Below are 70977 nucleotides of genomic sequence, written 5' to 3' on the forward strand. Positions count from 1 at the left end.
GAAATGTGCTCCTCCCGTCACTCTGGTTGGGTGCGCATAGTAAAAAGTGCTCTTGGCAGCTAGAGAGTGCCGCGTTGACCACTGCGCATGAAGAAATAACCACCTGCAACGTTTGGTTTAGGTTTTGGGTGCATTTTTAATTTTATTGCTTAAATCGCATTTTCTGGATGAGCTGAGCACGTCTTCTGAAATGTGCTCCTCCCGTCACTCTGGTTGGGTGCGCATATTAAAAAGTGCTCTTGGCAGCTAGAGAGTGCCGCGTTGACCACTGCGCATGAAGAAATGACCATCTGCAACGTTTGGTTTAGGTTTTAGGTGCATTTTTAATTTTATTGCTTAAATCGCATATTCTCGACGAGCTGAGCACGTTTTCTGAAATGTGCTCCTCCCGTCACTCTGGTTGGGTGCGCATAGTAAAAAGTGCTCTTGGCAGCTAGAGAGTGCCGCGTTGACCACTGCGCATGAAGAAATAACCACCTGCAACGTTTGGTTTAGGTTTTAGGTGCATTTTTAATTTTATTGCTTAAATCGCATTTTCTCGACGAGCTGAGCACGTTTTCTGAAATGTGCTCCTCCCGTCACTCTGGTTGGGTGCGCATAGTAAAAAGTGCTCTTGGCAGCTAGAGAGTGCCGCGTTGACGGCTGCACATGAAGAAATAACCACCTGCAACGTTTGGTTTAGGTTTTAGGTGCATTTTTAATTTTATTGCTTAAATCGCATTTTCTCGACGAGCTGAGCACGTTTTCTGAAATGTGCTCCTCCCGTCACTCTGGTTGGGTGTGCATAGTAAAAAGTGCTCTTGGCAGCTAGAGAGTGCCGCGTTGACCACTGCGCATGAAGAAATAACCACTTGCAACGTTTGGTTTAGGTTTTGGGTGCATTTTTAATTTTATTGCTTAAATCGCATTTTCTCGACGAGCTGAGCACGTTTTCTGAAATGTGCTCCTCCCGTCACTCTGGTTGGGTGCGCATAGTAAAAAGTGCTCTTGTCAGCTAGAGAGTTTCGCGTTGACCACTGCGCATGAAGAAATAACCACTTGCAACGTTTGGTTTAGGTTTTGGGTGCATTTTTAATTTTATTGCTTAAATCGCATTTTCTCGACGAGCTGAGCACGTTTTCTGAAATGTGCTCCTCCCGTCACTCTGGTTGGGTGCGCATAGTAAAAAGTGCTCTTGGCAGCTAGAGAGTGCCGCGTTGACCATTGCGCATGAAGAAATAACCACCTGCAACGTTTGGTTTAGGTTTTAGGTGCATTTTTAATTTTATTGCTTAAATCGCATTTTCTCGACGAGCTGAGCACGTTTTCTGAAATGTGCTCCTCCCGTCACTCTGGTTGGGTGCGCATAGTAAAAAGTGCTCTTGGCAGCTAGAGAGTGCCGCGTTGACCACTGCGCATGAAGAAATAACCACCTGCAACGTTTGGTTTAGGTTTTGGGTGCATTTTTAATTTTATTGCTTAGATCGCATTTTTTCGTCGAGCTGAGCACGTTTTCTGAAATGTGCTCCTCCCGTCACTCTGGTTCGGTGCGCATAGTAAAAAGTGCTCTTGGCAGCTAGAGAGTGCCGCGTTGACCACTGCGCATGAAGAAATAACCACCTGCAACGTTTGGTTTAGGTTTTGGGTGCATTTTTAATTTTATTGCTTAAATCGTATTTTCTCGACGAGCTGAGCACGTTTTCTGAAATGTGCTCCTCCCGTCACTCTGGTTGGGTGCGCATAGTAAAAAGTGCTCTTGGCAGCTAGAGAGTGCCGCGTTGACCACTGCGCATGAAGAAATAACCACCTGCAACGTTTGGTTTAAGTTTTAGGTGCATTTTTAATTTTATTGCTTAAATCGCATTTTCTCGACGAGCTGAGCACGTTTTCTGAAATGTGCTCCTCCCGTCACTCTGGTTGGGTGCGCATAGTAAAAAGTGCTCTTGGCAGCTAGAGAGTGCCGCGTTGACCACTGCGCATGAAGAAATAACCACCTGCAAGTTTGGTTTAGGTTTTAGGTGCATTTTTAATTTTATTGCTTAAATCGCATTTTCTCGACGAGCTGAGCACGTTTTCTGAAATGTGCTCATCCCGTCACTCTTGTTGGGTGCGCATAGTAAAAAGTGCTCTTGGCAGCTAGAGAGTGCCGCGTTGACCACTGCGCATGAAGAAATAACCACCTGCAACGTTTGGTTTAGGTTTTACGTGCATTTTTAATTTGATTGCTTAAATTGCATTTTCTCGACGAGCTGAGCACGTTTTCTGAAATGTGCTCCTCCCGTCACTCTGGTTGGGTGTGCATAGTAAAAAGTGCTCTTGGCAGCTAGAGAGTGCCGCGTTGACCATTGCGCATGAAGGAATAACCACCTGCAACGTTTGGTTTAGGTTTTAGGTGCATTTTTAATTTTATTGCTTAAATCGCATTTTCTCGACGAGCTGAGCACGTTTTCCCAAACGTGCTCCTCCCGTCACTCTGGTTGGGTGCACATAGTAAAAAGTGCTCTTGGCAGCTAGAGAGTGCCGCGTTGACTGCTGCGCATGAAGAAATAACCACCTGCAACGTTTGGTTTAGGTTTTAGGTGCATTTTTAATTTTATTGCTTAAATCGCATTTTCTCGACGAGCTGAGCACGTTTTCTGAAATGTGCTCCTCCCGTCACTCTGGTTGGGTGCGCATGGTAAAAAGTGCTCTTGGCAGCTAGAGAGTGCCGCGTTGACCACTGCGCATGAAGAAATAACCGCCTGCAACGTTTGCTTTAGGTTTTGGGTGTATTTTTAATTTTATTGCTTAAATCGCATTTTCTCGTCGAGCTGAGCACGTTTTCTGAAATGTGCTCCTCCCGTCACTCTGGTTGGGTGCGCATAGTAAAAAGTGCTCTTGGCAGCTAGAGAGTGCCACGTTGACCACTGCGCATGAAGAAATAACCACGTGCAACGTTTGTTTTAGGTTTTAGGTGCATTTTTATTTTTATTGCTTAAATCGCATTTTGTCGACGAGCTGAGCACGTTTTCCGAAACGTGCTCCTCCCGTCACTCTGGTTGGGTGCACATAGTAAAAAGTGCTCTTGGCAGCTAGAGACTGCCGCGTTGACTGCTGCGCATGAAGAAATAACCACCTGCAACGTTTGGTTTAGGTTTTAGGTGCATTTTCAATTTTATTGCTTAAATCGCATTTTCTCGACGAGCTGAGCACGTTTTCTGAAATGTGCTCCTCCCGTCACTCTGGTTGGGTGCGCATGGTAAAAAGTGCTCTTGGCAGCTAGAGAGTGCCGCGTTAACCACTGCGCATGAATAAATAACCGCCTGCAACGTTTGGTTTAGGTTTTGGGTGTATTTTTAATTTTATTGCTTAAATCGCATTTTCTCGTCGAGCTGAGCACGTTTTCTGAAATGTGCTCCTCCCGTCACTCTGGTTGGCTGCGCATGGTAAAAAGTGCTCTTGGCAGCTAGAGAGTGCCGCGTTGACCACTGCGCATTTAGAAATGACCATCTGCAAAGTTTGGTTTAGTTTTGGGTGCATTTTTAATTTTATTGCTTAAATCGCATTTTCTCGACGAGCTGAGCACGTTTTCTGAAATGTGCTCCTCCCGTCACTCTGGTTGGGTGCGCATAGTAAAAAGTGCTCTTGGCAGCTAGAGAGTGCCGCGTTGACAACTGCGCATGAAGAAATAACCACCTGCAACGTTTGGTTTAGGTTTTAGGTGCATTTTTAATTTTATTGCTTAAATCGCATTTTCTCGACGAGCTGAGCACGTTTTCTGAAATGTGCTCCTCCCGTCACTCTGGTTGGGTGCGCATAGTAAAAAGTGCTCTTGGCAGCTAGAGAGTGCCGCGTTGACCACTGCACATGAAGAAATAACCACCTGCAAGTTTGGTTTAGGTTTTAGGTGCATTTTTAATTTTATTGCTTAAATCGCATTTTCTCGACGAGCTGAGCACGTTTTCTGAAATGTGCTCCTCCCGTCACTCTTGTTGGTTGCGCATAGTAAAAAGTGCTCTTGGCAGCTAGAGAGTGCCGCGTTGACCACTGCGCATGGAGAAATAACCACCTGCAACGTTTGGTTTAGGTTTTAGGTGCATTTTTAATTTTATTGCTTAAATCGCATTTTCTCGACGAGCTGAGCACGTTTTCTGAAATGTGCTCCTCCCGTCACTCTGGTTGGGTGCGCATAGTAAAAAGTGCTCTTGGCAGCTAGAGAGTGCCGCGTTGACCACTGCGCATGAAGAAATAACCACCTGCAACGTTTGGTTTAGGTTTTGGGTGCATTTTTAATTTTATTGCTTAAATCGCATTTTCTCGACGAGCTGAGCACGTTTTCTGAAATGTGCTCCTCCCGTCACTCTGGTTGGGTGCGCATAGTAAAAAGTGCTCTTGGCAGCTAGAGAGTGCCGCGTTGACCACTGCGCATGAAGAAATAACCACCTGCAACGTTTGGTTTAAGTTTTAGGTGCATTTTTAATTTTATTGCTTAAATCGCATTTTCTCGACGAGCTGAGCACGTTTTCTGAAATGTGCTCCTCCCGTCACTCTGGTTGGGTGCGCATAGTAAAAAGTGCTCTTGGCAGCTAGAGAGTGCCGCGTTGACCACTGCGCATGAAGAAATAACCACATGCAAGTTTGGTTTAGGTTTTAGGTGCATTTTTAATTTTATTGCTTAAATCGCATTTTCTCGACGAGCTGAGCACGTTTTCTGAAATGCGCTCATCCCGTCACTCTTGTTGGGTGCGCATAGTAAAAAGTGCTCTTGGCAGCTAGAGAGTGCCGCGTTGACCACTGCGCATGAAGAAATAACCACCTGCAACGTTTGGTTTAGGTTTTACGTGCATTTTTAATTTGATTGCTTAAATTGCATTTTCTCGACGAGCTGAGCACGTTTTCTGAAATGTGCTCCTCCCGTCACTCTGGTTGGGTGCGCATAGTAAAAAGTGCTCTTGGCAGCTAGAGAGTGCCGCGTTGACCATTGCGCATGAAGGAATAACCACCTGCAACGTTTGGTTTAGGTTTTAGGTGCATTTTTAATTTTATTGCTTAAATCGCATTTTCTCGACGAGCTGAGCACGTTTTCCCAAACGTGCTCCTCCCGTCACTCTGGTTGGGTGCACATAGTAAAAAGTGCTCTTGGCAGCTAGAGAGTGCCGCGTTGACTGCTGCGCATGAAGAAATAACCACCTGCAACGTTTGGTTTAGGTTTTAGGTGCATTTTTAATTTTATTGCTTAAATCGCATTTTCTCGACGAGCTGAGCACGTTTTCTGAAATGTGCTCCTCCCGTCACTCTGGTTGGGTGCGCATGGTAAAAGGTGCTCTTGGCAGCTAGAGAGTGCCGCGTTGACCACTGCGCATGAAGAAATAACCGCCTGCAACGTTTGCTTTACGTTATGGGTGTATTTTTAATTTTATTGCTTAAATCGCATTTTCTCGTCGAGCTGAGCACGTTTTCTGAAATGTGCTCCTCCCGTCACTCTGGTTGGGTGCGCATAGTAAAAAGTGCTCTTGGCAGCTAGAGAGTGCCACGTTGACCACTGCGCATGAAGAAATAACCACGTGCAACGTTTGTTTTAGGTTTTAGGTGCATTTTTATTTTTATTGCTTAAATCGCATTTTGTCGACGAGCTGAGCACGTTTTCCGAAACGTGCTCCTCCCGTCACTCTGGTTGGGTGCACATAGTAAAAAGTGCTCTTGGCAGCTAGAGACTGCCGCGTTGACTGCTGCGCATGAAGAAATAACCACCTGCAACGTTTGGTTTAGGTTTTAGGTGCATTTTCAATTTTATTGCTTAAATCGCATTTTCTCGACGAGCTGAGCACGTTTTCTGAAATGTGCTCCTCCCGTCACTCTGGTTGGGTGCGCATGGTAAAAAGTGCTCTTGGCAGCTAGAGAGTGCCGCGTTAACCACTGCGCATGAATAAATAACCGCCTGCAACGTTTGGTTTAGGTTTTGGGTGTATTTTTAATTTTATTGCTTAAATCGCATTTTCTCGTCGAGCTGAGCACGTTTTCTGAAATGTGCTCCTCCCGTCACTCTGGTTGGCTGCGCATGGTAAAAAGTGCTCTTGGCAGCTAGAGAGTGCCGCGTTGACCACTGCGCATTTAGAAATGACCATCTGCAAAGTTTGGTTTAGTTTTGGGTGCATTTTTAATTTTATTGCTTAAATCGCATTTTCTCGACGAGCTGAGCACGTTTTCTGAAATGTGCTCCTCCCGTCACTCTGGTTGGGTGCGCATAGTAAAAAGTGCTCTTGGCAGCTAGAGAGTGCCGCGTTGACCACTGCGCATGAAGAAATAACCACCTGCAACGTTTGGTTTAGGTTTTAGGTGCATTTTTAATTTTATTGCTTAAATCGCATTTTCTCGACGAGCTGAGCACGTTTTCTGAAATGTGCTCCTCCCGTCACTCTGGTTGGGTGCGCATAGTAAAAAGTGCTCTTGGCAGCTAGAGAGTGCCGCGTTGACCACTGCACATGAAGAAATAACCACCTGCAAGTTTGGTTTTTGTTTTAGGTGCATTTTTAATTTTATTGCTTAAATCGCATTTTCTCGACGAGCTGAGCACGTTTTCTGAAATGTGCTCCTCCCGTCACTCTTGTTGGTTGCGCATAGTAAAAAGTGCTCTTGGCAGCTAGAGAGTGCCGCGTTGACCACTGCGCATGAAGAAATAACCACCTGCAACGTTTGGTTTAGGTTTTAGGTGCATTTTTAATTTTATTGCTTAAATCGCATTTTCTCGACGAGCTGAGCACGTTTTCTGAAATGTGCTCCTCCCGTCACTCTGGTTGGGTGCGCATAGTAAAAAGTGCTCTTGGCAGCTAGAGAGTGCCGCGTTGACCACTGCGCATGAAGAAATAACCACCTGCAACGTTTGGTTTAGGTTTTGGGTGCATTTTTAATTTTATTGCTTAAATCGCATTTTCTGGATGAGCTGAGCACGTTTTCTGAAATGTGCTCCTCCCGTCACTCTGGTTGGGTGCGCATATTAAAAAGTGCTCTTGGCAGCTAGAGAGTGCCGCGTTGACCACTGCGCATGAAGAAATGACCATCTGCAACGTTTGGTTTAGGTTTTAGGTGCATTTTTAATTTTATTGCTTAAATCGCATATTCTCGACGAGCTGAGCACGTTTTCTGAAATGTGCTCCTCCCGTCACTCTGGTTGGGTGCGCATATTAAAAAGTGCTCTTGGCAGCTAGAGTGTGCCGCGTTGACCACTGCGCATGAAGAAATGACCATCTGCAAAGTTTGGTTTAGGTTTTAGGTGCATTTTTAATTTTATTGCTTAAATCGCATATTCTCGACGAGCTGAGCACGTTTTCTGAAATGTGCTCCTCCCGTCACTCTGGTTGGGTGCGCATATTAAAAAGTGCTCTTGGCAGCTAGAGTGTGCCGCGTTGACCACTGCGCATGAAGAAATGACCATCTGCAAAGTTTGGTTTAGGTTTTAGGTGCATTTTTAATTTTATTGCTTAAATCGCATTTTCTCGACGAGCTGAGCACGTTTTCTGGAATGTGCTCCTCCCGTCACTCTGTTTGGGTGTGTATAGTAAAAAGTGCTCTTGGCAGCTAGAGAGTGCCGCGTTGACCATTGCGCATGAAGAAATAACCACCTGCAACGTTTGGTTTAGGTTTTGGGTGCATTTTTAATTTTATTGCTTAAATCGCATTTTCTCGACAAGGTGAGCACGTTTTCTGAAATGTGCTCCTCCCGTCACTCTGGTTGGGTGTGCATAGTAAAAAGTGCTCTTGGCAGCTAGAGAGTGCCGCGTTGACCACTGCGCATGAAGAAATGACCATCTGCAACGTTTGGTTTAGGTTTTGGGTGCATTTTTAATTTTATTGCTTAAATCGCATTTTCTCGACGAGCTGAGCACGTTTTCTGGAATGTGCTCCTCCCGTCACTCTGTTTGGGTGCGCATAGTAAAAAGTGCTCTTGGCAGCTAGAGTGCCGCGTTGACCACTGCGCATGAAGAAATAACCACCTGTAACGTTTGGTTTAGGTTTTAGGTGCATTTATAATTTTATTGCTTAAATCGCATTTTCTCGACGAGCTGAGCACGTTTTCTGAAATGTGCTCCTCCCGTCACTCTGGTTGGGTGTGCATAGTAAAAAGTGCTCTTGGGAGCTAGAGAGTGCCGCGTTGACCACTGCGCATGAAGAAATAACCACCTGCAACGTTTGGCTAGGTTTTAGGTTCATTTTTAATTTTATTGCTTAAATTGCATTTTCTCGACGAGCTGAGCACGTTTTCTGAAATGTGCTCCTCCCGACACTCTGGTTGGGTGTGCATAGTAAAAAGTGCTCTTGGCAGCTAGAGAGTGCCGCGTTGACCACTGCGCATGAAGAAATAACCACCTGCAACGTTTGGTTTAGGTTTTAGGTGCATTTTTAATTTTATTGCTTAAATCGCATTTTCTCGACGAGCTGAGCACGTTTTCTGAAATGTGCTCCTCCCGTCACTCTGGTTGGGTGCGCATAGTAAAAAGAGTGCTCTTGGCAGCTAGAGAGTGCCACATTGACCACTGCGCATGAAGAAATAACCACCTGCAACGTTTGGTTTAGGTTTTGGGTGCATTTTTAATTTTATTGCTTAAATCGCATGTTCTCGACGAGCTGTGCACGTTTTCTGAAATGTGCTCCTCCCGTCACTCTGGTTGGGTGCGCATAGTAAAAAGTGCTCTTGGCAGCTAGAGAGTGCCGCGTTGACCACTGCGCATGAAGAAATAACCACCTGCAACGTTTGGTTTAGGTTTTAGGTGCATTTTTAATTTTATTGCTTTAATCGCATTTTCTCGACGAGCTGAGCACGTTTTCTGAAATGTGCTCCTCCCGTCACTCTGGTTGGGTGCGCATAGTAAAAAGTGCTCTTGGCAGTTAGAGAGTGCCGCTTTGACCACTGCGCATGAAGAAATAACCAACTGCAACGTTTGGTTTAGGTTTTGGGTGCATTTTTAATTTTATTGCTTAAATCGCATTTTCTCGACGAGCTGAGCACGTTTTCTGGAATGTGCTCCTCCCGTCACTCTAGTTGGGTGTGCATAGTAAAAAGTGCTCTTGGCAGCTAGAGAGTGCCGCGTTGACCACTGCGCATGAAGAAATGACCATCTGCAGCGTTTGGTTTAGGTTTTAGGTGCATTTTTAATTTTATTGCTTAAATCGCATTTTCTCGACGAGCTGAGCACGTTTTCTGAAATGTGCTCCTCCCGTCACTCTGGTTGGGTGTGCATAGTAAAAAGTGCTCTTGGCAGCTAGAGAGTGCCGCGTTGACCAATGCACACGAAGAAATAACCATCTGCAACGTTTGGTTTAGGTTTTGGGTGCATTTTTAATTGTATTACTTAAATTGCATTTTCTCGACGAGCTGAGCACGTTTTCTGGAATGTGCTCCTCCCGTCACTCTGTTTGGGTGTGCATAGTAAAAAGTGCTCTTGGCAGCTAGAGAGTGCCGCGTTGACCACTGCGCATGAAGAAATAACCACCTGCAACGTTTGGCTAGGTATTAGGTTCATTTTTAATTTTATTGCTTAAATCGCATTTTCTCGACGAGCTGAGCACGTTTTCTGAAATGTGCTCCTCCCGTCACTCTGGTTGGGTGCGCAAAGTAAAAAGTGCTCTTGGCAGCTAGAGTGCCGCGTTGACCACTGCGCATGAAGAAATAACCACCTGTAACGTTTGGTTTAGGTTTTAGGTGCATTTTTAATTTCATTGCTTAAATCGCATTTTCTCGACGAGCTGAGCACGTTTTCTGAAATGTGCTCCTCCCGTCACTCTGGTTGGGTGCGCATAGTAAAAAGTGCTCTTGGCAGGTAGAGAGTGCCGCGTTGACCACTGCGCATGAAGAAATGACCATCTGCAACGTTTGGTTTAGGTTTTGGGTGCATTTTAAATTTTATTGCTTTAATCGCATGTTCTCGACGAGCTGTGCACGTTTTCTGAAATGTGCTCCTCCCGTCACTCTGGTTGGGTGCGCATAGTAAAAAGTGCTCTTGGCAGCTACAGAGTGCCGCGTTGACCACTGCGCATGAAGAAATGACCATCTGCAGCGTTTGGTTTAGGTTTTAGGTGCATTTTTAATTTTATTGCTTAAATCGCATTTTCTCGACGAGCTGAGCACGTTTTCTAAAATGTGCTCCTCCCGTCACTCTGGTTGGGTGCGCATAGTAAAAAGTGCTCTTGGCAGGTAGAGAGTGCCGCGTTGACCACTGCGCATGAAGAAATGACCATCTGCAACGTTTGGTTTAGGTTTTAGGTGCATTTTTAATTTTATTGCTTAAATCGCATTTTCTCGACGAGCTGAGCATGTTTTCTGAAATGTGCTCCTCCCGTCACTCTGGTTGGGTGCGCATAGTAAAAAGTGCTCTTGGCAGCTAGAGAGTGCCGCGTTGACCACTGCGCATGAAGAAATGACCATCTGCAACGTTTGGTTTAGGTTTTGGGTGCATTTTAAATTTTATTGCTTAAATCGCATTTTCTCGACGAGCTGAGCACGTTTTCTGAAATGTGCTCCTCCCGTCACTCTGGTCGGGTGCGCATAGTAAAAAGTGCTCTTGGCAGCTAGAGAGTGCCGCGTTGACTGCTGCACATGAAGAAATAACCACCCCGAACGTTTGGTTTAGGTTTTAGGTGCATTTTTAATTTTATTGCTTGAATCGCATTTTCTCGACGAGCTGAGCACGTTTTCTGAAATATGCTCCTCCCGTCACTCTGGTTGGGTGCGCATAGTAAAAAGTGCTCTTGGCAGCTAGAGAGTGCCGCGTTGACCACTGCGCATGAAGAAATAACCACCTGCAACGTTTGGTTTAGGTTTTGGGTGAGTTTTAATTTTATTGCTTAAATCGCATTTTCTCGACGAGCTGAGCACGTTTTCTGAAATGTGCTCATCCCGTCACTCTGGTTGGGTGCGCATAGTAAAAAGTGCTCTTGGCAGCTAGAGAGTGCCGCGTTGACCACTGCGCATGAAGAAATAACCCCACCTGCAACGTTTGGTTTAGGTTTTAGGTGCATTTTTAATTTTATTGCTTAAATCGCATTTTCTCGACGAGCTGAGCACGTTTTCTGAAATGTGCTCCTCCCGTCACTCTGGTTGGGTGCGCATAGTAAAAAGAGTGCTCTTGGCAGCTAGAGGGTGCCGCGTTGACCACTGCGCATGAAGAAATAACCACCTGCAACGTTTGGTTTAGGTTTTGGGTGCATTTTTAATTTTATTGCTTAAATCGCATTTTCTCGACGAGCTGAGCACGTTTTCTGAAATGTGCTCCTCCCGTCACTCTGGTTGGGTGCGCATAGTAAAAAGTGCTCTTGGCAGCTAGAGAGTGCCGCGTTGACCACTGCGCATGAAGGAATGACCATCTGCAGCGTTTGGTTTAGGTGTTAGGTGCATTTTTAATTTTATTGCTTAAATCGCATTTTCTCGACGAGCTGAGCACGTTTTCTGAAATGTGCTCCTCCCGTCACTCTGGTTGGGTGCGTATAGTAAAAAGTGCTCTTGGCAGCTAGAGAGTGCCGCGTTGACCACTGCGCATGAAGAAATAACCACCTGCAACGTTTGGTTTAGGTTTTGGGTGCATTTTTAATTTTATTGCTTAAATCGCATTTTCTTTACGAGCTGAGCACGTTTTCTGAAATGTGCCCCTCCCGTCACTCTGGTTGGGTACGCATAGTAAAAAGTGCTCTTGTCAGCTAGAGAGTGCCGCGTTGACCACTGCGCATGAAGAAATGACCATCTGCAACGTTTGGTTTAGGTTTTAGGTGCATTTTTAATTTTATTGCTTAAATCGCATTTTCTCGACGAGCTGAGCACGTTTTCTGAAATGTGCTCCTCCCGTCACTCTGGTTGGGTGCACATAGTAAAAAGTGCTCTTGGCAGCTAGAGAGTGCTGCGTTGACCATTGCGCATGAAGAAATAACCACCTGCAACGTTTGGTTTAGGTTTTAGGTGCATTTTTAATTTTATTGCTTAAATCGCATTTTCTCGACAAGCTGAGCACGTTTTCTGAAATGTGCTCTCGTCACTCTGGTTGGGTGCGCATAGTAAAAAGTGCTCTTGGCAGCTAGAGAGTGCCGCGTTGACCACTGCGCATGAAGAAATAACCACCTGCAACGTTTGGTTTAGGTTTTGGGTGCATTTTTAATTTTATTGCTTTAATCGCATTTTCTCGTCGAGCTGAGCAAGTTTTCTGAAATGTGCTCCTCCCGTCACTCTGGTCGGGTGCGCATAGTAAAAAGTGCTCTTGGCAGCTAGAGAGTGCCGCGTTGACCACTGCGCATGAAGAAATGACCATCTGCAACGTTTGGTTTAGGTTTTGGGTGCATTTTTAATTTTATTGCTTAAATCGCATTTTCTCGACGAGCTGAGCACGTTTTCTGAAATGTGCTCCTCCCGTCACTCTGGTTGGGTGCGCATAGTAAAAAGTGCTCTTGGCAGCTAGAGAGTGCCGCGTTGACCACTGCGCATGAAGAAATAACCACCTGCAACGTTTGGTTTAGGTTTTGGGTGCATTTTTAATTTTATTGCTTAAATCGAATTTTCTCGACGAGCTGAGCACGTTTTCTTAAATGTGCTCCTCCCGTCACTCTTGTTGGGTGTGCATAGTAAAAAGTGCTCTTGGCAGCTAAAGAGTGCCGCGTTGACCACTGCGCATGAAGAAATAACCACCTGCAACGTTTGGTTTAGGTTTTAGGTGCATTTTTAATTTTATTGCTTAAATCGCATTTTCTGGACGAGCTGAGCACGTTTGCTGAAATGTGCTCCTCCCGTCACTCTGGTTGGGTGCGCATAGTAAAAAGTGCTCTTGGCAGCTAGAGAGTGCCGCGTTGACCACTGCGCATGAAGAAATAACCACCTGCAACGTTTGGTTTAGGTTTTAGGTGCATTTTTAATTTTATTGCTTAAATCGCATTTTCTCGACGAGCTGAGCACGTTTTCTGAAATGTGCTCCTCCCGTCACTCTGGTTGGGTGCGCATAGTAAAAAGTGCTCTTGGCAGCTAGAGAGTGCCGCGTTGACCACTGCGCATGAAGAAATAACCACCTGCAACGTTTGGTTTAGGTTTTAGGTGCATTTTTAATTTTATTGCTTAAATCGCATTTTCTCGACGAGCTGAGCACGTTTTCTGAAATGTGCTCTCGTCACTCTGGTTGGGTGCGCATAGTAAAAAGTGCTCTTGGCAGCTAGAGAGTGCCGCGTTGACCACTGCGCATGAAGAAATAACCACGTGCAACGTTTGTTTTAGGTTTTAGGTGCATTTTTAATTTTAATGCTTAACTCGCATTTTCTCGACGAGCTGAGCACGTTTTCTGAAATGTGCTCCTCCCGTCACTCTGGTTGGGTGCGCATAGTAAAAAGTGCTCTTGGCAGCTAGAGAGTGCCGCGTTGACTGCTGCGCATGACGAAATACCCACCTGCAACGTTTGGTTAAGGTTTTGGGTGCATTTTTAATTTTATTGCTTAATACGCATTTTCTCGTCGAGCTGAGCACGTTTTCTGAAATGTGCTCCTCCCGTCACTCTGGTTGGGTGCGCATAGTAAAAAGTGCTCTTGGCAGCTATAGAGTGCCGCGTTGACCACTGTGCATGAAGAAATGACCATCTGAAACGTTTGGTTTAGGTTTTAGGTGCATTTTTAATTTTATTGCTTAAATCGCATTTTCTCGACGAGCTGAGCACGTTTTCTGAAATGTGCTCCTCCCGTCACTCTGGTTGGGTGCGCATAGTAAAAAGTGCTCTTGGCAGCTAGAGAGTGCCGCGTTGACCACTGCGCATGAAGAAATAACCACCTGCAACGTTTGGTTTAGGTTTTAGGTGCATTTTTAATTTTATTGCTTAAATCGCATTTTCTCGACGAGCTGAGCACGTTTTCTGAAATGTGCTCTCGTCACTCTGGTTGGGTGCGCATAGTAAAAAGTGCTCTTGGCAGCTAGAGAGTGCCGCGTTGACCACTGCGCATGAAGAAATAACCACGTGCAACGTTTGTTTTAGGTTTTAGGTGCATTTTTAATTTTAATGCTTAACTCGCATTTTCTCGACGAGCTGAGCACGTTTTCTGAAATGTGCTCCTCCCGTCACTCTGGTTGGGTGCGCATAGTAAAAAGTGCTCTTGGCAGCTAGAGAGTGCCGCGTTGACTGCTGCGCATGACGAAATACCCACCTGCAACGTTTGGTTAAGGTTTTGGGTGCATTTTTAATTTTATTGCTTAATACGCATTTTCTCGTCGAGCTGAGCACGTTTTCTGAAATGTGCTCCTCCCGTCACTCTGGTTGGGTGCGCATAGTAAAAAGTGCTCTTGGCAGCTATAGAGTGCCGCGTTGACCACTGTGCATGAAGAAATGACCATCTGAAACGTTTGGTTTAGGTTTTGGGTGCATTTTTAATTTTATTGCTTAAATCGCATTTTCTCGACGAGCTGAGCACGTTTTCTGAAATGTGCTCCTCCCGTCACTCTGGTTGGGTGCGCATAGTAAAAAGTGCTCTTGGCAGCTAGAGAGTGCCGCGTTGACCACTGCGCATGAAAAAATAACCACGTGCAACGTTTGTTTTAGGTTTTGGGTGCATTTTTAATTTTATTGCTTAAGTCGCATTTTCTCGTCGAACTGAGCACGTTTTCAGAAATGTGCTCCTCCCGTCACTCTGGTTGGGTGTGCATAGTAAAAAGTGCTCTTGGCAGCTAGAGAGTGCCGCGTTGACCACTGCGCATGAAGAAATGACCATCTGCAACGTTTGGTTTAGGTTTTGGGTGCATTTTTAATTTTATTGCTTAAATCGCATTTTCTCGACGAGCTGAGCACGTTTTCTGAAATGTGCTCCACTCGTCACTCTGGTTGGGTGCGCATAGTAAAAAGTGCTCTTGGCAGCTAGAGAGTGCCGCGTTGACCACTGCGCATGAAGAAATAACCACCTGCAACGTTTGGTTTAGGTTTTAGGTGCATTTTTAATTTTATTGCTTAAATCGCATTTTCTCGACGAGCTGAGCACGTTTTCTGAAATGTGCTCCTCCCGTCACTCTGGTTGGGTGCGCATAGTAAAAAGTGCTCTTGGCAGCTAGAGAGTGCCGCGTTGACCACTGCCCAAGAAGAAATAACCACCTGCAACGTTTGGCTTAGGTTTTAGGTGCATTTTTAATTTTATTGCTTAAATCGCATTTTCTCGACGAGCTGAGCACGTTTTCTGAAATCTGCTCCTCCCGTCACTCTGGTTGGGTGCGCATAGTAAAAAGTGCTCTTGGCAGCTAGAGAGTGCCGCGTTGGCCACTGCGCATGAAGAAATAACCACCTGCAACGTTTGGTTTAGGTTTTGGGTGCATTTTTAATTTTATTGCTTAAATCGCATTTTCTCGACGAGCTGAGCACGTTTTCTGAAATGTGCTCCTCCCGTCACTCTGGTTGGGTGCGCATAGTAAAAAGTGCTCTTGGCAGCTAGAGAGTGCCGCGTTGACCACTGCGCATGAAGAAATGACCATCTGCAACGTTTGGTTTAGGTTTTGGGTGCATTTTTAATTTTATTGCTTAAATCGCATTTTCTCGACGAGCTGAGCACATTTTCTGATATGTGCTCCTCCCGTCACTCTGGTTGGGTGCGCATAGTAAAAAGTGCTCTTGGCAGCTAGAGAGTGCCGCGTTGACCACTGCGCATGAAGAAATAACCACCTGCAACGTTTGGTTTAGGTTTTGGGTGCATTTTTAATTTTATTGCTTAAATCGCATTTTCTGGACAAGCTGAGCACGTTTTCTGAAATGTGCTCCACTCGTCACTCTGGTTGGGTGCGCATAGTAAAAAGTGCTCTTGGCAGCTAGAGAGTGCCGCGTTGACCACTGCGCATGAAGAAATAACCACCTGCAACGTTTGGTTTAGGTTTTATGTGCATTTTTAATTTTATTGCTTAAATCGCATTTTCTCGACGAGCTGAGCACGTTTTCTGAAATGTGCTCCTCCCGTCACTCTGGTTGGGTGCGCATAGTAAAAAGTGCTCTTGGCAGCTAGAGAGTGCCGCGTTGACCACTGCCCAAGAAGAAATAACCACCTGCAACGTTTGGTTTAGGTTTTAGGTGCATTTTTATTTTTATTGCTTAAATCGCATTTTCTCGACGAGCTGAGCACGTTTTCTGAAATGTGCTCCTCCCGTCACTCTGGTTGGGTGCGCATAGTAAAAAGTGCTCTTGGCAGCTAGAGAGTGCCGCGTTGACCACTGCGCATGAAGAAATGACCATCTGCAACGTTTGGTTTAGGTTTTGGGTGCATTTTTAATTTTATTGCTTAAATCGCATTTTCTCGACGAGCTGAGCACGTTTTCTGAAATGTGCTCCTCCCGTCACTCTGGTTGGGTGCGCATAGTAAAAAGTGCTCTTGGCAGCTAGAGAGTGCCGCGTTGACCACTGCGCATGAAGAAATAACCACATGCAACGTTTGGTTTAGGTTTTGGGTGCATTTTTAATTTTATTGCCTAAATTGCATTTTCTCGAGGAGCTGAGCACGTTTTCTGGAATGTGCTCCTCCCGTCACTCTGTTTGGGTGTGCATAGTAAAAAGTGCTCTTGGCAGCTAGAGAGTGCCGCGTTGACCACTGCGCATGAAGAAATAACCACCTGCAACGTTTGGTTTAGGTTTTGGGTGCATTTTTAATTTTATTGCTTAAATCGCATTTTCTCGACGAGCTGAGCACGTTTTCTGAAATGTGCTCCTCCCGTCACTCTGGTTGGGTGCGCATAGTAAAAAGTGCTCTTGGCAGCTAGAGAGTGCCGCGTTGACCACTGCGCATGAAGGAATAACCACCTGCAACGTTTGGTTTAGGTTTTAGGTGCATTTTTAATTGTATTGCTTAAATCGCATTTTCTCGACGAGCTGAGCACGTTTTCTGAAATGTGCTCCTCCCGTCACTCTGGTTGGGTGCGCATAGTAAAAAGTGCTCTTGGCAGCTAGAGAGTGCCGCGTTGACCACTGCACATCAAGAAATAACCACCTGCAACGTTTGGTTTAGGTTTTGGGTGCATTTTTAATTTTATTGCTTAAATCGCATTTTCTGGACGAGCTGAGCACGTTTTCTGAAATGTGCTCCTCCCGTCACTCTGGTTGGGTGCGCATAGTAAAAAGTGCTCTTGGCAGCTAGAGAGTGCCGCGTTGACCACTGCGCATGAAAAAATGACCATCTGCAACGTTTGGTTTAGGTTTTGGGTGCATTTTTAATTTTATTGCTTAAATCGCATTTTCTCGACGAGCTGAGCACGTTTTCTGAAATGTGCTCCTCCCGTCACTCTGGTTGGGTGCGCATAGTAAAAAGTGCTCTTGGCAGCTAGAGAGTGCCGCGTTGACCACTGCGCATGAAGAAATAACCACCTGCAACGTTTGGTTTAGGTTTTGGGTGCATTTTTAATTGTATTGCTTAAATCGCATTTTCTGGACGAGCTGAGCACGTTTTCTGAAATGTGGTCCTCCCGTCACTCTGGTTGGGTGCGCATAGTAAAAAGTGCTCTTGGCAGCTAGAGAGTGCCGCGTTGACCACTGCGCATGAAAAAATGACCATCTGCAACGTTTGGTTTAGGTTTTGGGTGCATTTTTAATTTTATTGCTTAAATCGCATTTTCTCGACGAGCTGAGCACGTTTTCTGAAATGTGCTCCTCCCGTCACTCTGGTTGGGTGCGCATAGTAAAAAGTGCTCTTGGCAGCTAGAGAGTGCCGCGTTGACCACTGCGCATGAAAAAAATAACCACCTGCAACGTTTGGTTTAGGTTTTAGGTGCATTTTTAATTTTAGTGCTTAAATCGTATTTTCTCGACGAGCTGAGCACGTTTTCTGAAATGTGCTCCTCCCGTCACTCTGGTTGGGTGCGCATAGTAAAAAGTGCTCTTGGCAGCTAGAGAGTGCCGCGTTGACCACTGCACATGAAGAAATAACCACCTGCAAGTTGGTTTAGGTTTTAGGTGCATTTTTAATTTTATTGCTTAAATTGCATTTTCTCGACGAGCTGAGCACGTTTTCTGAAATGTGCTCCTCCCGTCACTCTGGTTGGGTGCGCATAGTAAAAAGTGCTCTTGGCAGCTAGAGAGTGCCGCGTTGACCACTGCGCATGAAGAAATAACCACCTGCAACGTTTGGTTTAGGTTTTAGGTGCATTTTTAATTATATTGCTTAAATCGCATTTTCTCGACGAGCTGAGCACGTTTTCTGAAATGTGCTCCTCCCGTCACTCTGGTTGGGTGCGCATAGTAAAAAGTGCTCTTGGCAGCTAGAGAGTGCCGCGTTGACCACTGCGCATGAATAAATAACCACCTGCAACGTTTGGTTTAGGTTTTGGGTGCATTTTTAATTTTATTGCTTAAATCGCATTTTCTGGACGAGCTGAGCACGTTTTCTGAAATGTGCTCCTCCCGTCACTCTGGTTGGGTGCGCATAGTAAAAAGTGCTCTTGACAGCTAGAGAGTGCCGCGTTGACCACTGCGCATGAAGAAATGACCATCTGCAACGTTTGGTTTAGGTTTTAGGTGCATTTTTAATTTTATTGCTTAAATCGCATTTTCTCGACGACCTGAGCACGTTTTCTGAAATGTGCTCCTCCCGTCACTCTGGTTGGGTGCGCATAGTAAAAAGTGCTCTTGGCAGCTAGAGAGTGCCGCGTTGACCACTGCGCATGAAGAAATGACCATCTGCAACGTTTGGTTTAGGTTTTAGGTGCATTTTTAATTTTATTGCTTAAATCGCATTTTCTCGACGAGCTGATCACGTTTTCTGAAATGTGCTCCTCCCGTCACTCTGGTTGGGTGCGCATAGTAAAAAGTGCTCTTGGCAGCTAGAGAGTGCCGCGTTGACCACTGCGCATGAAGAAATGACCATTTCCAACGTTTGGTTTAGGTTTTAGGTGCATTTTTAATTTTATTGCTTAAATCGCATTTTCTCGACGAGCTGAGCACGTTTTCTGAAATGTGCTCCTCCCGTCACTCTGGTTGGGTGCGCATAGTAAAAAGTGCTCTTGGCAGCTAGAGAGTGCCGCGTTGACCACTGCGCATGAAGAAATGCCCATCTGCAACGTTTGGTTTAGGTTTTAGGTGCATTTTTAATTTTATTGCTTAAATCGCATTTTCTCGACGAGCTGAGCACGTTTTCTGAAATGTGCTCCTCCCGTCACTCTGGTTGGGTGCGCATAGTAAAAAGTGCTCTTGGCAGCTAGAGAGTGCCGCGTTGACCACTGCGCATGAAGAAATAACCACCTGCAACGTTTGGTTTAGGTTTTAGGTGCATTTTTAATTTTATTGCTTAAATCGCATTTCCTCGACGAGCTGAGCACGTTTTCTGAAATGTGCTGCTCCCGTCACTCTGGTCGGGTGCGCATAGTAAAAAGTGCTCTTGGCAGCTAGAGAGTGCCGCGTTGACTGCTGCACATGAAGAAATAACCACCCCAAACGTTTGATTTAGGTTTTAGGTGCATTTTTAATTTTATTGCTTAAATCGCATTTTCTCGACGAGCTGAGCACGTTTTCTGAAATGTGCTCCTCCCGTCACTCTGGTTGGGTGCGCATAGTAAAAAGTGCTCTTGGCAGCTAGAGAGTGCCGCGTTGACCACTGCGCATGAAGAAATAACCACCTGCAACGTTTGGTTTAGGTTTTGGGTGCATTTTTAATTTTATTGCTTGAATCGCATTTTCTCGACGAGCTGAGCACGTTTTCTGAAATGTGCTCCTCCCGTCACTCTGGTTGGGTGCGCATAGTAAAACGTGCTCTTGGCAGCTAGAGAGTGCCGCGTTGACCACTGCGCATGAAGAAATAACCACCTGCAACGTTTGGTTTAGGTTTTAGGTGCATTTTTAATTTTATTGCTTAAATCGCATTTTCTCGACGAGCTGAGCACGTTTTCTGAAATGTGCTCCTCCCGTCACTCTGGTTGGGTGCGCATAGTAAAAAGTGCTCTTGGCAGCTAGAGAGTGCCGCGTTGACCACTGCACATGAAGAAATAACCACCTGCAAGTTTGGTTTAGGTTTTAGGTGCAATTTTAATTTTATTGCTTAAATCGCATTTTCTCGACGAGCTGAGCACGTTTTCTGAAATGTGCTCCTCCCGTCACTCTGGTTGGGTGCGCATAGTAAAAAGTGCTCTCTGCAGCTAGAGAGTGCCGCGTTGACCACTGCGCATGAAGAAATAACCACCTGCAACGTTTGGTTTAGGTTTTAGGTGCATTTTTAATTTTATTGCTTAAATCGCATTTTCTCGACGAGCTGAGCACGTTTTCTGAAATGTGCTCCTCCCGTCACTCTGGTTGGGTGCGCATAGTAAAAAGTGCTCTTGGCAGCTAGAGAGTGCCGCGTTGACCACTGCGCATGAATAAATAACCACCTGCAACGTTTGGTTTAGGTTTTGGGTGCATTTTTAATTTTATTGCTTAAATCGCATTTTCTGGACGAGCTGAGCACGTTTTCTGAAATGTGCTCCTCCCGTCACTCTGGTTGGGTGCGCATAGTAAAAAGTGCTCTTGGCAGCTAGAGAGTGCCGCGTTGACCACTGCGCATGAAGAAATGACCATCTGCAACGTTTGGTTTAGGTTTTAGGTGCATTTTTAATTTTATTGCTTAAATCGCATTTTCTCGACGACCTGAGCACGTTTTCTGAAATGTGCTCCTCCCGTCACTCTGGTTGGGTGCGCATAGTAAAAAGTGCTCTTGGCAGGTAGAGAGTGCCGCGTTGACCACTGCGCATGAAGAAATGACCATCTGCAACGTTTGGTTTAGGTTTTAGGTGCATTTTTAATTTTATTGCTTAAATCGCATTTTCTCGACGAGCTGATCACGTTTTCTGAAATGTGCTCCTCCCGTCACTCTGGTTGGGTGCGCATAGTAAAAAGTGCTCTTGGCAGCTAGAGAGTGCCGCGTTGACCACTGCGCATGAAGAAATGACCATTTGCAACGTTTGGTTTAGGTTTTAGGTGCATTTTTAATTTTATTGCTTAAATCGCATTTTCTCGACGAGCTGAGCACGTTTTCTGAAATGTGCTCCTCCCGTCACTCTGGTTGGGTGCGCATAGTAAAAAGTGCTCTTGGCAGCTAGAGAGTGCCGCGTTGACCACTGCGCATGAAGAAATGCCCATCTGCAACGTTTGGTTTAGGTTTTAGGTGCATTTTTAATTTTATTGCTTAAATCGCATTTTCTCGACGAGCTGAGCACGTTTTCTGAAATGTGCTCCTCCCGTCACTCTGGTTGGGTACGCATAGTGATAAGTGCTCTTGGCAGCTAGAGAGTGCCGCGTTGACCACTGCGCATGAAGAAATAACCACCTGCAACGTTAGGTTTAGGTTTTAGGTGCATTTTTAATTTTATTGCTTAAATAGCATTTTCTCGACGAGCTGAGCACGTTTTCTGAAATGTGCTCCTCCCGTCACTCTGGTTGGGTGCGCATAGTAAAAAGTGCTCTTGGCAGCTAGAGAGTGCCGCGTTGACCACTGCGCATGAAGAAATGACCATCTGCAACGTTTGGTTTAGGTTTTGGGTGCATTTTTAATTTTATTGCTTAAATCGCATTTTCTCGACGAGCTGAGCACGTTTTCTGAAATGTTCTCCACTCGTCACTCTGGTTGGGTGCGCATAGTAAAAAGTGCTCTTGGCAGCTAGAGAGTGCCGCGTTGACCACTGCGCATGAAGAAATAACCACCTGCAACGTTTGGTTTAGGTTTTAGGTGCATTTTTAATTTTATTGCTTAAATCGCATTTTCTCGACGAGCTGAGCACGTTTTCTGAAATGTGCTCCTCCCGTCACTCTGGTTGGGTGAGCATAGTAAAAAGTGCTCTTGGCAGCTAGAGAGTGCCGCGTTGACCACTGCCCAAGAAGAAATAACCACCTGCAACGTTTGGTTTAGGTTTTAGGTGCATTTTTAATTTTATTGCTTAAATCGCATTTTCTCGACGAGCTGAGCACGTTTTCTGAAATCTGCTCCTCCCGTCACTCTGGTTGGGTGCGCATAGTAAAAAGTGCTCTTGGCAGCTAGAGAGTGCCGCGTTGGCCACTGCGCATGAAGAAATAACCACCTGCAACGTTTGGTTTAGGTTTTGGGTGCATTTTTAATTTTATTGCTTAAATCGCATTTTCTCGACGAGCTGAGCACGTTTTCTGAAATGTGCTCCTCCCGTCACTCTGGTTGGCTGCGCATAGTAAAAAGTGCTCTTGGCAGCTAGAGAGTGCCGCGTTTACCACTGCGCATGAAGAAATGACCATCTGCAACGTTTGGTTTAGGTTTTGGGTGCATTTTTAATTTTATTGCTTAAATCGCATTTTCTGGACGAGCTGAGCACGTTTTCTGAAATGTGCTCCTCCCGTCACTCTGGTTGGGTGCGCATAGTAAAAAGTGCTCTTGGCAGCTAGAGAGTGCCACGTTGACCACTGCGCATGAAGAAATAACCACCTGCAAGTTTGGTTTAGGTTTTAGGTGCAATTTTAATTTTATTGCTTAAATCGCATTTTCTCGACGAGCTGAGCACGTTTTCTGAAATGTGCTCCTCCCGTCACTCTGGTTGGGTGCGCATAGTAAAAAGTGCTCTTGGCAGCTAGAGAGTGCCACGTTGACCACTGCGCATGAAGAAATAACCACGTGCAACGTTTGTTTTAGGTTTTAGGTGCATTTTTATTTTTATTGCTTAAATCGCATTTTCTCGACGAGCTGAGCACGTTTTCCGAAACGTGCTCCTCCCGTCACTCTGGTTGGGTGCACACAGTAAAAAGTGCTCTTGGCAGCTAGAGAGTGCCGCGTTGACTGCTGCGCACGAAGAAATAACCACCTGCAACGTTTGGTTTAGGTTTTAGGTGCATTTTTAATTTTATTGCTTAAATCGCATTTTCTCGTCGAGCTGAGCACGTTTTCTGAAATGTGCTCCTCCCGTCACTCTGGTTGGCTGCGCATAGTAAAAAGTGCTCTTGGCAGCTAGAGAGTGCCGCGTTTACCACTGCGCATGAAGAAATAACCACCTGCAACGTTTGGTTTAGGTTTTAGGTGCATTTTTAATTTTATTGCTTAAATCGCATTTTCTCGACGAGCTGAGCACGTTTTCTGAAATGTGCTCCTCCCGTCACTCTGGTTGGGTGCGCATAGTAAAAAGTGCTCTTGGCAGCTAGATAGTGCCGCGTTGACCGCTGCGCATGAAGAAATAACCACCTGCAACGTTTGGTTTAGGTTTTAGGTGCATTTTTAATTTTATTGTTTAAATCGCATTTTCTCGACGAGCTGAGCACGTTTTCTGAAATGTGCTCCTCCCGTCACTCTGGTTGGGTGCGCATAGTAAAAAGTGCTCTTGGCAGCTAGAGAGTGCCACGTTGACCACTGCGCATGAAGAAATAACCACGTGCAACGTTTGTTTTAGGTTTTAGGTGCATTTTTAATTTTATTGCTTAAATCGCATTTTCTCGACGAGCTGAGCACGTTTTCTGAAATGTACTCCTCCCGTCACTCTGGTTGCGTGCGCATAGTAAAAAGTGCTCTTGGCAGCTAGAGAGTGCCGCGTTGACCACTGCGCATGAAGAAATAACCACCTGCAACGTTTGGTTTAGGTTTTGGGTGCATTTTTAATTTTATTGCTTAAATCGCATTTTCTGGACGAGCTGAGCACGTTTTCTGAAATGTGCTCCTCCCGTCACTCTGGTTGGGTGCGCATAGTAAAAAGTGCTCTTGGCAGCTAGAGAGTGCCGCGTTGACCACTGCGCATGAAGAAATAACCACCTGCAACGTTTGGTTTAGGTTTTAGGTGCATTTTTAATTTTATTGCTTAAATCGCATTTTCTCGACGAGCTGAGCACGTTTTCTGAAATGTGCTCCTCCCGTCACTTTGGTTGGGTGCGCATAGTAAAAAGTGCTCTTGGCAGCTAGAGAGTGCCACGTTGACCACTGCGCATGAAGAAATAACCACGTGCAACGTTTGTTTTAGGTTTTAGGTGCATTTTTATTTTTATTGCTTAAATCGCATTTTCTCGACGAGCTGAGCACGTTTTCCGAAACGTGCTCCTCCCGTCACTCTGGTTGGGTGCGCATTGTAAAAAGTGCTCTTGGCAGCTAGAGAGTGCCGCTTTGACCACTGCGCATGAAGAAATGACCATCTGCTACGTTTGGTTTAGGTTTTAGGTGCATTTTTAATTTTATTGCTTAAATCGCATTTTCTCGACGAGCTGAGCACGTTTTCTGAAATGTGCTCCTCCCGTCACTCTGGTTGGGTGTGCATAGTAAAAAGTGCTCTTGGCAGCTAGAGAGTGCCGCGTTGACCACTGCGCATGAAGAAATGACCATCTGCAACGTTTGGTTTAGGTTTTGGGTGCATTTTTAATTTTATTGCTTAAATCGCATTTTCTCGACGAGCTGAGCACGTTTTCTGGAATGTGCTCCTCCCGTCACTCTGGTTGGGTGTGCATAGTAAAAAGTGCTCTTGGCAGCTAGAGAGTGCCGCGTTGACCACTGCGCGTGAAGAAATGACCATCTGCAGCGTTTGGTTTAGGTTTTAGGTGCATTTTTAATTTTATTGCTTAAATCGCATTTTCTCGACGAGCTGAGCACGTTTTCTGAAATGTGCTCCTCGCGTCACTCTGGTTGGGTGTGCATAGTAAAAAGTGCTCTTGGCAGCTAGAGAGTGCCGCGTTGACCAATGTGCACGAAGAAATGACCATCTGCAACGTTTGGTTTAGGTTTTGGGTGCATTTTTAATTTTATTGCTTAAATTGCATTTTCTCGACGAGCTGAGCACGTTTTCTGGAATGTGCTCCTCCCGTCACTCTGTTTGCGTGTGCATAGTAAAAAGTGCTCTTGGCAGCTAGAGAGTGCCGCGTTGACCACTGCGCATGAAGAAATAACCACCTGCAACGTTTGGTTTAGGTTTTGGGTGCATTTTTAATTTTATTGCTTAAATCGCTTTTTCTGGACAAGCTGAGCACGTTTTCTGAAATGTGCTCCTCCCGTCACTCTGGTTGGGTGTGCATAGTAAAAAGTGCTCTTGGCAGCTCGAGAGTGCCGCGTTGACCACTGCGCATGAAGAAATGACCATCTGCAACGTTTGGTTTAGGTTTTATGTGCATTTTTAATTTTATTGCTTAAATCGCATTTTCTCGACGAGCCGAGCACGTTTTCTGAAATGTGCTCCTCCCGTCACTCTGGTTGGGTGCGCATAGTAAAAAGTGCTCTTGGCAGCTAGAGAGTGCCGCGTTGACCACTGCGCATGAAGAAATAACCACCTGCAACGTTTGATTTAGGTTTTAGGTGCATTTTTAATTTTATTGCTTAAATCGCATTTTCTCGACGAGCTGAGCACGTTTTCTGAAATGTGCTCCTCCCGTCACTCTGGTTGTTGTGCATAGTAAAAAGTGCTCTTGGCAGCTAGAGAGTGCCGCGTTGACCACTGCGCATGAAGCAAAAACCACCTGCAACGTTTGGTTTAGGTTTTGGGTGCATTTTTAATTTTATTGCTTAAATCGCATTTTCTCGACGAGCTGAGCACGTTTTCTGAAATGTTCTCCTCCCGTTACTCTGGTTGGGTGCGCATAGTAAAAAGTGCTCTTGGCAGCTAGAGAGTGCCGCGTTGACCACTGCGCATGAAGAAATGACCATCTGCAACGTTTGGTTTAGGTTTTGGGTGCATTTTTAATTTTATTGCTTAAGTCGCATTTTCTCGACGAGCTGAGCACGTTTTCTGAAATGTGCTCCTCCCGTCACTCTGGTTGGGTGCGCATAGTAAAAAGTGCTCTTGGCAGCTAGAGAGTGCCGCGTTGACCACTGCGCATGAAGAAATAACCACGTGCAACGTTTGTTTTAGGTTGTGGGTGCATTTTTTATTTTATTGCTTAAATCGCATTTTCTCGACGAGCTGAGCACGTTTTCTGAAATGTGCTCCTCCCGTCACTCTTGTTGGGTGCGCATAGTAAAAAGTGCTCTTGGCAGCTAGAGAGTGCCGCGTTGACCACTGCGCATGAAGAAATGACCATCTGCAACGTTTGGTTTAGGTTTTGGGTGCATTTTTAATTTTATTGCTTAAATCGCATTTTCTCGACGAGCTGAGCACGTTTTCTGAAATGTGCTCCTCACGTCACTCTGGTTGGGTGCGCATAGTAAAAAGTGCTCTTGGCAGCTAGAGAGTGCCGCGTTGATCACTGCGCATGAAGAAATAACCACGTGCAACGTTTGTTTTAGGTTTTAGGTGCATTTTTAATTTGATTGCTTAAATCGCATTTTCTCGACGAGCTGAGCACGTTTTCTGAAATGTGCTCCTCCCGTCACTCTGGTTGGGTGCGCATAGTAAAAAGTGCTCTTGGCAGCTAGAGAGTGCCGCGTTGACTGCTGCGCATGAAGAAATAACCACCTGCGACGTTTGGTTTAGGTTTTAGGTGCATTTTTAATTTTATTGCTTAAATTGCATTTTCTCGACGAGCTGAGCACGTTTTCTGAAATGTGCTCCTCCCGTCACTCTGGTTGGGTGCGCATAGTAAAAAGTGGTCTTGGCAGCTAGAGAGTGCCGCGTTGACCACTGCGCATGAAGAAATAACCGCCTGCAACGTTTAGTTTAGGTTTTGGGTGCATTTTTAATTTTATTGCTTAAATCGCATTTTCTCGTCGAGCTGAGCACGTTTTCTGAAATGTGCTCCTCCCGTCACTCTGGTTGGGTGCGCATAGTAAAAAGTGCTCTTGGCAGCTAGAGAGTGCCGCGTTGACCACTGCGCATGAAGAAATGACCATCTGCAACGTTTGGTTTAGGTTTTAGGTGCATTTTTAATTTTATTGCTTAAATCGCATTTTCTCGACGAGCTGAGCACGTTTTCTGAAATGTGCTCCTCGCGTCACTCTGGTTGGGTGTGCATAGTAAAAAGTGCTCTTGGCAGCTAGAGCGTGCCGCGTTGACCAATGTGCACGAAGAAATGACCATCTGCAACGTTTGGTTTAGGTTTTGGGTGCATTTTTAATTTTATTGCTTAAATTGCATTTTCTCGACGAGCTGAGCACGTTTTCTGGAATGTGCTCCTCCCGTCACTCTGTTTGGGTGTGCATAGTAAAAAGTGCTCTTGGCAGCTAGAGAGTGCCGCGTTGACCACTGCGCATGAAGAAATAACCACCTGCAACGTTTGGTTTAGGTTTTAGGTGCATTTTTAATTTTATTGCTTAAATCGCATTTTCTCGACGAGCTGAGCACGTTTTCTGGAATGTGCTCCTCCCGTCACTCTGGTTGGGTGCGCATAGTAAAAAGTGCTCTTGGCAGCTAGAGAGTGCCGCGTTGACCACTGCGCATGAAGAAATAACCACCTGCAACGTTTGGTTTAGGTTTTGGGTGCATTTTTAATTTTATTGCTTAAATCGCATTTTCTCGACGAGCTGAGCACGTTTTCTGAAATGTGCTCCTCCCGTCACTCTGGTTGGGTGCGCATAGTAAAAAGTGCTCTTGGCAGCTCGAGAGTGCCGCGTTGACCACTGCGCATGAAGAAATAACCATCTGCAGCGTTTGGTTTAGGTTTTAGGTGCATTTTTAATTTTATTGCTTAAATCGCATTTTCTCGACGAGCTGAGCACGTTTTCTGAAATATGCTCCTCCCGTCACTCTGGTTGGGTGTGCATAGTAAAAAGTGCTCTTGGCAGCTAGAGAGTGCCGCGTTGACCACTGCGCATGAAGAAATGACCATCTGCAACGTTTGGTTTAGGTTTTGGGTGCATTTTTAATTTTATTGCTTAAATCGCATTTTCTCGACGAGCTGAGCACGTTTTCTGGAATGTGCTCCTCCCGTCACTCTGGTTGGGTGTGCATAGTAAAAAGTGCTCTTGGCAGCTAGAGAGTGCCGCGTTGACCACTGCGCGTGAAGAAATGACCATCTGCAGCGTTTGGTTTAGGTTTTAGGTGCATTTTTAATTTTATTGCTTAAATCGCATTTTCTCGACGAGCTGAGCACGTTTTCTGAAATGTGCTCCTCGCGTCACTCTGGTTGGGTGTGCATAGTAAAAAGTGCTCTTGGCAGCTAGAGAGTGCCGCGTTGACCAATGTGCACGAAGAAATGACCATCTGCAACGTTTGGTTTAGGTTTTGGGTGCATTTTTAATTTTATTGCTTAAATTGCATTTTCTCGACGAGCTGAGCACGTTTTCTGGAATGTGCTCCTCCCGTCACTCTGTTTGCGTGTGCATAGTAAAAAGTGCTCTTGGCAGCTAGAGAGTGCCGCGTTGACCACTGCGCATGAAGAAATAACCACCTGCAACGTTTGGTTTAGGTTTTGGGTGCATTTTTAATTTTATTGCTTAAATCGCTTTTTCTGGACAAGCTGAGCACGTTTTCTGAAATGTGCTCCTCCCGTCACTCTGGTTGGGTGTGCATAGTAAAAAGTGCTCTTGGCAGCTCGAGAGTGCCGCGTTGACCACTGCGCATGAAGAAATGACCATCTGCAACGTTTGGTTTAGGTTTTGGGTGCATTTTTAATTTTATTGCTTAAATCGCATTTTCTCGACGAGCTGAGCACGTTTTCTGAAATGTGCTCCTCACGTCACTCTGGTTGGGTGCACATAGTAAAAAGTGCTCTTGGCAGCTAGAGAGTGCCGCGTTGATCACTGCGCATGAAGAAATAACCACGTGCAACGTTTGTTTTAGGTTTTAGGTGCATTTTTAATTTGATTGCTTAAATCGCATTTTCTCGACGAGCTGAGCACGTTTTCTGAAATGTGCTCCTCCCGTCACTCTGGTTGGGTGCGCATAGTAAAAAGTGCTCTTGGCAGCTAGAGAGTGCCGCGTTGACTGCTGCGCATGAAGAAATAACCACCTGCGACGTTTGGTTTAGGTTTTAGGTGCATTTTTAATTTTATTGCTTAAATTGCATTTTCTCGACGAGCTGAGCACGTTTTCTGAAATGTGCTCCTCCCGTCACTCTGGTTGGGTGCGCATAGTAAAAAGTGGTCTTGGCAGCTAGAGAGTGCCGCGTTGACCACTGCGCATGAAGAAATAACCGCCTGCAACGTTTAGTTTAGGTTTTGGGTGCATTTTTAATTTTATTGCTTAAATCGCATTTTCTCGTCGAGCTGAGCACGTTTTCTGAAATGTGCTCCTCCCGTCACTCTGGTTGGGTGCGCATAGTAAAAAGTGCTCTTGGCAGCTAGAGAGTGCCGCGTTGACCACTGCGCATGAAGAAATGACCATCTGCAACGTTTGGTTTAGGTTTTAGGTGCATTTTTAATTTTATTGCTTAAATCGCATTTTCTCGACGAGCTGAGCACGTTTTCTGAAATGTGCTCCTCGCGTCACTCTGGTTGGGTGTGCATAGTAAAAAGTGCTCTTGGCAGCTAGAGCGTGCCGCGTTGACCAATGTGCACGAAGAAATGACCATCTGCAACGTTTGGTTTAGGTTTTGGGTGCATTTTTAATTTTATTGCTTAAATTGCATTTTCTCGACGAGCTGAGCACGTTTTCTGGAATGTGCTCCTCCCGTCACTCTGTTTGGGTGTGCATAGTAAAAAGTGCTCTTGGCAGCTAGAGAGTGCCGCGTTGACCACTGCGCATGAAGAAATAACCACCTGCAACGTTTGGTTTAGGTTTTAGGTGCATTTTTAATTTTATTGCTTAAATCGCATTTTCTCGACGAGCTGAGCACGTTTTCTGGAATGTGCTCCTCCCGTCACTCTGGTTGGGTGCGCATAGTAAAAAGTGCTCTTGGCAGCTAGAGAGTGCCGCGTTGACCACTGCGCATGAAGAAATAACCACCCGCAACGTTTGGTTTAGGTTTTAGGTGCATTTTTAATTTTATTGCTTAAATCGCATTTTCTCGACGAGCTGAGCACGTTTTCTGAAATGTGTTCCTCCCGTCACTCTGGTTGGGTGCGCATAGTAAAAAGTGCTCTTGGCAGCTAGAGAGTGCCGCGTTGACCTCTGCGCATGAAGAAATAACCACGTGCAACGTTTGTTTTAGGTTGTGGGTGCATTTTTAATTTTATTGCTTAAATCGCATTTTCTCGTCGAGCTGAGCACGTTTTCTGAAATGTGCTCCTCCCGTCACTCTGGTTGGGTGCGCATAGTAAAAAGTGCTCTTGGCAGCTTAGAGAGTGCCGCGTTGACCACTGCGCATGAAGAAATTACCATCTGCAACGTTTGGTTTAGGTTTTGGGTGCATTTTTAATTTTATTGCTTAAATCGCATTTTCTCGACTAGCTGAGCACGTTTTCTGAAATGTGCTCCTCCCGTCACTCTGGTTGGGTGCGCATAGTAAAAAGTGCTCTTGGCAGCTAGAGAGTGCCGCGTTGATCACTGCGCATGAAGAAATAACCACGTGCAACGTTTGTTTTAGGTTTTAGGTGCATTTTTAATTTGATTGCTTAAATCGCATTTTCTCGACGAGCTGAGCACGTTTTCTGAAAGGTGCTCCTCCCGTCACTCTGGTTGGGTGCGCATAGTAAAAAGTGCTCTTGGCAGCTAGAGAGTGCCGCGTTGACTGCTGCGCATGAAGAAATAACCACCTGCAACGTTTGGTTTAGGTTTTAGGTGCATTTTTAATTTTATTGCTTAAATCGCATTTTCTCGACGAGCTGAGCACGTTTTCTGAAATGTGCTCCTCCCGTCACTCTGGTTGGGTGCGCATAGTAAAAAGTGCTCTTGGCAGCTAGAGAGTGCCGCGTTGACAACTGCGCATGAAGAAATAACCGCCTGCAACGTTTAGTTTAGGTTTTGGGTGCATTTTTTTATTTTATTGCTTAAATCGCATTTTCTCGTCGAGCTGAGCACGTTTTCTGAAATGTGCTCCTCCCGTCACTCTGGTTGGGTGCGCATAGTAAAAAGTGCTCTTGGCAGCTAGAGAGTGCCGCGTTGACCACTGCGCATGAAGAAATGACCATCTGCAACGTTTGGTTTAGGTTTTGGGTGCATTTTAAATTTTATTGCTTAAATCGCATTTTCTCGACGAGCTGAGCACGTTTTCTGAAATGTGCTCCTCCCGTCACTCTGGTTGGGTGCGCATAGTAAAAAGTGCTCTTGGCAGCTAGAGAGTGCCGCGTTGACCACTGCACATGAAGAAATAACCACCTGCAACGTTTGGTTTAGGTTTTAGGTGCATTTTTAATTTTATTGCTTAAATCGCATTTTCTCGACGAGCTGAGCACGTTTTCTGAAATGTGCTCCTCCCGTCACTCTGGTTGGGTGCGCATAGTAAAAAGTGCTCTTGGCAGCTAGAGAGTGCCGCGTTGACCACTGCGCATGAAGAAATAACCACCTGCAACGTTTGGTTTAGGTTTTAGGTGCATTTTTAATTTTATTGCTTAAATCGCATTTTCTCGACGAGCTGAGCACGTTTTCTGAAATGTGCTCCTCCCGTCACTCTGGTTGGGTGCGCATAGTAAAAAGTGTGCTCTTGGCAGCTAGAGAGTGCCGCGTTGACCACTGCGCATGAAGAAATAACCACCTGCAACGTTTGGTTTAGGTTTTGGGTGCATTTTTAATTTTATTGCTTTAATCGCATGTTCTCGACGAGCTGTGCACGTTTTCTGAAATGTGCTCCTCCCGTCACTCTGGTTGGGTGCGCATAGTAAAAAGTGCTCTTGGCAGCTAGAGAGTGCCGCGTTGACCACTGCGCATGAAGAAATAACCACGTGCAACGTTTGTTTTAGGTTTTAGGTGCATTTTTAATTTTATTGCTTAAATCGCATTTTCTCGACGAGCTGAGCACGTTTTCTGAAATGTGCTCCTCCCGTCACTCTGGTTGGGTGCGCTTAGTAAAAAGTGCTCTTGGCAGCTAGAGAGTGCCGCGTTGACCACTGCGCATGAAGAAATGACCATCTGCAATGTTTGGTTTAGGTTTTAGGTGCATTTTTAATTTTATTGCTTAAATCGCATTTTCTCGACGAGCTGAGCACGTTTTCTGAAATGTGCTCCTCCCGTCACTCTGGTTGGGTGCGCATAGTAAAAAGTGCTCTTGGCAGCTAGAGAGTGCCGCGTTGACTGCTGCGCATGAAGAAATAACCATCTGCAACGTTTGGTTTAGGTTTTAGGTGCATTTTTAATTTTATTGCTTAAATCGCATTTTCTCGACGAGCTGAGCACGTTTTCTGAAATGTGCTCCTCCCGTCACTCTGGTTGGGTGCGCATAGTAAAAAGTGCTCTTGGCAGCTAGAGAGTGCCGCGTTGACCACTGCACAAGAAGAAATAACCACCTGCAACGTTTGGTTTAGGTTTTAGGTGCATTTTTAATTTTATTGCTTAAATCGCATTTTCTCGACGAGCTGAGCACGTTTTCTGAAATGTGCTCCTCCCGTCACTCTGGTTGGGTGCGCATAGTAAAAAGTGCTCTTGGCAGCTAGAGAGTGCCGCGTTGGCCACTGCGCATGAAGAAATGACCATCTGCAACGTTTGGTTTAGGTTTTAGGTGCATTTTTAATTTTATTGCTTAAATCGCATTTTCTCGACGAGCTGAGCACGTTTTCTGAAATGTGCTCCTCCCGTCACTCTGGTTGGGTGTGCATAGTAAAAAGTGCTCTTGGCAGCTAGAGAGTGCCGCGTTGACTGCTGCGCATGAAGAAATAACCACCTGCAACGTTTGGTTTAGGTTTTAGGTGCATTTTTAATTTTATTGCTTAAATCGCATTTTCTCGACAAGCTGAGCACGTTTTCTGAAATGTGCTCCTCCCGTCACTCTGGTTGGGTGCGCATGGTTGGGTGCGCATAGTAAAAAGTGCTCTTGGCAGCTAGAGAGTGCCACGTTGACCACTGCGCATGAAGAAATGACCATCTGCAACGTTTGGTTTAGGTTTTAGGTGCATTTTTAATTTTATTGCTTAAATCGCATTTTCTCGACAAGCTGAGCACGTTTTCTGAAATGTGCTCCTCCCGTCACTCTGGTTGGGTGTGCATAGTGAAAAGTGCTCTTGGCAGCTAGAGAGTGCCGCGTTGACTGCTGCGCATGAAGAAATAACCACCTGCAACGTTTGGTTTAGGTTTTAGGTGCATTTTTAATTTTATTGCTTAAATCGCATTTTCTCGACGAGCTGAGCACGTTTTCTGAAATGTGCTCCTCCCGTCACTCTGGTTGGGTGCGCATAGTAAAAAGTGCTCTTGGCAGCTAGAGTGTGCCGCGTTGACCACTGCGCATGAAGAAATGACCATCTGCAACGTTTGGTTTAGGTTTTAGGTGCATTTTTAATTTTATTGCTTAAATCGCATTTTCTCGACGAGCTGAGCACGTTTTCTGAAATGTGCTCCTCCCGTCACTCTGGTCGGGTGCGCATAGTAAAAAGTGCTCTTGGCAGCTAGAGAGTGCTGCGTTGACTGCTGCACATGAAGAAATAACCACCTGCAACGTTTGGTTTAGGTTTTAGGTGCATTTTTAATTTTATTGCTTAAATCGAATTTTCTCGACGAGCTGAGCACGTTTTCTGAAATGTGCTCCTCCTGTCACTCTGGTTGAGTGCGCATAGTAAAAAGTGCTCTTGGCAGCTAGAGAGTGCCGCGTTGGCCACTGCGCATGAAGAAATAACCACCTGCAACGTTTGGTTTAGGTTTTGGGTGCATTTTTAATTTTATTGCTTAAATCGCATTTTCTCGACGAGCTGAGCACGTTTTCTGAAATGTGCTCCTCCCGTCACTCTGGTTGGGTGCGCATAGTAAAAAGTGCTCTTGGCAGCTAGAGAGTGCCGCGTTGACCACTGCGCAAGAAGAAATAACCACCTGCAACGTTTGGTTTAGGTTTTATGTGCATTTTTAATTTTATTGCTTAAATCGCATTTTCTCGACGAGCCGAGCACGTTTTCTGAAATGTGCTCCTTTCCGTCACTCTGGTTGGGTGCGCATAGTAAAAAGTGCTCTTGGCAACTAGAGAGTGCCGCGTTGACCACTGCGCATGAAGAAATAACCACCTGCAAAGTTTGGTTTAGGTTTTAGGTGCATTTTTAATTTTATTGCTTAAATCGCATTTTCTCGACGAGCTGAGCACGTTTTCTGAAATGTGCTCCTCCTGTCACTCTGGTTGTGTGCGCATAGTAAAAAGTGCTCTTGGCAGCTAGAGAGTGCCGCGTTGACCGCTGCGCATGAAGAAATAACCACCTGCAACGTTTGGTTTAGGTTTTAGGTGCATTTTTAATTTTATTGCTTAAATCGCATTTTCTCGACGAGCTGAGCACGTTTTCTGAAATGTGCTCCTCCCGTCACTCTGGTTGGGTGCGCATAGTAAAAAGTGCTCTTGGCAGCTAGAGAGTGCCGCGTTGACCGCTGCGCATGAAGAAATAACCACCTGCAACGTTTGGTTTAGGTTTTAGGTGCATTTTTAATTTTATTGCTTAAATCGCATTTTCTCGACGAGCTGAGCACGTTTTCTGAAATGTGCTCCTCCCGTCACTCTGGTTGGGTCCGCATAGTAAAAAGTGCTCTTGGCAGCTAGAGAGTGCCACGTTGACCACTGCGCATGAAGAAATGACCATCTGCAACGTTCGGTTTAGGTTTTAGGTGCATTTTTAATTTTATTGCTTAAATCGCATTTTCTCGACGAGCTGAGCACGTTTTCTGAAATGTGCTCCTCCCGTCACTCTGGTTGGGTGCGCATAGTAAAAAGTGCTCTTGGCAGCTAGAGAGTGCCGCGTTGACCACTGCGCATGAAGAAATAACCACCTGCAACGTTTGCTTTAGGTTTTAGGTGCATTTTTAATTTTATTGCCTAAATCGCATTTTCTGGACGAGCTGAGCACGTTTTCTGAAATGTGCTCCTCCCGTCACTCTGGTTGGGTGCGCATAGTAAAAAGTGCTCTTGGCAGCTAGAGAGTGCCGCGTTGACCACTGCGCATGAAGAAATGCCCATCTGCAACGTTTGGTTTAGGTTTTAGGTGCATTTTTAATTGTATTGCTTAAATCGCATTTTCTCGACGAGCTGAGCACGTTTTCTGAAATGTGCTCCTCCCGTCACTCTGGTTGGGTGCGCATAGTAAGAAGTGCTCTTGGCAGCTAGAGAGTGCCGCGTTGACCATTGCGCATGAATAAATAACCACCTGCAACGTTTGGTTTAGGTTTTAGGTGCATTTTTAATTTTATTGCTTAAATCGCATTTTCTCGACGAGCTGAGCACGTTTTCTGAAATGTGCTCCTCCCGTCACTCTGGTTGGGTGCGCATAGTAAAAAGTGCTCTTGGCAGCTAGAGAGTGCCGCGTTGACCACTGCGCATGAAGAAATAACCACCTGCAACGTTTGGTTTAGGTTTTAGATGCATTTTTAATTTTATTGCTTAAATCGCATTTTCTCGACGAGCTGAGCACGTTTTCTGAAATGTGCTCCTCCCGTCACTCTGGTTGGGTGCGGATAGTAAAAAGTGCTCTTGGCAGCTAGAGAGTGCCGCGTTGACCACTGCGCATGAAGAAATAACCACCTGCAACGTTTGGTTTAGGTTTTAGGTGCATTTTTAATTTTATTGCTTAAATCGCATTTTCTGGACGAGCTGAGCACGTTTTCTGAAATGTGCTCCTCCCGTCACTCTGGTTGGGTGCGCATAGTAAAAAGTGCTCTTGGCAGCTAGAGAGCGCCGCGTTGACCACTGCGCATGAAGAAATGACCATCTGCAACGTTTGGTTTAGGTTTTGGGTGCATTTTTAATTTTATTGCTTAAATCGCATTTTCTCGACGAGCTGAGCACGTTTTCTGAAATGTGCTCCTCCCGTCACTCTGGTTGGGTGCGCATAGTAAAAAGTGCTCTTGGCAGCTAGAGAGTGCCGCGTTGACCACTGTGCATGAAGAAATAACCACCTGCAACGTTTGGTTTAGGTTTTGGGTGCATTTTTAATTTTATTGCTTAAATCGCATTTTCTCGACGAGCTGAGCACGTTTTCTGAAATGTGCTCCTCCCGTCACTCTGGTTGGGTGTGCATAATAAAATGTGCTCTTGGCAGCTAGAGAGTGCCGCGTTGACCACTGCGCATGAAGAAATAACCACCTGCAACGTTCGGTTTAGGTTTTGGGTGCATTTTTAATTTTATTGCTTAAATCGCATTTTCTGGACGAGCTGAGCACGTTTTCTGAAATGTGCTCCTCCCGTCACTCTGGTTGGGTGCGCATAGTAAAAAGTGCTCTTGGCAGCTAGAGAGTGCCGCGTTGACCACTGCGCATGAAGAAATGCCCATCTGCAACGTTTGGTTTAGGTTTTAGGTGCATTTTTAATTTTATTGCTTAAATCGCATTTTCTCGACGAGCTGAGCACGTTTTCTGAAATGTGCTCCTCCCGTCACTCTGGTTGGGTGCGCATAGTAAAAAGTGCTCTTGGCAGCTAGAGAGTGCCGCGTTGACCATTGCGCATGAAGAAATAACCACCTGCAACGTTTGGTTTAGGTTTTAGGTGCATTTTTAATTGTATTGCTTAAATCGCATTTTCTCGTCGAGCTGAGCACGTTTTCTGAAATGTGCTCCTCCCGTCACTCTGGTTGGGTGCGCATAGTAAAAAGTGCTCTTGGCAGCTAGAGAGTGCCGCGTTGACCACTGCTCATGAAGAAATGACCATCTGCAACGTTTGGTTTAGGTTTTGGGTGCATTTTTAATTTTATTGTTTAAATCGCATTTTCTCGCCGAGCTGAGCACGTTTTCTGAAATGTGCTCCTCCCGTCACTCTGGTTGGGTGTGCATAGTAAAAAGTGCTCTTGGCAGCTAGAGAGTGCCGCGTTGACCACTGCGCATGAAGAAATAACCACCTGCAACGTTTGGTTTAGGTTTTGGGTGCATTTGTAATGTTATTGCTTAAATCGCATTTTCTCGACGAGCTGAGCACGTTTTCTTAAATGTGCTCCTCCCGTCACTCTTGTTGGGTGCGCATAGTAAAAAGTGCTCTTGGCAGCTAGAGAGTGCCGTGTTGACCACTGCGCATGAAGAAATAACCACCTGCAACGTTTGCTTTAGGTTTTAGGTGCATTTTTAATTTTATTACTTAAATCGCATTTTCTCGACGAGCTCAGTACGTTTTCTGAAATGTGCTCCTCCCCGTCACTCTGGTTGGGTGCGCATAGTAAAAAGTGCTCTTGGCAGCTAGAGAGTGCCGCATTGACCACTGCGCATGAAGAAATAACCACCTGAAACGTTTGGTTTAGGTTTTGGGTGCATTTTTAATTTTATTGCTTAAATCGCATTTTCTGGACGAGCTGAGCACGTTTTCTGAAATGTGCTCCTCCCGTCACTCTTGTTGGATGCGCATAGTAAAAAGTGCTCTTGGCAGCTAGAGACTGCCGCGTTGACCACTGCGCATGAAGAAATGACCATCTGCAACGTTTGGTTTAGGTTTTGGGTGCATTTTTAATTTTATTGCTTAAATCGCATTTTCTCGACGAGCTGAGCACATTTTCTGAAATGTGCTCCTCCCGTCACTCTGGTTGGGTGCGCATAGTAAAAAGTGCTCTTGGCAGCTAGAGAGTGCCGCGTTGACCACTGCGCATGAAGAAATAACCACCTGCAACGTTTGGTTTAGGTTTTGGGTGCATTTTTAATTTTATTGCTTAAATCGCACTTTCTGGACAAGCTGAGCACGTTTTCTGAAATGTGCTCCTCCAGTCACTCTGGTTGGGTGTGCATAGTAAAAAGTGCTCTTGGCAGCTCGAGAGTGCCGCGTTGACCACTGCGCATGAAGAAATGAACATCTGCAACGTTTGGTTTAGGTTTTATGTGCATTTTTAATTTTATTGCTTAAATCGCATTTTCTCGACGAGTCGAGCACGTTTTCTGAAATGTGCTCCTCCCGTCACTCTGGTTGGGTGCGCATAGTAAAAAGTGCTCTTGGCAGCTAGAGAGTGCCGCGTTGACCACTGCGCATGAAGAAATAACCACGTGCAACGTTTGTTTTAGGTTTTAGGTGCATTTTTAATTTTATTGCTTAAATCGCATTTTCTCGACGAGCTGAGCACGTTTTCTGAAATGTGCTCCTCCCGTCACTCTGGTTGGGTGCGCATAGTAAAAAGTGCTCTTGACAGCTAGAGAGTGCCGCGTTGACTGCTGCGCATGAAGAAATAACCACCTGCAACGTTTGGTTTAGGTTTTAGGTGCATTTTTAATTTTATTGCTTAAATCGCATTTTCTCGACGAGCTGAGCAGGTTTTCTGAAATGTGCTCCTCCCGTCACTCTGGTTGGGTGCGCATAGTAAAAAGTGCTCTTGGCAGCTACAGAGTGCCGCGTTGGCCACTGCGCATGAAGAAATAACCGCCTGCAACGTTTGGTTTAGGTTTTGGGTGCATTTTTAATTTTATTGCTTAAATCGCATTTTCTCGTCGAGCTGAACACGTTTTCTGAAATGTGCTCCTCCCGTCACTCTGGTTGGGTGCGCATAGTAAAAAGTACTCTTGGCAGCTAGAGAGCGCCGCGTTGACCACTGCGCATGAAGAAATGACCATCTGCAACGTTTGGTTTATGTTTTGGGTGCATTTTTAATTTTATTGCTTAAATCGCATTTTCTTGACGAGCTGAGCACGTTTTCTGAAATGTGCTCCTCCCGTCACTCTGGTTGGGTGAGCATAGTAAAAAGTGCTCTTGGCAGCTAGAGAGTGCCGCGTTGACCACTGCGCATGAAGAAATAACCACCTGCAACGTTTGGTTGAGGTTTTAGGTGCATTTTTAATTTTATTGCTTAAATCGCATTTTCTCGGCGAGCTGAGCACGTTTTCTGAAATGTGCTCCTCCCGTCACTCTGGTTGGGTGCGCATAGTAAAAAGTGCTCTTGGCAGCTACAGAGTGCCGCGTTGACCACTGCACACGAAGAAATAACCACCTGCAAGTTTGGTTTAGGTTTTAGGTGCATTTTTAATTTTATTGCTTAAATCGCATTTTCTCGACGAGCTGAGCACGTTTTCTGAAATGTGCTCCTCCCGTCACTCTTGTTGGGTGCGCATAGTAAAAAGTGCTCTTGGCAGCTAGAGAGTGCCGCGTTGACCACTGCGCATGAAGAAATGACCATCTGCAACGTTTGGTTTAGGTTTTAGGTGCATTTTTAATTTTATTGCTTAAATCGCATTTTCTCGACAAGCTGAGCACGTTTTCTGAAATGTGCTCCTCCCGTCACTCTGGTTGGGTGCGCATAGTAAAAAGTGCTCTTGGCAGCTAGAGAGTGCCGCGTTGACCACTGCGCATGAAGAAATGACCATCTGCAACGTTTGGTTTAGGTTTTAGGTGCATTTTTAATTGTATTGCTTAAATCGCATTTTCTCGACGAGCTGAGCACGTTTTCTGAAATGTGCTCCTCCCGTCACTCTGGTTGGGTGCGCATAGTAAAAAGTGCTCTTGGCAGCTAGAGAGTGCCGCGTTGACCACTGCGCATGAAGAAATGACCATCTGCAACGTTTGGTTTACGTTTTAGGTGCATTTTTAATTTTATTGCTTAAATGGCATTTTCTCGACGAGCTGAGCATGTTTTCTGAAATGTGCTCCTCCCGTCACTCTGGTTGGGTGCGCATAGTAAAAAGTGCTCTTGGCAGCTAGAGAGTGCCGCGTTGACCATTGCGCATGAAGAAATAACCACCTGCAACGTTTGGTTTAGGTTTTGGGTGCATTTTTAATTTTATTGCTTAAATCGCATATTCTCGACGAGCTGAGCACGTTTTCTGAAATGTGCTCCTCCCGTCACTCTGGTTGGGTGCGCATATTAAAAAGTGCTCTTGGCAGCTAGAGAGTGCCGCGTTGACTGCTGCGCATGAAGAAATAACCACCCGCAACGTTTGGTTTAGGTTTTAGGTGCATTTTTAATTTTATTGCTTAAATCGCATTTTCTCCACGAGCTGAGCACGTTTTCTGAAATGTGCTCCTCCCGTCACTCTGGTTGGGTGCGCATAGTAAAAAGTGCTCTTGGCAGCTAGAGAGTGCCGCGTTGAACACTGCGCATGAAGAAATAACCACGTGCAACGTTTGTTTTAGGTTTTGGGTGCATTTTTAATTTTATTGCTTAAATCGCATTTTCTCGTCGAGCTGAGCACGTTTTCAGAAATGTGCTCCTCCCGTCACTCTGGTTGGGTGTGCATAGTAAAAAGTGCTCTTGGCAGCTAGAGAGTGCCGCGTTGACCACTGCGCATAAAGAAATAACCACGTGCAACGTTTGTTTTAGGTTTTAGGTGCATTTTTAATTTGATTGCTTAAATCGCATTTTCTCGACGAGCTGAGCACGTGTTCTGAAATGTGCTCCTCCCGTCACTCTGGTTGGGTGCGCATAGTAAAAAGTGCTCTTGGCAGCTAGAGAGTGCCGCGTTGACCACTGCGCATGAAGAAATAACCACCTGCAACGTTTGGTTTAGGTTTTGGGTGCATTTTTAATTTTATTGCTTAAATCGCATTTTCTCGTCGAGCTGAGCACGTTTTCTGAAATGTGCTCCTCCCGTCACTCTGGTTGGGTGCGCATAATAAAAAGTGCTCTTGGCAGCTAGAGAGTGCCGCGTTGACCACTGCGCATGAAGAAATGACCATCTGCAACGTTTGGTTTAGGTTTTGGGTGCATTTTTAATTGTATTGCTTAAATCGCATTTTCTCGACGAGCTGAGCACGTTTTCTGAAATGTGCTCCTCCCGTCACTCTTGTTGGGTGCGCATAGTAAAAAGTGCTCTTGGCAGCTAGAGAGTTCCGCGTTGACCACTGCGCATGAAGAAATGACCATCTGCAACGTTTGGTTTAGGTTTTAGGTGCATTTTTAATTTTATCGGTTAAATCGCATTTTCTCGACGAGCTGAGCACGTTTTCTGAAATGTGCTCCTCCCGTCACTCTGGTTGAGTGCGCATAGTAAAAAGTGGTCTTGGCAGCTAGAGAGTGCCGCGTTGACCACTGCGCATGAAGAAATGACCATCTGCAGCGTTTGGTTTAGGTTTTAGGTGCATTTTTAATTTTATTGCTTAAATCGCATTTTCTCGACGAGCTGAGCACGTTTTCTGAAATGTGCTCCTCCCGTCACTCTGGTTGGGTGCGCATAGTAAAAAGTGCTCTTGGCAGCTAGAGAGTGCCGCGTTGACCACTGCGCATGAAGAAATAACCACCTGCAACGTTTGGTTTAGGTTTTAGGTGCATTTTTAATTTTATTGCTTAAATCGCATTTTCTCGACGAGCTGAGCACGTTTTCCGAAACGTGCTCCTCCCGTCACTCTGGTTGGGTGCACATAGTAAAAAGTGCTCTTGGCAGCTAGAGAGTGCCGCGTTGACTGCTGCGCATGAAGAAATAACCACCTGCAACGTTTGGTTTAGGTTTTAGGTGCATTTTTAATTTTATTGCTTAAATCGCATTTTCTCGACGAGCTGAGCACGTTTTCTGAAATGTGCTCCTCCCGTCACTCTGGTTGGGTGCGCATAGTAAAAAGTGCTCTTGGCAGCTAGAGAGTGCCGCGTTGACCACTGCGCATGAAGAAATAACCACCTGCAACGTTTGGTTTAGGTTTTGGGTGCATTTTTAATTTTATTGCTTAAATCGCATTTTCTGGATGAGCTGAGCACGTTTTCTGAAATGTGCTCCTCCCGTCACTCTGGTTGGGTGCGCATATTAAAAAGTGCTCTTGGCAGCTAGAGAGTGCCGCGTTGACCACTGCGCATGAAGAAATGACCATCTGCAACGTTTGGTTTAGGTTTTAGGTGCATTTTTAATTTTATTGCTTAAATCGCATATTCTCGACGAGCTGAGCACGTTTTCTGAAATGTGCTCCTCCCGTCACTCTGGTTGGGTGCGCATAGTAAAAAGTGCTCTTGGCAGCTAGAGAGTGCCGCGTTGACCACTGCGCATGAAGAAATAACCACCTGCAACGTTTGGTTTAGGTTTTAGGTGCATTTTTAATTTTATTGCTTAAATCGCATTTTCTCGACGAGCTGAGCACGTTTTCTGAAATGTGCTCCTCCCGTCACTCTGGTTGGGTGTGCATAGTAAAAAGTGCTCTTGGCAGCTAGAGAGTGCCGCGTTGACCACTGCGCATGAAGAAATAACCACTTGCAACGTTTGGTTTAGGTTTTGGGTGCATTTTTAATTTTATTGCTTAAATCGCATTTTCTCCACGAGCTGAGCACGTTTTCTGAAATGTGCTCCTCCCGTCACTCTGGTTGGGTGCGCATAGTAAAAAGTGCTCTTGGCAGCTAGAGAGTTTCGCGTTGACCACTGCGCATGAAGAAATAACCACTTGCAACGTTTGGTTTAGGTTTTGGGTGCATTTTTAATTTTATTGCTTAAATCGCATTTTCTCGACGAGCTGAGCACGTTTTCTGAAATGTGCTCCTCCCGTCACTCTGGTTGGGTGCGCATAGTAAAAAGTGCTCTTGGCAGCTAGAGAGTGCCGCGTTGACCATTGCGCATGAAGAAATAACCACCTGCAACGTTTGGTTTAGGTTTTAGGTGCATTTTTAATTTTATTGCTTAAATTGCATTTTCTCGACGAGCTGAGCAAGTTTTCTGAAATGTGCTCCTCCCGTCACTCTGGTTGGGTGCGCATAGTAAAAAGTGCTCTTGGCAGCTAGAGAGTGCCGCGTTGACCATTGCGCATGAAGAAATAACCACCTGCAACGTTTGGTTTAGGTTTTAGGTGCATTTTTAATTTTATTGCTTAAATCGCATTTTCTCGACGAGCTGAGCACGTTTTCTGAAATGTGCTCCCGTCACTCTGGTTGGGTGCGCATAGTAAAAAGTGCTCTTGGCAGCTAGAGAGTGCCGCGTTGACCACTGCGCATGAAGAAATAACCACCTGCAACGTTTGGTTTAGGTTTTGGGTGCATTTTTAATTTTATTGCTTAGATCGCATTTTTTCGTCGAGCTGAGCACGTTTTCTGAAATGTGCTCCTCCCGTCACTCTGGTTGGGTGCGCATAGTAAAATGTGCTCTTGGCAGCTAGAGAGTGCCGCGTTGACCACTGCGCATGAAGAAATGACCATCTGCAACGTTTGGTTTAGGTTTTGGGTGCATTTCTAATTTTATTGCTTAAATCGCATTTTCTCGACGAGCTGAGCACATTTTCTGAAATGTGCTCCTCCCGTCACTCTGGTTGGGTGCGCATAATAAAAAGTGCTCTTGGCAGCTAGAGAGTGCCGCGTTGACCACTGCGCATGAAGAAATAACCACCTGCAACGTTTGGTTTAGGTTTTGGGTGCATTTTTAATTGTATTGCTTAAATCGCATTTTCTCGACGAGCTGAGCACGTTTTCTGAAATGTGCTCCTCCCGTCACTCTGGTTGGGTGCGCATAGTAAAAAGTGCTCTTGGCAGCTAGAGAGTGCCGCGTTGACCACTGCTCATGAAGAAATGACCATCTGCAACGTTTGGTTTAGGTTTTGGGTGCATTTTTAATTTTATTGTTTAAATCGCATTTTCTCGACGAGCTGAGCACGTTTTCTGAAATGTGCTCCTCCCGTCACTCTGGTTGGGTGCGCATAGTAAAAAGTGCTCTTGGCAGCTAGAGAGTGCCGCGTTGACCACTGCGCATGAAGAAATAACCACCTGCAACGTTTGGTTTAGGTTTTGGGTGCATTTTTAATGTTATTGCTTAAATCGCATTTTCTCGACGAGCTGAGCACGTTTTCTTAAATGTGCTCCTCCCGTCACTCTTGTTGGGTGCGCATAGTAAAAAGTGCTCTTGGCAGCTAGAGAGTGCCGTGTTGACCACTGCGCATGAAGAAATAACCACCTGCAACGTTTGCTTTAGGTTTTAGGTGCATTTTTAATTTTATTACTTAAATCGCATTTTCTCGACGAGCTCAGTACGTTTTCTGAAATGTGCTCCTCCCCGTCACTCTGGTTGGGTGCGCATAGTAAAAAGTGCTCTTGGCAGCTAGAGAGTGCCGCATTGACCACTGCGCATGAAGAAATAACCACCTGAAACGTTTGGTTTAGGTTTTGGGTGCATTTTTAATTTTATTGCTTAAATCGCATTTTCTGGACGAGCTGAGCACGTTTTCTGAAATGTGCTCCTCCCGTCACTCTTGTTGGATGCGCATAGTAAAAAGTGCTCTTGGCAGCTAGAGAGTGCCGCGTTGACCACTGCGCATGAAGAAATGACCATCTGCAACGTTTGGTTTAGGTTTTAGGTGCATTTTTAATTTTATTGCTTAAATCGCATTTTCTGGACGAGCTGAGCACGTTTTCTGAAATGTGCTCCTCCCGTCACTCTGGTTGGGTGCGCATAGTAAAAAGTGCTCTTGGCAGCTAGAGAGTGCCGCGTTGACCACTGCGCATGAAGAAATAACCACCTGCAAGTTTGGTTTAGGTTTTAGGTGCATTTTTAATTTTATTGCTTAAATCGCATTTTCTCGACGAGCTGAGCACGTTTTCTGAAATGTGCTCATCCCGTCACTCTTGTTGGGTGCGCATAGTAAAAAGTGCTCTTGGCAGCTAGAGAGTGCCGCGTTGACCACTGCGCATGAAGAAATAACCACCTGCAACGTTTGGTTTAGGTTTTAGGTGCATTTTTAATTTTATTGCTTAAATTGCATTTTCTCGACGAGCTGAGCACGTTTTCTGAAATGTGCTCCTCCCGTCACTCTGGTTGGGTGCGCATAGCAAAAAGTGCTCTTGGCAGCTAGAGAGTGCCGCGTTGACCATTGCGCATGAAGGAATAACCACCTGCAACGTTTGGTTTAGGTTTTAGGTGCATTTTTAATTTTATTGCTTAAATCGCATTTTCTCGACGAGCTGAGCACGTTTTCACAAACGTGCTCCTCCCGTCACTCTGGTTGGGTGCGCATAGTAAAAAGTGCTCTTGGCAGCTAGAGAGTGCCGCGTTGACCACTGCGCATGAAGAAATGCCCATCTGCAACGTTTGGTTTAGGTTTTAGGTGCATTTTTAATTTTATTGCTTAAATCGCATTTTCTCGACGAGCTGAGCACGTTTTCTGAAATGTGCTCCTCCCGTCACTCTGGTTGGGTGCGCATAGTAAAAAGTGCTCTTGGCAGCTAGAGAGTGCCGCGTTGACCATTGCGCATGAAGAAATAACCACCTGCAACGTTTGGTTTAGGTTTTAGGTGCATTTTTAATTTTATTGCTTAAATCGCATTTTCTCGTCGAGCTGAGCACGTTTTCTGAAATGTGCTCCTCCCGTCACTCTGGTTGGGTGCGCATAGTAAAAAGTGCTCTTGGCAGCTAGAGAGTGCCGCGTTGACCACTGCTCATGAAGAAATGACCATCTGCAACGTTTGGTTTAGGTTTTGGGTGCATTTTTAATTTTATTGTTTAAATCGCATTTTCTCGACGAGCTGAGCACGTTTTCTGAAATGTGCTCCTCCCGTCACTCTGGTTGGGTGCGCATAGTAAAAAGTGTTCTTGGCAGCTAGAGAGTGCCGCGTTGACCACTGCGCATGAAGAAATAACCACCTGCAACGTTTGGTTTAGGTTTTGGGTGCATTTTTAATGTTATTGCTTAAATCGCATTTTCTCGACGAGCTGAGCACGTTTTCTTAAATGTGCTCCTCCCGTCACTCTTGTTGGGTGCGCATAGTAAAAAGTGCTCTTGGCAGCTAGAGAGTGCCGTGTTGACCACTGCGCATGAAGAAATAACCACCTGCAACGTTTGCTTTAGGTTTTAGGTGCATTTTTAATTTTATTACTTAAATCGCATTTTCTCGACGAGCTCAGTACGTTTTCTGAAATGTGCTCCTCCCCGTCACTCTGGTTGGGTGCGCATAGTAAAAAGTGCTCTTGGCAGCTAGAGAGTGCCGCATTGACCACTGCGCATGAAGAAATAACCACCTGAAACGTTTGGTTTAGGTTTTGGGTGCATTTTTAATTTTATTGCTTAAATCGCATTTTCTGGACGAGCTGAGCACGTTTTCTGAAATGTGCTCCTCCCGTCACTCTTGTTGGATGCGCATAGTAAAAAGTGCTCTTGGCAGCTAGAGAGTGCCGCGTTGACCACTGCGCATGAAGAAATGACCATCTGCAACGTTTGGTTTAGGTTTTAGGTGCATTTTTAATTTTATTGCTTAAATCGCATTTTCTGGACGAGCTGAGCACGTTTTCTGAAATGTGCTCCTCCCGTCACTCTGGTTGGGTGCGCATAGTAAAAAGTGCTCTTGGCAGCTAGAGAGTGCCGCGTTGACCACTGCGCATGAAGAAATAACCACCTGCAAGTTTGGTTTAGGTTTTAGGTGCATTTTTAATTTTATTGCTTAAATCGCATTTTCTCGACGAGCTGAGCACGTTTTCTGAAATGTGCTCATCCCGTCACTCTTGTTGGGTGCGCATAGTAAAAAGTGCTCTTGGCAGCTAGAGAGTGCCGCGTTGACCACTGCGCATGAAGAAATAACCACCTGCAACGTTTGGTTTAGGTTTTAGGTGCATTTTTAATTTTATTGCTTAAATTGCATTTTCTCGACGAGCTGAGCACGTTTTCTGAAATGTGCTCCTCCCGTCACTCTGGTTGGGTGCGCATAGCAAAAAGTGCTCTTGGCAGCTAGAGAGTGCCGCGTTGACCATTGCGCATGAAGGAATAACCACCTGCAACGTTTGGTTTAGGTTTTAGGTGCATTTTTAATTTTATTGCTTAAATCGCATTTTCTCGACGAGCTGAGCACGTTTTCCCAAACGTGCTCCTCCCGTCACTCTGGTTGGGTGCGCATAGTAAAAAGTGCTCTTGGCAGCTAGAGAGTGCCGCGTTGACCACTGCGCATGAAGAAATGCCCATCTGCAACGTTTGGTTTAGGTTTTAGGTGCATTTTTAATTTTATTGCTTAAATCGCATTTTCTCGACGAGCTGAGCACGTTTTCTGAAATGTGCTCCTCCCGTCACTCTGGTTGGGTGCGCATAGTAAAAAGTGCTCTTGGCAGCTAGAGAGTGCCGCGTTGACCATTGCGCATGAAGAAATAACCACCTGCAACGTTTGGTTTAGGTTTTAGGTGCATTTTTAATTTTATTGCTTAAATCGCATTTTCTCGTCGAGCTGAGCACGTTTTCTGAAATGTGCTCCTCCCGTCACTCTGGTTGGGTGCGCATAGTAAAAAGTGCTCTTGGCAGCTAGAGAGTGCCGCGTTGACCACTGCTCATGAAGAAATGACCATCTGCAACGTTTGGTTTAGGTTTTGGGTGCATTTTTAATTTTATTGTTTAAATCGCATTTTCTCGACGAGCTGAGCACGTTTTCTGAAATGTGCTCCTCCCGTCACTCTGGTTGGGTGCGCATAGTAAAAAGTGCTCTTGGCAGCTAGAGAGTGCCGCGTTGACCACTGCGCATGAAGAAATAACCACCTGCAACGTTTGGTTTAGGTTTTGGGTGCATTTTTAATGTTATTGCTTAAATCGCATTTTCTCGACGAGCTGAGCACGTTTTCTTAAATGTGCTCCTCCCGTCACTCTTGTTGGGTGCGCATAGTAAAAAGTGCTCTTGGCAGCTAGAGAGTGCCGTGTTGACCACTGCGCATGAAGAAATAACCACCTGCAACGTTTGCTTTAGGTTTTAGGTGCATTTTTAATTTTATTACTTAAATCGCATTTTCTCGACGAGCTCAGTACGTTTTCTGAAATGTGCTCCTCCCCGTCACTCTGGTTGGGTGCGCATAGTAAAAAGTGCTCTTGGCAGCTAGAGAGTGCCGCATTGACCACTGCGCATGAAGAAATAACCACCTGAAACGTTTGGTTTAGGTTTTGGGTGCATTTTTAATTTTATTGCTTAAATCGCATTTTCTGGACGAGCTGAGCACGTTTTCTGAAATGTGCTCCTCCCGTCACTCTTGTTGGATGCGCATAGTAAAAAGTGCTCTTGGCAGCTAGAGAGTGCCGCGTTGACCACTGCGCATGAAGAAATGACCATCTGCAACGTTTGGTTTAGGTTTTAGGTGCATTTTTAATTTTATTGCTTAAATCGCATTTTCTGGACGAGCTGAGCACGTTTTCTGAAATGTGCTCCTCCCGTCACTCTGGTTGGGTGCGCGTAGTAAAAAGTGCTCTTGGCAGCTAGAGAGTGCCGCGTTGACCACTGCGCATGAAGAAATGCCCATCTGCAACGTTTGGTTTAGGTTTTAGGTGCATTTTTAATTGTATTGCTTAAATCGCATTTTCTCGACGAGCTGAGCACGTTTTCTGAAATGTGCTCCTCCCGTCACTCTGGTTGGGTGCACATAGTAAGAAGTGCTCTTGGCAGCTAGAGAGTGCCGCGTTGACCATTGCGCATGAAGAAATAACCACCTGCAACGTTTGGTTTAGGTTTTAGGTGCATTTTTAATTTTATTGCTTAAATCGCATTTTCTCGACGAGCTGAGCACGTTTTCTGAAATGTGCTCCTCCCGTCACTCTGGTTGGGTGAGCATAGTAAAAAGTGCTCTTGGCAGCTAGAGAGTGCCGCGTTGGCCACTGCGCATGAAGAAATAACCACCTGCAACGTTTGGTTTAGGTTCTAGGTGCATTTTTAATTTTATTGCTTAAATCGCATTTTCTCGACGAGCTGAGCACGTTTTCTGAAATGTGCTCCTCCCGTCACTCTGGTTGGGTGCGCATAGTAAAAAGTGCTCTTGGCAGCTAGAGACTGCCGCGTTGACCACTGCGCATGAAGAAATGACCATCTGCAACGTTTGGTTTAGGTTTTGGGTGCATTTTTAATTTTATTGCTTAAATCGCATTTTCTCGACGAGCTGAGCACATTTTCTGAAATGTGCTCCTCCCGTCACTCTGGTTGGGTGCGCACAGTAAAAAGTGCTCTTGGCAGCTAGAGAGTGCCGCGTTGACCACTGCGCATGAAGAAATAACCACCTGCAACGTTTGGTTTAGGTTTTGGGTGCATTTTTAATTTTATTGCTTAAATCGCACTTTCTGGACAAGCAGAGCACGTTTTCTGAAATGTGCTCCTCCCGTCACTCTGGTTGGGTGTGCATAGTAAAAAGTGCTCTTGGCAGCTCGAGAGTGCCGCGTTGACCACTGCGCATGAAGAAATGACCATCTGCAACGTTTGGTTTAGGTTTTATGTGCATTTTTAATTTTATTGCTTAAATCGCATTTTCTCGACGAGCTGAGCACGTGTTCTGAAATGTGCTCCTCCCGTCACTCTGGTTGGGTGCGCATAGTAAAAAGTGCTCTTGGCAGCTAGAGAGTGCCGCGTTGACCACTGCGCATGAAGAAATAACCACCTGCAACGTTTGGTTTAGGTTTTGGGTGCATTTTTAATTTTATTGCTTAAATCGCATTTTCTCGTCGAGCTGAGCACGTTTTCTGAAATGTGCTCCTCCCGTCACTCTGGTTGGGTGCGCATAATAAAAAGTGCTCTTGGCAGCTAGAGAGTGCCGCGTTGACCACTGCGCATGAAGAAATGACCATCTGCAACGTTTGGTTTAGGTTTTGGGTGCATTTTTAATTGTATTGCTTAAATCGCATTTTCTCGACGAGCTGAGCACGTTTTCTGAAATGTGCTCCTCCCGTCACTCTTGTTGGGTGCGCATAGTAAAAAGTGCTCTTGGCAGCTAGAGAGTTCCGCGTTGACCACTGCGCATGAAGAAATGACCATCTGCAACGTTTGGTTTAGGTTTTAGGTGCATTTTTAATTTTATCGGTTAAATCGCATTTTCTCGACGAGCTGAGCACGTTTTCTGAAATGTGCTCCTCCCGTCACTCTGGTTGAGTGCGCATAGTAAAAAGTGGTCTTGGCAGCTAGAGAGTGCCGCGTTGACCACTGCGCATGAAGAAATGACCATCTGCAGCGTTTGGTTTAGGTTTTAGGTGCATTTTTAATTTTATTGCTTAAATCGCATTTTCTCGACGAGCTGAGCACGTTTTCTGAAATGTGCTCCTCCCGTCACTCTGGTTGGGTGCGCATAGTAAAAAGTGCTCTTGGCAGCTAGAGAGTGCCGCGTTGACCACTGCGCATGAAGAAATAACCACCTGCAACGTTTGGTTTAGGTTTTAGGTGCATTTTTAATTTTATTGCTTAAATCGCATTTTCTCGACGAGCTGAGCACGTTTTCCGAAACGTGCTCCTCCCGTCACTCTGGTTGGGTGCACATAGTAAAAAGTGCTCTTGGCAGCTAGAGAGTGCCGCGTTGACTGCTGCGCATGAAGAAATAACCACCTGCAACGTTTGGTTTAGGTTTTAGGTGCATTTTTAATTTTATTGCTTAAATCGCATTTTCTCGACGAGCTGAGCACGTTTTCTGAAATGTGCTCCTCCCGTCACTCTGGTTGGGTGCGCATAGTAAAAAGTGCTCTTGGCAGCTAGAGAGTGCCGCGTTGACCACTGCGCATGAAGAAATAACCACCTGCAACGTTTGGTTTAGGTTTTGGGTGCATTTTTAATTTTATTGCTTAAATCGCATTTTCTGGATGAGCTGAGCACGTTTTCTGAAATGTGCTCCTCCCGTCACTCTGGTTGGGTGCGCATATTAAAAAGTGCTCTTGGCAGCTAGAGAGTGCCGCGTTGACCACTGCGCATGAAGAAATGACCATCTGCAACGTTTGGTTTAGGTTTTAGGTGCATTTTTAATTTTATTGCTTAAATCGCATATTCTCGACGAGCTGAGCACGTTTTCTGAAATGTGCTCCTCCCGTCACTCTGGTTGGGTGCGCATAGTAAAAAGTGCTCTTGGCAGCTAGAGAGTGCCGCGTTGACCACTGCGCATGAAGAAATAACCACCTGCAACGTTTGGTTTAGGTTTTAGGTGCATTTTTAATTTTATTGCTTAAATCGCATTTTCTCGACGAGCTGAGCACGTTTTCTGAAATGTGCTCCTCCCGTCACTCTGGTTGGGTGTGCATAGTAAAAAGTGCTCTTGGCAGCTAGAGAGTGCCGCGTTGACCACTGCGCATGAAGAAATAACCACTTGCAACGTTTGGTTTAGGTTTTGGGTGCATTTTTAATTTTATTGCTTAAATCGCATTTTCTCCACGAGCTGAGCACGTTTTCTGAAATGTGCTCCTCCCGTCACTCTGGTTGGGTGCGCATAGTAAAAAGTGCTCTTGGCAGCTAGAGAGTTTCGCGTTGACCACTGCGCATGAAGAAATAACCACTTGCAACGTTTGGTTTAGGTTTTGGGTGCATTTTTAATTTTATTGCTTAAATCGCATTTTCTCGACGAGCTGAGCACGTTTTCTGAAATGTGCTCCTCCCGTCACTCTGGTTGGGTGCGCATAGTAAAAAGTGCTCTTGGCAGCTAGAGAGTGCCGCGTTGACCATTGCGCATGAAGAAATAACCACCTGCAACGTTTGGTTTAGGTTTTAGGTGCATTTTTAATTTTATTGCTTAAATTGCATTTTCTCGACGAGCTGAGCAAGTTTTCTGAAATGTGCTCCTCCCGTCACTCTGGTTGGGTGCGCATAGTAAAAAGTGCTCTTGGCAGCTAGAGAGTGCCGCGTTGACCATTGCGCATGAAGAAATAACCACCTGCAACGTTTGGTTTAGGTTTTAGGTGCATTTTTAATTTTATTGCTTAAATCGCATTTTCTCGACGAGCTGAGCACGTTTTCTGAAATGTGCTCCCGTCACTCTGGTTGGGTGCGCATAGTAAAAAGTGCTCTTGGCAGCTAGAGAGTGCCGCGTTGACCACTGCGCATGAAGAAATAACCACCTGCAACGTTTGGTTTAGGTTTTGGGTGCATTTTTAATTTTATTGCTTAGATCGCATTTTTTCGTCGAGCTGAGCACGTTTTCTGAAATGTGCTCCTCCCGTCACTCTGGTTGGGTGCGCATAGTAAAATGTGCTCTTGGCAGCTAGAGAGTGCCGCGTTGACCACTGCGCATGAAGAAATGACCATCTGCAACGTTTGGCTTAGGTTTTGGGTGCATTTCTAATTTTATTGCTTAAATCGCATTTTCTCGACGAGCTGAGCACATTTTCTGAAATGTGCTCCTCCCGTCACTCTGGTTGGGTGCGCATAATAAAAAGTGCTCTTGGCAGCTAGAGAGTGCCGCGTTGACCACTGCGCATGAAGAAATAACCACCTGCAACGTTTGGTTTAGGTTTTGGGTGCATTTTTAATTGTATTGCTTAAATCGCATTTTCTCGACGAGCTGAGCACGTTTTCTGAAATGTGCTCCTCCCGTCACTCTGGTTGGGTGCGCATAGTAAAAAGTGCTCTTGGCAGCTAGAGAGTGCCGCGTTGACCACTGCTCATGAAGAAATGACCATCTGCAACGTTTGGTTTAGGTTTTGGGTGCATTTTTAATTTTATTGTTTAAATCGCATTTTCTCGACGAGCTGAGCACGTTTTCTGAAATGTGCTCCTCCCGTCACTCTGGTTGGGTGCGCATAGTAAAAAGTGCTCTTGGCAGCTAGAGAGTGCCGCGTTGACCACTGCGCATGAAGAAATAACCACCTGCAACGTTTGGTTTAGGTTTTGGGTGCATTTTTAATGTTATTGCTTAAATCGCATTTTCTCGACGAGCTGAGCACGTTTTCTTAAATGTGCTCCTCCCGTCACTCTTGTTGGGTGCGCATAGTAAAAAGTGCTCTTGGCAGCTAGAGAGTGCCGTGTTGACCACTGCGCATGAAGAAATAACCACCTGCAACGTTTGCTTTAGGTTTTAGGTGCATTTTTAATTTTATTACTTAAATCGCATTTTCTCGACGAGCTCAGTACGTTTTCTGAAATGTGCTCCTCCCCGTCACTCTGGTTGGGTGCGCATAGTAAAAAGTGCTCTTGGCAGCTAGAGAGTGCCGCATTGACCACTGCGCATGAAGAAATAACCACCTGAAACGTTTGGTTTAGGTTTTGGGTGCATTTTTAATTTTATTGCTTAAATCGCATTTTCTGGACGAGCTGAGCACGTTTTCTGAAATGTGCTCCTCCCGTCACTCTTGTTGGATGCGCATAGTAAAAAGTGCTCTTGGCAGCTAGAGAGTGCCGCGTTGACCACTGCGCATGAAGAAATGACCATCTGCAACGTTTGGTTTAGGTTTTAGGTGCATTTTTAATTTTATTGCTTAAATCGCATTTTCTGGACGAGCTGAGCACGTTTTCTGAAATGTGCTCCTCCCGTCACTCTGGTTGGGTGCGCATAGTAAAAAGTGCTCTTGGCAGCTAGAGAGTGCCGCGTTGACCACTGCGCATGAAGAAATAACCACCTGCAAGTTTGGTTTAGGTTTTAGGTGCATTTTTAATTTTATTGCTTAAATCGCATTTTCTCGACGAGCTGAGCACGTTTTCTGAAATGTGCTCATCCCGTCACTCTTGTTGGGTGCGCATAGTAAAAAGTGCTCTTGGCAGCTAGAGAGTGCCGCGTTGACCACTGCGCATGAAGAAATAACCACCTGCAACGTTTGGTTTAGGTTTTAGGTGCATTTTTAATTTTATTGCTTAAATTGCATTTTCTCGACGAGCTGAGCACGTTTTCTGAAATGTGCTCCTCCCGTCACTCTGGTTGGGTGCGCATAGCAAAAAGTGCTCTTGGCAGCTAGAGAGTGCCGCGTTGACCATTGCGCATGAAGGAATAACCACCTGCAACGTTTGGTTTAGGTTTTAGGTGCATTTTTAATTTTATTGCTTAAATCGCATTTTCTCGACGAGCTGAGCACGTTTTCACAAACGTGCTCCTCCCGTCACTCTGGTTGGGTGCGCATAGTAAAAAGTGCTCTTGGCAGCTAGAGAGTGCCGCGTTGACCACTGCGCATGAAGAAATGCCCATCTGCAACGTTTGGTTTAGGTTTTAGGTGCATTTTTAATTTTATTGCTTAAATCGCATTTTCTCGACGAGCTGAGCACGTTTTCTGAAATGTGCTCCTCCCGTCACTCTGGTTGGGTGCGCATAGTAAAAAGTGCTCTTGGCAGCTAGAGAGTGCCGCGTTGACCACTGCGCATGAAGAAATAACCACCTGCAACGTTTGGTTTAGGTTTTGGGTGCATTTTTAATGTTATTGCTTAAATCGCATTTTCTCGACGAGCTGAGCACGTTTTCTTAAATGTGCTCCTCCCGTCACTCTTGTTGGGTGCGCATAGTAAAAAGTGCTCTTGGCAGCTAGAGAGTGCCGTGTTGACCACTGCGCATGAAGAAATAACCACCTGCAACGTTTGCTTTAGGTTTTAGGTGCATTTTTAATTTTATTACTTAAATCGCATTTTCTCGACGAGCTCAGTACGTTTTCTGAAATGTGCTCCTCCCCGTCACTCTGGTTGGGTGCGCATAGTAAAAAGTGCTCTTGGCAGCTAGAGAGTGCCGCATTGACCACTGCGCATGAAGAAATAACCACCTGAAACGTTTGGTTTAGGTTTTGGGTGCATTTTTAATTTTATTGCTTAAATCGCATTTTCTGGACGAGCTGAGCACGTTTTCTGAAATGTGCTCCTCCCGTCACTCTTGTTGGATGCGCATAGTAAAAAGTGCTCTTGGCAGCTAGAGAGTGCCGCGTTGACCACTGCGCATGAAGAAATGACCATCTGCAACGTTTGGTTTAGGTTTTAGGTGCATTTTTAATTTTATTGCTTAAATCGCATTTTCTGGACGAGCTGAGCACGTTTTCTGAAATGTGCTCCTCCCGTCACTCTGGTTGGGTGCGCATAGTAAAAAGTGCTCTTGGCAGCTAGAGAGTGCCGCGTTGACCACTGCGCATGAAGAAATAACCACCTGCAAGTTTGGTTTAGGTTTTAGGTGCATTTTTAATTTTATTGCTTAAATCGCATTTTCTCGACGAGCTGAGCACGTTTTCTGAAATGTGCTCATCCCGTCACTCTTGTTGGGTGCGCATAGTAAAAAGTGCTCTTGGCAGCTAGAGAGTGCCGCGTTGACCACTGCGCATGAAGAAATAACCACCTGCAACGTTTGGTTTAGGTTTTAGGTGCATTTTTAATTTTATTGCTTAAATTGCATTTTCTCGACGAGCTGAGCACGTTTTCTGAAATGTGCTCCTCCCGTCACTCTGGTTGGGTGCGCATAGCAAAAAGTGCTCTTGGCAGCTAGAGAGTGCCGCGTTGACCATTGCGCATGAAGGAATAACCACCTGCAACGTTTGGTTTAGGTTTTAGGTGCATTTTTAATTTTATTGCTTAAATCGCATTTTCTCGACGAGCTGAGCACGTTTTCACAAACGTGCTCCTCCCGTCACTCTGGTTGGGTGCGCATAGTAAAAAGTGCTCTTGGCAGCTAGAGAGTGCCGCGTTGACCACTGCGCATGAAGAAATGCCCATCTGCAACGTTTGGTTTAGGTTTTAGGTGCATTTTTAATTTTATTGCTTAAATCGCATTTTCTCGACGAGCTGAGCACGTTTTCTGAAATGTGCTCCTCCCGTCACTCTGGTTGGGTGCGCATAGTAAAAAGTGCTCTTGGCAGCTAGAGAGTGCCGCGTTGACCACTGCGCATGAAGAAATAACCACCTGCAACGTTTGGTTTAGGTTTTGGGTGCATTTTTAATGTTATTGCTTAAATCGCATTTTCTCGACGAGCTGAGCACGTTTTCTTAAATGTGCTCCTCCCGTCACTCTTGTTGGGTGCGCATAGTAAAAAGTGCTCTTGGCAGCTAGAGAGTGCCGTGTTGACCACTGCGCATGAAGAAATAACCACCTGCAACGTTTGCTTTAGGTTTTAGGTGCATTTTTAATTTTATTACTTAAATCGCATTTTCTCGACGAGCTCAGTACGTTTTCTGAAATGTGCTCCTCCCCGTCACTCTGGTTGGGTGCGCATAGTAAAAAGTGCTCTTGGCAGCTAGAGAGTGCCGCATTGACCACTGCGCATGAAGAAATAACCACCTGAAACGTTTGGTTTAGGTTTTGGGTGCATTTTTAATTTTATTGCTTAAATCGCATTTTCTGGACGAGCTGAGCACGTTTTCTGAAATGTGCTCCTCCCGTCACTCTTGTTGGATGCGCATAGTAAAAAGTGCTCTTGGCAGCTAGAGAGTGCCGCGTTGACCACTGCGCATGAAGAAATGACCATCTGCAACGTTTGGTTTAGGTTTTAGGTGCATTTTTAATTTTATTGCTTAAATCGCATTTTCTGGACGAGCTGAGCACGTTTTCTGAAATGTGCTCCTCCCGTCACTCTGGTTGGGTGCGCATAGTAAAAAGTGCTCTTGGCAGCTAGAGAGTGCCGCGTTGACCACTGCGCATGAAGAAATAACCACCTGCAAGTTTGGTTTAGGTTTTAGGTGCATTTTTAATTTTATTGCTTAAATCGCATTTTCTCGACGAGCTGAGCACGTTTTCTGAAATGTGCTCATCCCGTCACTCTTGTTGGGTGCGCATAGTAAAAAGTGCTCTTGGCAGCTAGAGAGTGCCGCGTTGACCACTGCGCATGAAGAAATAACCACCTGCAACGTTTGGTTTAGGTTTTAGGTGCATTTTTAATTTTATTGCTTAAATTGCATTTTCTCGACGAGCTGAGCACGTTTTCTGAAATGTGCTCCTCCCGTCACTCTGGTTGGGTGCGCATAGCAAAAAGTGCTCTTAGCAGCTAGAGAGTGCCGCGTTGACCATTGCGCATGAAGGAATAACCACCTGCAACGTTTGGTTTAGGTTTTAGGTGCATTTTTAATTTTATTGCTTAAATCGCATTTTCTCGACGAGCTGAGCACGTTTTCCCAAACGTGCTCCTCCCGTCACTCTGGTTGGGTGCGCATAGTAAAAAGTGCTCTTGGCAGCTAGAGAGTGCCGCGTTGACCACTGCGCATGAAGAAATGCCCATCTGCAACGTTTGGTTTAGGTTTTAGGTGCATTTTTAATTTTATTGCTTAAATCGCATTTTCTCGACGAGCTGAGCACGTTTTCTGAAATGTGCTCCTCCCGTCACTCTGGTTGGGTGCGCATAGTAAAAAGTGCTCTTGGCAGCTAGAGAGTGCCGCGTTGACCATTGCGCATGAAGAAATAACCACCTGCAACGTTTGGTTTAGGTTTTAGGTGCATTTTTAATTTTATTGCTTAAATCGCATTTTCTCGTCGAGCTGAGCACGTTTTCTGAAATGTGCTCCTCCCGTCACTCTGGTTGGGTGCGCATAGTAAAAAGTGCTCTTGGCAGCTAGAGAGTGCCGCGTTGACCACTGCTCATGAAGAAATGACCATCTGCAACGTTTGGTTTAGGTTTTGGGTGCATTTTTAATTTTATTGTTTAAATCGCATTTTCTCGACGAGCTGAGCACGTTTTCTGAAATGTGCTCCTCCCGTCACTCTGGTTGGGTGCGCATAGTAAAAAGTGCTCTTGGCAGCTAGAGAGTGCCGCGTTGACCACTGCGCATGAAGAAATAACCACCTGCAACGTTTGGTTTAGGTTTTGGGTGCATTTTTAATGTTATTGCTTAAATCGCATTTTCTCGACGAGCTGAGCACGTTTTCTTAAATGTGCTCCTCCCGTCACTCTTGTTGGGTGCGCATAGTAAAAAGTGCTCTTGGCAGCTAGAGAGTGCCGTGTTGACCACTGCGCATGAAGAAATAACCACCTGCAACGTTTGCTTTAGGTTTTAGGTGCATTTTTAATTTTATTACTTAAATCGCATTTTCTCGACGAGCTCAGTACGTTTTCTGAAATGTGCTCCTCCCCGTCACTCTGGTTGGGTGCGCATAGTAAAAAGTGCTCTTGGCAGCTAGAGAGTGCCGCATTGACCACTGCGCATGAAGAAATAACCACCTGAAACGTTTGGTTTAGGTTTTGGGTGCATTTTTAATTTTATTGCTTAAATCGCATTTTCTGGACGAGCTGAGCACGTTTTCTGAAATGTGCTCCTCCCGTCACTCTGGTTGGGTGCGCGTAGTAAAAAGTGCTCTTGGCAGCTAGAGAGTGCCGCGTTGACCACTGCGCATGAAGAAATGCCCATCTGCAACGTTTGGTTTAGGTTTTAGGTGCATTTTTAATTGTATTGCTTAAATCGCATTTTCTCGACGAGCTGAGCACGTTTTCTGAAATGTGCTCCTCCCGTCACTCTGGTTGGGTGCACATAGTAAGAAGTGCTCTTGGCAGCTAGAGAGTGCCGCGTTGACCATTGCGCATGAAGAAATAACCACCTGCAACGTTTGGTTTAGGTTTTAGGTGCATTTTTAATTTTATTGCTTAAATCGCATTTTCTCGACGAGCTGAGCACGTTTTCTGAAATGTGCTCCTCCCGTCACTCTGGTTGGGTGAGCATAGTAAAAAGTGCTCTTGGCAGCTAGAGAGTGCCGCGTTGGCCACTGCGCATGAAGAAATAACCACCTGCAACGTTTGGTTTAGGTTCTAGGTGCATTTTTAATTTTATTGCTTAAATCGCATTTTCTCGACGAGCTGAGCACGTTTTCTGAAATGTGCTCCTCCCGTCACTCTGGTTGGGTGCGCATAGTAAAAAGTGCTCTTGGCAGCTAGAGACTGCCGCGTTGACCACTGCGCATGAAGAAATGACCATCTGCAACGTTTGGTTTAGGTTTTGGGTGCATTTTTAATTTTATTGCTTAAATCGCATTTTCTCGACGAGCTGAGCACATTTTCTGAAATGTGCTCCTCCCGTCACTCTGGTTGGGTGCGCACAGTAAAAAGTGCTCTTGGCAGCTAGAGAGTGCCGCGTTGACCACTGCGCATGAAGAAATAACCACCTGCAACGTTTGGTTTAGGTTTTGGGTGCATTTTTAATTTTATTGCTTAAATCGCACTTTCTGGACAAGCAGAGCACGTTTTCTGAAATGTGCTCCTCCCGTCACTCTGGTTGGGTGTGCATAGTAAAAAGTGCTCTTGGCAGCTCGAGAGTGCCGCGTTGACCACTGCGCATGAAGAAATGACCATCTGCAACGTTTGGTTTAGGTTTTATGTGCATTTTTAATTTTATTGCTTAAATCGCATTTTCTCGACGAGTCGAGCACGTTTTCTGAAATGTGCTCCTCCCGTCACTCTGGTTGGGTGCGCATAGTAAAAAGTGCTCTTGGCAGCTAGAGAGTGCCGCGTTGACCACTGCGCATGAAGAAATGACCATCTGCAACGTTTGGTTTAGGTTTTGGGTGCATTTTTAATTTTATTGCTTAAATCGCATTTTCTCGACGAGCTGAGCACGTTTTCTAAAATGTGCTCCTCCCGTCACTCTGGTTGGGTGCGCATGGTAAAAAGTGCTCTTGGCAGCTAGAGAGTGCCGCGTTGACCACTGCGCATGAAGAAATAACCACCTGCAACATTTGGTTTAGGTTTTTGGTGCATTTTTAATTTTATTGCTTAAATCGCATTTTCTCGTCGAGCTGAGCACGTTTTCTGAAATGTGCTCCTCCCGTCACTCTGGTTGGGTGCGCATAGTAAAAACTGCTCTTGGAAGCTAGAGAGTGCCGCGTTGACCACTGCGCATGAAGAAATAACCACGTGCAACGTTTGTTTTAGGTTTTAGGTGCATTTTTAATTTTATTGCTTAAATCGCATTTTCTCGACGAGCTGAGCACATTTTCTGAAATGTGCTCCTCCCGTCACTCTGGTTGGGTGCGCATAGTAAAAAGTGCTCTTGGCAGCTAGAGAGTGCCGCGTTGACTGCTGCGCATGAAGAAATAACCACCTGCAACGTTTGGTTTAGGTTTTAGGTGCATTTTTAATTTTATTGCTTAAATCGCATTTTCTCGACGAGCTGAGCAGGTTTTCTGAAATGTGCTCCTCCCGTCACTCTGATTGGGTGCGCATAGTAAAAAGTGCTCTTGGCAGCTAGAGAGTGCCGCGTTGACCACTGCGCATGAAGAAATAACCACCTGCAACGTTTGGTTTAGGTTTTGGGTGCATTTTTAATTTTATTGCTTAAATCGCATTTTCTCGACGAGCTGAGCACGTTTTCCGAAACGTGCTCCTCCCGTCACTCTGGTTGGGTGCACATAGTAAAAAGTGCTCTTGGCAGCTAGAGAGTGCCGCGTTGACTGCTGCGCATGAAGAAATAACCACCTGCAACGTTTGGTTTAGGTTTTAGGTGCATTTTTAATTTTATTGCTTAAATCGCATTTTCTCGACGAGCTGAGCACGTTTTCTGAAATGTGCTCCTCCCGTCACTCTGGTTGGGTGCGCATAGTAAAAAGTGCTCTTGGCAGCTAGAGAGTGCCGCGTTGACCACTGCGCATGAAGAAATAACCACCTGCAACGTTTGGTTTAGGTTTTGGGTGCATTTTTAATTTTATTGCTTAAATCGCATTTTCTGGATGAGCTGAGCACGTTTTCTGAAATGTGCTCCTCCCGTCACTCTGGTTGGGTGCGCATATTAAAAAGTGCTCTTGGCAGCTAGAGAGTGCCGCGTTGACCACTGCGCATGAAGAAATGACCATCTGCAACGTTTGGTTTAGGTTTTAGGTGCATTTTTAATTTTATTGCTTAAATCGCATATTCTCGACGAGCTGAGCACGTTTTCTGAAATGTGCTCCTCCCGTCACTCTGGTTGGGTGCGCATAGTAAAAAGTGCTCTTGGCAGCTAGAGAGTGCCGCGTTGACCACTGCGCATGAAGAAATAACCACCTGCAACGTTTGGTTTAGGTTTTAGGTGCATTTTTAATTTTATTGCTTAAATCGCATTTTCTCGACGAGCTGAGCACGTTTTCTGAAATGTGCTCCTCCCGTCACTCTGGTTGGGTGCGCATAGTAAAAAGTGCTCTTGGCAGCTAGAGAGTGCCGCGTTGACCACTGCGCATGAAGAAATGACCATCTGCAACGTTTGGTTTAGGTTTTAGGTGCATTTTTAATTTTATTGCTTAAATCGCATTTTCTCGACGAGCTGAGCACGTTTTCTGAAATGTGCTCCTCCCGTCACTCTGGTTGGGTGCGCATAGTAAAAAGTGCTCTTGGCAGCTAGAGAGTGCCGCGTTGACCACTGCGCATGAAGAAATAACCACCTGCAACGTTTGGTTTAGGTTTTGGGTGCATTTTTAATTTTATTGCTTAAATCGCATTTTCTCGTCGAGCTGAGCACGTTTTCTGAAATGTGCTCCTCCCGTCACTCTGGTTGGGTGCGCATAATAAAAAGTGCTCTTGGCAGCTAGAGAGTGCCGCGTTGACCACTGCGCATGAAGAAATGACCATCTGCAACGTTTGGTTTAGGTTTTGGGTGCATTTTTAATTGTATTGCTTAAATCGCATTTTCTCGACGAGCTGAGCACGTTTTCTGAAATGTGCTCCTCCCGTCACTCTTGTTGGGTGCGCATAGTAAAAAGTGCTCTTGGCAGCTAGAGAGTTGCGCGTTGACCACTGCGCATGAAGAAATGACCATTTTGCAACGTTTGGTTTAGGTTTTAGGTGCATTTTTAATTTTATCGGTTAAATCGCATTTTCTCGACGAGCTGAGCACGTTTTCTGAAATGTGCTCCTCCCGTCACTCTGGTTGAGTGCGCATAGTAAAAAGTGGTCTTGGCAGCTAGAGAGTGCCGCGTTGACCACTGCGCATGAAGAAATGACCATCTGCAGCGTTTGGTTTAGGTTTTAGGTGCATTTTTAATTTTATTGCTTAAATCGCATTTTCTCGACGAGCTGAGCACGTTTTCTGAAATGTGCTCCTCCCGTCACTCTGGTTGGGTGCGCATAGTAAAAAGTGCTCTTGGCAGCTAGAGAGTGCCGCGTTGACCACTGCGCATGAAGAAATAACCACCTGCAACGTTTGGTTTAGGTTTTAGGTGCATTTTTAATTTTATTGCTTAAATCGCATTTTCTCGACGAGCTGAGCACGTTTTCTGAAATGTGCTCCTCCCGTCACTCTGGTTGGGTGCGCATAGTAAAAAGTGCTCTTGGCAGCTAGAGAGTGCCGCGTTAACGGCTGCACATGAAGAAATAACCACCTGCAACGTTTGGTTTAGGTTTTAGGTGCATTTTTAATTTTATTGCTTAAATCGCATTTTCTCGACGAGCTGAGCACGTTTTCTGAAATGTGCTCCTCCCGTCACTCTGGTTGGGTGTGCATAGTAAAAAGTGCTCTTGGCAGCTAGAGAGTGCCGCGTTGACCACTGCGCATGAAGAAATAACCACTTGCAACGTTTGGTTTAGGTTTTGGGTGCATTTTTAATTTTATTGCTTAAATCGCATTTTCTCGACGAGCTGAGCACGTTTTCTGAAATGTGCTCCTCCCGTCACTCTGGTTGGGTGCGCATCGTAAAAAGTGCTCTTGGCAGCTAGAGAGTTTCGCGTTGACCACTGCGCATGAAGAAATAACCACTTGCAACGTTTGGTTTAGGTTTTGGGTGCATTTTTAATTTTATTGCTTAAATCGCATTTTCTCGACGAGCTGAGCACGTTTTCTGAAATGTGCTCCTCCCGTCACTCTGGTTGGGTGCGCATAGTAAAAAGTGCTCTTGGCAGCTAGAGAGTGCCGCGTTGACCATTGCGCATGAAGAAATAACCACCTGCAACGTTTGGTTTAGGTTTTAGGTGCATTTTTAATTTTATTGCTTAAATCGCATTTTCTCGACGAGCTGAGCACGTTTTCTGAAATGTGCTCCCGTCACTCTGGTTGGGTGCGCATAGTAAAAAGTGCTCTTGGCAGCTAGAGAGTGCCGCGTTGACCACTGCGCATGAAGAAATAACCACCTGCAACGTTTGGTTTAGGTTTTGGGTGCATTTTTAATTTTATTGCTTAGATCGCATTTTTTCGTCGAGCTGAGCACGTTTTCTGAAATGTGCTCCTCCCGTCACTCTGGTTGGGTGCGCATAGTAAAATGTGCTCTTGGCAGCTAGAGAGTGCCGCGTTGACCACTGCGCATGAAGAAATGACCATCTGCAACGTTTGGTTTAGGTTTTGGGTGCATTTCTAATTTTATTGCTTAAATCGCATTTTCTCGACGAGCTGAGCACATTTTCTGAAATGTGCTCCTCCCGTCACTCTGGTTGGGTGCGCATAATAAAAAGTGCTCTTGGCAGCTAGAGAGTGCCGCGTTGACCACTGCGCATGAAGAAATAACCACCTGCAACGTTTGGTTTAGGTTTTGGGTGCATTTTTAATTGTATTGCTTAAATCGCATTTTCTCGACGAGCTGAGCACGTTTTCTGAAATGTGCTCCTCCCGTCACTCTTGTTGGGTGCGCATAGTAAAAAGTGCTCTTGGCAGCTAGAGAGTGCCGCGTTGACCACTGCGCATGAAGAAATGACCATCTGCAACGTTTGGTTTAGGTTTTAGGTGCATTTTTAATTTTATTGCTTAAATCGCATTTTCTCGACGAGCTGAGCACGTTTTCTGAAATGTGCTCCTCCCGTCACTCTGGTTGGGTGCGCATAGTAAAAAGTGGTCTTGGCAGCTAGAGAGTGCCGCGTTGACCACTGCGCATGAAGAAATGACCATCTGCAGCGTTTGGTTTAGGTTTTAGGTGCATTTTTAATTTTATTGCTTAAATCGCATTTTCTCGACGAGCTGAGCACGTTTTCTGAAATGTGCTCCTCCCGTCACTCTGGTTCGGTGCGCATAGTAAAAAGTGCTCTTGGCAGCTAGAGAGTGCCGCGTTGACCACTGCGCATGAAGAAATAACCACCTGCAACGTTTGGTTTAGGTTTTAGGTGCATTTTTAATTTTATTGCTTAAATCGCATTTTCTCGACGAGCTGAGCACGTTTTCTGAAATGTGCTCCTCCCGTCACTCTGGTTGGGTGCGCATAGTAAAAAGAGTGCTCTTGGCAGCTAGAGAGTGCCACATTGACCACTGCGCATGAAGAAATAACCACCTGCAACGTTTGGTTTAGGTTTTGGGTGCATTTTTAATTTTATTGCTTAAATCGCATGTTCTCGACGAGCTGTGCACGTTTTCTGAAATGTGCTCCTCCCGTCACTCTGGTTGGGTGCGCATAGTAAAAAGTGCTCTTGGCAGCTAGAGAGTGCCGCGTTGACCACTGCGCATGAAGAAATAACCACCTGCAACGTTTGGTTTAGGTTTTAGGTGCATTTTTAATTTTATTGCTTTAATCGCATTTTCTCGACGAGCTGAGCACGTTTTCTGAAATGTGCTCCTCCCGTCACTCTGGTTGGGTGCGCATAGTAAAAAGTGCTCTTGGCAGTTAGAGAGTGCCGCGTTGACCACTGCGCATGAAGAAATAACCAACTGCAACGTTTGGTTTAGGTTTTGGGTGCATTTTTAATTTTATTGCTTAAATCGCATTTTCTCGACGAGCTGAGCACGTTTTCTGGAATGTGCTCCTCCCGTCACTCTAGTTGGGTGTGCATAGTAAAAAGTGCTCTTGGCAGCTAGAGAGTGCCGCGTTGACCACTGCGCATGAAGAAATGACCATCTGCAGCGTTTGGTTTAGGTTTTAGGTGCATTTTTAATTTTATTGCTTAAATCGCATTTTCTCGACGAGCTGAGCACGTTTTCTGAAATGTGCTCCTCCCGTCACTCTGGTTGGGTGTGCATAGTAAAAAGTGCTCTTGGCAGCTAGAGAGTGCCGCGTTGACCAATGCGCACGAAGAAATAACCATCTGCAACGTTTGGTTTAGGTTTTGGGTGCATTTTTAATTGTATTACTTAAATTGCATTTTCTCGACGAGCTGAGCACGTTTTCTGGAATGTGCTCCTCCCGTCACTCTGTTTGGGTGTGCATAGTAAAAAGTGCTCTTGGCAGCTAGAGAGTGCCGCGTTGACCACTGCGCATGAAGAAATAACCACCTGCAACGTTTGGCTAGGTATTAGGTTCATTTTTAATTTTATTGCTTAAATCGCATTTTCTCGACGAGCTGAGCACGTTTTCTGAAATGTGCTCCTCCCGTCACTCTGGTTGGGTGTGCATAGTAAAAAGAGTGCTCTTGGCAGCTAGAGAGTGCCGCATTGACCACTGCGCATGAAGAAATAACCACCTGCAACGTTTGGTTTAGGTTTTGGGTGCATTTTTAATTTTATTGCTTAAATCGGATTTTCTCGACGAGCTGAGCACGTTTTCTGAAATGTGCTCCTCCCGTCACTCTGGTTGGGTGGGCATAGTAAAAAGTGCTCTTGGCAGCTAGAGAGTGCCGCGTTGACCATTGCGCATGAAGAAATAACCACCTGCAACGTTTGGTTTAGGTTTTAGGTGCATTTTTAATTTCATTGCTTAAATCGCATTTTCTCGACGAGCTGAGCACGTTTTCTGAAATGTGCTCCTCCCGTCACTCTGGTTGGGTGCGCATAGTTAAAAGTGCTCTTGGCAGCTAGAGAGTGCCGCGTTGACCACTGCGCATGAAGAAATAACCACCTGCAACGTTTGGTTTACGTTTTGGGTGCATTTTTAATTTTATTGCTTAAATCGCATTTTCTCGTCGAGCTGAGCACGTTTTCTGAAATGTGCTCCTCCCGTCACTCTGGTCGGGTGCGCATAGTAAAAAGTGCTCTTGGCAGCTAGAGAGTGCCGCGTTGACAACTGCGCATGAAGAAATAACCACGTGCAACGTTTGTTTTAGGTTTTAGGTGCATTTTTAATTTTATTGCTTAAATCGCATTTTCTCGACGAGCTGAGCACGTTTTCTGAAATGTGCTCCTCCCGTCACTCTGGTTGGGTGCGCATAGTAAAAAGTGCTCTTGGCAACTAGAGAGTGCCGCGTTGACCGCTGCGCATGAAGAAATAACCACGTGCAACGTTTGGTTTAGGTTTTAGGTGCATTTTTAATTTTATTGCTTTAATCGCATTTTCTCGACGAGCTGAGCACGTTTTCTGAAATGTGCTCCTCCCGTCACTCTGGTTGGGTGTGCATAGTAAAAAGTGCTCTTGGCAGCTAGAGAGTTCCGCGTTGACTGCTGCGCATGAAGAAATAACCACCTGCAACGTTTGGTTTAGGTTTTAGGTGCATTTTTAATTTTATTGCTTAAATCGCATTTTCTCGACGAGCTGAGCACGTTTTCTGAAATGTGCTCCTCCCGTCGCTCTGGTTGGGTGCGCATTGTAAAAGGTGCTCTTGGCAGCTAGAGAGTGCCACGTTGACCACTGCGCATGAAGAAATGACCATCTGCAACGTTTGGTTTAGGTTTTAGGTGCATTTTTAATTTTATTGCTTAAATCGCATTTTTTCGACAAGCTGAGCACGTTTTCTGAAATGTGCTCCTCCCGTCACTCTGGTTGGGTGTGCATAGTGAAAAGTGCTCTTGGCAGCTAGAGAGTGCTGCGTTGACTGCTGCGCATGAACAAATAACCACCTGCAACGTTTGGTTTAGGTTTTAGGTGCATTTTTAATTTTATTGCTTAAATCGCATTTTCTCGACGAGCTGAGCACGTTTTCTGAAATGTGCTCCTCCCGTCACTCTGGTTGGGTGCGCATAGTAAAAAGTACTCTTGGCAGCTAGAGAGTGCCGCGTTGACCACTGCACATGAAGAAATAACCACCCCCAACGTTTGGTTTAGGTTTTAGGTGCATTTTTAATTTTATTACTTAAATCGCATTTTCTCGACGAGCTGAGCACGTTTTCTGAAATGTGCTTCTCCCGTCACTCTGGTTGGGTGCGCATAGTAAAAAGCGCTCTTGGCAGCTAGAGAGTGCCGCGTTCACCACTGCGCATGAAGAAATAACCACCTGCATCGTTTGGTTTAGGTTTTGGGTGCATTTTTAATTTTATTGCTTAAATCGCATTTTCTCGACGAGCTGAGCACGTTTTCTGAAATGTGCTCCTCCCGTCACTCTGGTTGGGTGCGCATAGTAAAAAGTGCTCTTGGCAGCTAGAGAGTGCCGCGTTGACCACTGCGCATGAAGAAATAACCACGTGCAACGTTTGGTTTAGGTTTTAGGTGCATTTTTAATTTTATTGCTTAAATCGCATTTTCTCGACGAGCTGAGCACGTTTTCTGAAATGTGCTCCTCCCGTCACTCTGGTTGGGTGCGCATAGTAAAAAGTACTCTTGGCAGCTAGAGAGTGCCGCGTTGACCACTGCACATGAAGAAATAACCACCCCCAACGTTTGGTTTAGGTTTTAGGTGCATTTTTAATTTTATTACTTAAATCGCATTTTCTCGACGAGCTGAGCACGTTTTCTGAAATGTGCTTCTCCCGTCACTCTGGTTGGGTGCGCATAGTAAAAAGCGCTCTTGGCAGCTAGAGAGTGCCGCGTTCACCACTGCGCATGAAGAAATAACCACCTGCATCGTTTGGTTTAGGTTTTGGGTGCATTTTTAATTTTATTGCTTAAATCGCATTTTCTCGACGAGCTGAGCACGTTTTCTGAAATGTGCTCCTCCCGTCACTCTGGTTGGGTGCGCATAGTAAAAAGTGCTCTTGGCAGCTAGAGAGTGCCGCGTTGACCACTGCGCATGAAGAAATAACCACGTGCAATGTTTGGTTTAGGTTTTGGGTGCATTTTTAATTTTATTGCTTAAATCGCATTTTCTCGTCGAGCTGAGCACGTTTTCTGAAATGTGCTCCTCCCGTCACTCTGGTTGGGTGCGCATAGTAAAAAGTGCTCTTGGCAGCTAGAGAGTGCCGCGTTGACCACTGCGCATGAAGAAATAACCACCTGCAACGTTTGGTTTAGGTTTTAGGTGCATTTTTAATTTTATTGCTTAAATCGCATTTTCTCGACGAGCTGAGCACGTTTTCTGAAATGTGCTCCTCCCGTCACTCTGGTTGGGTGCGCATAGTAAAAAGTGCTCTTGGCGGATAGAGAGTGCCGCGTTGACCACTGCGCATGAAGAAATAACCACCTGCAACGTTTGGTTTAGGTTTTGGGTGCATTTTTAATTTTATTGCTTAAATCGCATTTTCTCGACGAGCTGAGCACGTTTTCTGAAATGTGCTCCTCCCGTCACTCTGGTTGAGTGCGCATAGTAAAAAGTGCTCTTGGCAGCTAGAGAGTGCCGCGTTGACCACTGCGCATGAAGAAATGACCATCTGCAGCGTTTGGTTTAGGTTTTAGGTGCATTTTTAATTTTATTGCTTAAATCGCATATTCTCGACGAGCTGAGCACGTTTTCTGAAATGTGCTCCTCCCGTCACTCTGGTTGGGTGCGCATAGTAAAAAGTGCTCTTGGCAGGTAGAGAGTGCCGCGTTGACCACTGCGCATGAAGAAATGACCATCTGCAACGTTTGGTTTAGGTTTTAGGTGCATTTTTAATTTTATTGCTTAAATCGCATTTTCTCGACGAGCTGAGCACGTTTTCTGAAATGTGCTCCTTCCGTCACTCTGGTTGGGTGCGCATAGTAAAAAGTGCTCTTGGCAGCTAGAGAGTGCCGCGTTGACCACTGCGCATGAAGAAATGACCATTTGCAACGTTTGGTTTAGGTTTTAGGTGCATTTTTAATTTTATTGCTTGAATTGCATTTTCTCGACGAGCTGAGCACGTTTTCTGAAATGTGCTCCTCCCGTCACTCTGGTTGGGTGCGCATAGTAAAAAGTGCTCTTGGCAGCTAGAGAGTGCCGCGTTGACCACTGCGCATGAAGAAATAACCACCTGCAACGTTTGGTTTAGGTTTTAGGTGCATTTTTAATTTTATTGCTTAAATCGCTTTTTCTCGACGAGCTGAGCACGTTTTCTGAAATGTGCTCCTCCCGTCACTCTGGTTGGGTGCGCATAGTAAAAAGTGGTCTTGGCAGCTAGATAGTGCCGCGTTGACCGCTGTGCATGAAGAAATAACCACCTGCAACGTTTGGTTTATGTTTTAGGTGCATTTTTAATTTTACTGCTTAAATCGCATTTTCTCGACGAGCTGACCACGTTTTCTGAAATGTGCTCCTCCCGTCACTCTAGTTGGGTGCGCATAGTAAAAAGTGCTCTTGGCAGCTAGAGAGTGCCGCGTTGACCACTGCGCATGAAGAAATGACCATTTGCAACGTTTGGTTTAGGTTTTAGGTGCATTTTTAATTTTATTGCTTAAATCGCATTTTCTGGACGAGCTGAGCACGTTTTCTGAAATGTGCTCCTCCCGTCACTCTGGTTGGGTGTGCATAGTAAAAAGTGCTCTTGGCAGCTAGAGAGTGCCGCGTTGACCACTGCGCATGAAGAAATGACCATCTGCAACGTTTGGTTTAGGTTTTGGGTGCATTTTTAATTTTATTGCTTAAATCGCATTTTCTGGACGAGCTGAGCACGTTTTCTGAAATGTGCTCCTCCTGTCACTCTGGTTGGGTGCGCATAGTAAAAAGTGCTCTTGGTAGGTAGAGAGTCCCGCGTTGACGACTGCGCATGAAGAAATGACCATCTGCAACGTTTGGTTTAGGTTTTAGGTGCATTTTTAATTTTATTGCTTAAATTGCATTTTCTCGACGAGCTTAGCACGTTTTCTGAAATGTGCTCCTTCCGTCACTCTGGTTGGGTGCGCATAGTAAAAAGTGCTCTTGGCAGCTAGAGAGTGCCGCGTTGACCACTGCGCATGAAGAAATAACCACCTGCAACGTTTGGTTTAGGTTTTGGGTGCATTTTTAATTTTATTGCTTAAATCGCATTTTCTCGACGAGCTGAGCACGTTTTCTGAAATGTGCTCCTCCCGTCACTCTGGTTGGGTGCGCATAGTAAAAAGTGCTCTTGGCAGCTAGAGAGTGCCGCGTTGACCACTGTGCATGAAGAAATGACCATCTGCAACGTTTGGTTTAGGTTTTAGGTGCATTTCTAATTTTATTGCTTAAATCGCATTTTCTCGACGAGCTGAGCACGTTTTCTGAAATGTGCTCCTCCCGTCACTCCGGTTGGGTGCGCATAGTAAAAAGTGCTCTTGGCAGCAAGAGAGTGCCGCGTTGACCACTGCGCATGAAGAAATGACCATCTGCAACGTTTGGTTTAGGTTTTAGGTGCATTTTTAATTTTATTGCTTAAATCGCATTTTCTGGACGAGCTGAGCACGTTTTCTGAAATGTGCTCCTCCCGTCACTCTGGTTGGGTGCGCATAGTAAAAAGTGCTCTTGGCAGCTAGAGAGCGCCGCGTTGACCACTGCGCATGAAGAAATAACCACCTGCAACGTTTGGTTTAGGGTTTAGGTGCATTTTTAATTTTATTGCTTAAATCGCATTTTCTCGACGAGCTGAGCACGTTTTCTGAAATGTGCTCCTCCCGTCACTCTGGTTGGGTGCGCATAGTAAAAAGTGCTCTTGGCAGCTAGAGAGTGCCGCGTTGACCACTGTGCATGATGAAATAACCACCTGCAACGTTTGGTTTAGGTTTTGGGTGCATTTTTAATTTTATTGCTTAAATTGCATTTTCTCGACGAGCTGAGCACGTTTTCTGAAATGTGCTCCTCCCGTCACTCTGGTTGGGTGTGCATAATAAAATGTGCTCTTGGCAGCTAGAGAGTGCCACGTTGGCCACTGCGCATGAAGAAATAACCACCTGCAACGTTCGGTTTAGGTTTTGGGTGCATTTTTAATTTTATTGCTTAAATCGCATTTTCTGGACGAGCTGAGCACGTTTTCTGAAATGTGCTCCTCCCGTCACTCTGGTTGGGTGCGCATAGTAAAAAGTGCTCTTGGCAGCTAGAGAGTGCCGCGTTGACCACTGCGCATGAAGAAATGCCCATCTGCAACGTTTGGTTTAGGTTTTAGGTGCATTTTTAATTTTATTGCTTAAATCGCATTTTCTCGACGAGCTGAGCACGTTTTCTGAAATGTGCTCCTCCCGTCACTCTGGTTGGGTGCGCATAGTAAAAAGTGCTCTTGGCAGCTAGAGAGTGCCGCGTTGACCATTGCGCATGAAGAAATAACCACCTGCAACGTTTGGTTTAGGTTTTAGGTGCATTTTTAATTTTATTGCTTAAATCGCATTTTCTCGACGAGCTGAGCACGTTTTCTGAAATGTGCTCCTCCCGTCACTCTGGTTCGGTGTGCATAGTAAAAAGTGCTCTTGGCAGCTAGAGAGTGCCGCGTTGACCACTGCGCATGAAGAAATAACCACCTGCAACGTTTGGTTTAGGTTTTGGGTGCATTTTTAATTTTATTGCTTAAATCGCATTTTCTCGACGAGCTGAGCACGTTTTCTGAAATGTGCTCCTCCCGTCACTCTTGTTGGGTGCGCATAGTAAAAAGTGCTCTTGGCACCTAGAGAGTGCCGCGTTGACCACTGCGCATGAAGAAATAACCACCTGCAACGTTTGGTTTAAGTTTTAGGTGCATTTTTAATTTTATTGCTTAAATCGCATTTTCTCGACGAGCTGAGCACGTTTTCTGAAATGTGCTCCTCCCGTCACTCTGGTTGGGTGCGCATAGTAAAAAGTGCTCTTGGCAGCTAGAGAGTGCCGCGTTGACCACTGCGCATGAAGAAATAACCACCTGCAAGTTTGGTTTAGGTTTTAGGTGCATTTTTAATTTTATTGCTTAAATCGGATTTTCTCGACGAGCTGAGCACGTTTTCTGAAATGTGCTCATCCCGTCACTCTTGTTGGGTGCGCATAGTAAAAAGTGCTCTTGGCAGCTAGAGAGTGCCGCGTTGACCACTGCGCATGAAGAAATAACCACCTGCAA

This window comes from Syngnathus scovelli, chromosome 4, assembly GCF_024217435.2.
Source record: "Syngnathus scovelli strain Florida chromosome 4, RoL_Ssco_1.2, whole genome shotgun sequence".
In the NCBI taxonomy this organism is placed as follows: domain Eukaryota; kingdom Metazoa; phylum Chordata; class Actinopteri; order Syngnathiformes; family Syngnathidae; genus Syngnathus; species Syngnathus scovelli.